The 72089-nt window shown below is 33.2% G+C and overlaps 1 protein-coding gene and 1 long non-coding RNA gene across 2 annotated transcripts; both read right to left on the bottom strand.

The window, feature by feature from the left end:
• Window positions 1-32576: 32576 nt before the first annotated feature.
• LOC116565936 lies at window positions 32577-34006 on the bottom strand. The gene is made up of 2 exons (XR_004275675.1): window positions 33950-34006; window positions 32577-33747 (listed from the first exon to the last, which is right to left on the bottom strand). It is a non-coding gene; the product is annotated as an uncharacterized LOC116565936 (long non-coding RNA).
• An 8737-nt stretch (window positions 34007-42743) lies between these two features.
• Window positions 42744-43765, bottom strand: LOC116566025 (integrin beta-1-binding protein 1). Its single transcript, XM_032300000.1, has 2 exons — window positions 43676-43765; window positions 42744-43563 (listed from the first exon to the last, which is right to left on the bottom strand). Exon 2 carries the CDS (start codon window positions 43527-43529, stop codon window positions 42927-42929), a length of 603 nt encoding a protein of 200 aa, XP_032155891.1. The 5' UTR covers window positions 43530-43563; window positions 43676-43765; the 3' UTR covers window positions 42744-42926.
• Between the last annotated feature and the right edge of the window lie 28324 nt (window positions 43766-72089).

Genomic DNA, 72089 nt, shown 5'->3' with positions numbered 1-72089 from the left:
ATAAAAGAAGTTAAATTTGTGTGAAAATATTGTGCGATTCATTGTTGTCCTAAAGTAAAATGACTGATGAAGAAAGAAAAAGCGTAGGACAAAGTAGAAAGTCTAAGCATGACATAAAAGGCCTAAGCAGGTAAAGAATGGTTCATAAAGGGTAAATATATGAAAGGAATTTTATGTGTAATCAAGTTGGCTATAATTGAGAGATTTTAGAACCCTAAAGATTGAGCTTTGCTATCAAATTACACTAATACATTAGTAAAACTTTGATTCCATAAGTTAGTGCAAAAGTTTTTTTGAAATATTAATTTTCTTTTAGTGAAATTGAAAAATGCTTTGATTGTTAGCTCTGAAATCTGTTTTTTTAAAAGCCATCTTCTAAACTACAGTTTCTTTTTTTGCCATATGTCTTCCTGAGATCCACCTAATTTCTTTAGTTTTTGGTTAGAAATGCTGTCTTTTTCCCCCCCAAATGGTAATTTCATGTCTTAAATAACATTTTTCTTCTAAAGCTTTAGAGATTCACATCTCCAAAGTTCAATGTTTGCTGGATCCTGTAGTACATGATTTTTCAGAATATGAATTATTGCCTTCAGCTCTCCTCTTTCTCCCACTGAAAGAGTATATATTATACAGAATCTTCTAAAACGATTTCAATATTTTTACTATTTTTTAAAGACTCTTTTAAAAAGGCAAATACAAAGCTTAAGTGACAAACTGATAAGAAAAATTAGATCTGCTAACCTTTTGGCTTAGTATCCTGTCCCAAAGGTTTTGTATGCTATACCTTGAAAAGTTAGGCCCTAAGGTAAAGTTGGCTTGCTCCTGTTTCAGATCTGTCTATGTTAAGTGCAGGCATGGAGAGTTTTCTTTGCCCTATTCTTTGATGGGTTTCACTCTGAACTCAGTAACTGAAGATAAGTTAAAAAGAAACTACCTTTATGTGTGCCAAAGAACTATACCTGACATTTCACATCAATTATTTTTATCTGGTTCTTACTCCAATTTATTGTAACATGAATTTTCTTCATCTGCAGATGAAAAAACTGAAACTCAACATGGATATGTGACTTGATCTAGGATGTTTTAGCTTCTAAACAAATGCAATCACATTGAGACTCCAGGTCTGATTAACATCTATGCTCTTTCCATTTATTACAAGGTTTCTATTCTTTCCAGAAAATTTCTGTTGTTATTTAACTATTTCTGCATGTGAAGTAAAGCCATGGTAATTATACTTGCCTTTTAGAATGTTGAATTGTTATCTAGAGTGATTATTTTAGCCAGAGATGTTTGATACAATAGAGAGAAGAGGCAGTTAGGTGCACAATCTATCGATACCTTAACTCTCAAAAGACTTTTTTGTAAATGTTTTGAAAATAGTCATAGAGTAAGAAAATTGTTCTACTGAAATATCTTGTAAAAGCATCACTATAAACCTCCAGTGTCACAGGGTGCAGATGTGGTATAGAGTTTATTAAGGACGTTATAAGGAAGAAAGCTGAAGAGTACATACTCACTCTTCAAACTTTCAACATTGTATAGTTTAGTTTGAGTATAGATGTTCCATACACATGTCCAGAAACCCAGGAGGTAGGGGCCTGCCTGAAACACGTTTGACATAAAATTAAAGCACTCCAAGAGAACAAACTCTGTCCAAACACTGTGTTACATACGTAGATGTTAGCTTAAAAGGGATGGCAGAAACACAAGTTTCTAAGAGAAACAAAAATTTTTCAGTACCAGTGACTAAATGGAAAGAATGCATACTGAGAGCCAAGGTTTACATATGGAGGATGCTAGGAATAGCCTTGTAAGTCAAGAATGCTGACATCAGTCTGCTTTGTTGTCTCTCAGCAGGCTGGTTTAACCCAGCTCATTAGCTTTTCGCTAAGTTATAACAAAAAAGAAAATGATCCTCCCAGGCCATATCAATTTATATCTCTTAAAATATATAATTTGTCATAAAAACACATATGAATAATTATATTTGAATAATTTAAATATGCATATTAGGATTGATACCTGGTAATACCAAGTAATTTTTAATTACCTAAATTGTCTATCCTTTTATATTACAGTAATGTTTAGTAAGCACTAAATTAGAATGAGAACACCAGATGGAAAAAATTGGACAAGAAAAGCTAAGTAATTTGTATGTGTGTGTTTGTGTGTGTGTGTGTGTATGTTGGTATTTTAGATTTATAACATGTTTGTATACTGAAACATTGCCAGATCCCTTGAATATGGCATTTCAGGACCCAATCCAGATTTCTATTCTCTTTTTATTTTCTACAGCTTTCCTTCTTCTTTTCAAACATTTATCTCCTGATTCAATACTCACTGCTTTTGATTTACATTTTACACTTTCATAATCTTTCTTATCACTACTATTTATCTATTAATTTACATGTGAAACAATGTCTTGTGCATAATGCCACAGGTAATAGAATACTAAAATTTTAATTTAAATACTCTTTTCCAAATTTGTATATAGAATTAATGCAGTCAAAATATAAGTGGTTATTTTGTGGGCAGTATCAAACTGATTCTAAAATTCACTTGGAAACAAAAAGAGCCAAAGGGATCTTGAAAATGAAAAATCAATTCAAGAAATTTACCTTACTATATATGAAGATTAATCATAAAGTTCTCAATTCCAGTGTCAGTGAATAAGTGTATTTTCTAAGTGGAAAGCAGGAATCTTGACCTCCATTTTACTCCATGTACCACAATTCTAGATGACTAGTACTTCTAAATGAATAGTCCATAAACTTTCTCAAAGAAAACATTAGGAAACCACCATCATGCCCTTTATTTAGGCAAAATTGTCTCATGCAAGTGAAGCAAAGCAACAAATATAAAGGGATAAGTGATAAAACAGACTCTCTTAAAATTAAGAACTGTTTATCAAAAGACACAATGAAAAGAGTAAAAATGAACCTCAATGAGGTAAATGTATTTTCAATAAGTATTCAATAGAAGATTTATATACTGAGAAATAAACAACTCTTAAAGATGATAAAGAGAAATCAATAAATTATCTTTAACGCATGGTCGATGATTTTCTTAGCGCTATCTCCCACTGGCCTACCCTAACTAGAAAAAGAATTAGAATTAGCCATCCTAAAAAAAAAAAGCAGATTAGGTAATCTATGAAAATTAATAAATGCGCAGTGTGAGAGATCATTAAATAGGTAAATACACATTAAGGTAGAAAATGACTTTATTAATATTTTGCCATTAAGAAAACAAATAATTAATTATAAATAAAACTGTTTATAATAAATCCATTACTTATTCTAATACCTTCTCTCATGTGCATTAAAATATATCTTCTAATAACTAAAAGTTTCAATCCAGTTTCTCTATGGCACCCAAGTCATTTGTTGTCTGTTTTCCTAGTCTCCTCTTGTACCTCACTGTTATCAAATTAGTGGTGTTTGATTTCTGATTACAAAATATGGAATGTTTATTAGTAAAATATATTGCATTACATTTTTCTTCAGGCTAAATTCAAAAATTTCAACAAATGAACTTTGATGAAATATTCTTCACAATATTTTCCATATTCATTGAAACATTTAAAAAATGATAAAATTTCTCTAATGGAAAAAAGGGATTAAATTTTATGTGCAATTCCACATCTGCATATACCCCTAGTATTCCCTATAGTGTCACATTTTTTACTTTCTGTGTCTTTGGTAGTGTAGTGTCTGACAACTCAATTCTTCCTATCCTACTGCACTTACACTTACTCTAGTGGAAGCCAGCTCACAAAACTGTCAGATGAAAACCCTAGTTCTCCTTTGTTCTTATGCTCCTAAAATTAATAGGAGTATTAACCTTGCACTATTTCAACACCCTCCAGCAATCATGCTTTTCCCCCCCATTCCGTAAGCTTTCTATTGTGTTGATAGTCTTTTTTTAAAAAATTATACTTTAAGTGCTGTTGTACATTTGCAGAATGTGCAGGTTTGTTACATAGGTATACACATGCCATGGTGGTTTGCTTCATTCATCACCGCATCATCTACATTAGGTATTTCTCCTAATGCTATCCCTCCCCTAGCACTCACCCTATTCTATCCCTCCCATATCCCCCTACCCCCAACAGGCCCTGATATGTGATGTTCCCCTTCCTGTGTACATGTGTTCTCATTGTTCAATACCTGGTACTTATGAGTGAGAACATGCAGCATTTGGTTTTCTGTTCTTATATCAGTTTGCTGAGAATGATGGCTTCCAGCTTCATCCATGTCCTTGCAAAGGACATGAACTCATTGGTTTTATGGCTTCATAGTATTCCATAGTGTATGTGTGCCACATTTTCTTTATCCAGTCTATCTTTGATGGGCATTTGAGTTGCTTCCAAGTCTTTGCTATTGTGAACACTGCCACAATAAACATACGTGTGCATGTGTCTTTATAATAATTTATAATCCTTTCTGTATATACCCAGTAATGAATGGCTGGGTCACATGGTATTTCTCTTTCTAGGTCCTTGAGGAATCATCACACTGTCTTCCACAAAGGTTGAACTGATTTACACTTCCATCAACAGTGTAAATGCCTTCCTTTTCTCCACATCCTCTCCAACATCTGTTGTCTCCTGATTTTTTAATGATAGCCATTCTAACTGGATTGAGATAGTATCTCAGTAAGTTTTTGATTTGTATTTCTCTAATGACCAAAAAGAGCCCACATAGCCAAAACAATCCTAAGCCAAAAAGAAAAAAAAAAAAAAAAAAAAGGTGGAGGCATTATGCTACCTGACTTCAAACTATACTACAAGGCTACAGTAATCAAAACAGCATGGTCCTGGTACCAAAACAGAGATATAGACCAATGGAACAGATGAGAGGGCTCAGAAATAATGCCACACATCTACAACCATCTGATCTTGGAGAAACCTGACAAAAACAAGCAATGGGGAAAGGATTACCTATTTAATACATGGTGTTGGAAAAACTGGCTAGCCATATGCAGAAAGCTGAAACTGGATCCCTTCCTTACACCTTATACAAAAATCAACTCTAAATGGATTAAAGATTTGAACATAAGACTTAACACTAAAATAACCCTAGAAGAAAACCTAGGCAATACCATTCAAGACCTAGGCATGGGCAAGGACTTCATGACTAAAACACCAAAAGCAATGGCAACAAAAGCCAAAATAGACAAATAGTATCTAATTAAACTAAAGAGCTTCTGCACAGGAAAATAAACTATCATCAGAGTGAACTTAACAGAATAGGAAACAACTTTTGCAACTACTCATCTGACAAAGGGCTAATAAACAGAATCTACAAACTACTTAAACAAATTTACAAGAAAAAAATGAACAACTCCATCAAAAAGTGGGCGAAGGATATGAACAAACACTTTTCAAAAAAAGACATTTATGCAGGCAACGAACATATGAAAAAAAATGCTCATCATCACTGGTCATTTGATTCTTCCTTTTGCTGTGCAGAAGTGCTTTAGTTTAATTAGGTCCCACTTTTAGATTTTTGTTTTTGCTGCAATTACTTTATAGGACTTAGTTATAAATCCTTTGCCAAGCTCAATGTCTAGAATGGTATTTCCTACCATGCCTACCGAGGTTTTTTTTTTTTTTTTTTCCCTTGGCCTTTTATAGTTTAAGGTCTTACATTGAAATCTTTATTCCATCTTGATTTAATTTCTGTAATGTGAAAGACAGAAATCCAGTTTCACTCTTCTGCATATGGCCAGCACCACTGAAATGGAAAAACATCCCATGCTCATATTATGGAAGAATAAATATCACTAAAATGGCAATACTAGGAACCAAAAAAAGAGCCTTAATTGCCAAAGTAATTATGAGAAAAATAATGTAAGATGCATCATATGATTTGACTGTGAACTATTCTACAAGGCTACAGTAATTAAAAAAGGATGGTTCTTGCACAACAAGAGACATAGAGCCCATGAAACAGGATAGAAACTCCAGAAATAAAGCCGCACATCTAAAACCATTTCACCTTTCACAAAGTCAACAAAAATAAACAATGGTGAAAGGACTCAATAAATTAACTTTTTAAAATTCTACTTTTTTAATATTTTGAAGAATATCCACCCAGTGCTTTATAATTGTTTGTACCAATCTGCATTCTCACCAACAATGCACAAGTGAGCCCTAGTCTCCACATCCTTGCTAACAATTATCTTTTGTATTTTTGAAAAAAGCAATCTATCAGATGTCAGGTGATATCTCTTGATAATTTTAATGTGCATTTCTCTGATAATTAGTAATCTTGAATATTTTCTCATATTTCTATAGGACATTTGCATATCTTCTTTTAAAAATGTCTATCTAGGTCCTTTGACCATTTTTAATTGTGTTAATTTGCTTTATTCTTATAGAGATATTTAAGTTACTTATATATTTTGAATATTAACCCCATTTAGGATATCTAGATTACAGATATTTTTACTTGTTCTGTAGACTGTATCTTCACTGTGTTTCTTTTTTCTGTTGCATGCACAAACTTTTTAGTTTGATGCAGTTAATATGTCTAATTCTGCATTTTTCCTCTGCTTTTAGGGGAACATCCAAAAAGTCATTGCTCAGATTAACATCAAGGAATTATTTTCTCTATGTTTTCTTCTGTTGTCTTACAGTTTTACGATCTACATTTAAGTCTATAATAAATTTTGAGTTTATTAATATATATGGTATAAGTATTGAATTCATTTTTATATTGATATCCAGCTTTTGCAGCATCTTTTATTGAACGGATTGTATTTTCTGCATTGAGATTCATGGCAACTTTTTCAAAGATCAATTGCTCCTAAATGAATTGATTTATATCTGAGCTCTCTATTGTGTGCCATTGGTTTACATATCTGTGTAATGACAGTAACATGGTGTTCTGATTCCTATAGCTTCACAGTATACTTTGAAGCATGGTAGTGTAATTCTTCTAGTGTTGCTTTTTTTTGGTAAGACGACTTTGGCTATTTGCAGTCTTTGGTAGTTGGATAAAAATTTCAAAATTGTTTACTTTGAGCGTATTTGGTAGTTGCATAAAAATGTCAATACTGCTTTTGGCATTTCTGTGGAAAATGTCATTGGAATTTGTATATCAATTACATTGAATTGGTAGATTGCTTTGGGTAATAAGGACACTTTAACAATATCAATTCCTTTATCCATGAGCACAGAATATCTGTCTACTTATTTGTGTCATCTTCAATTTCTTTCCTCAATTGAATACCAATACCTCAATAAAATACCATTATTATTTTACACAACTTTCATGTAAAATATTTTACACTTCCTCAGTTAAACGTATTCTTAAGTATTTTATTTTGAAGCTATTGTAAATCGCACTGATTTCTTAACATTTTGATAGTTGTTAGTGTATAGAAGTGCTACTAATTTATATGTTGGTTTGTATTTTTCAACTTTAATAAATTTATTTATTTCTTACAGTATTTTCTTAAGGTATTTAGAATATTTTATGTGTAAGATTATGGCATCTGTACATAGAGACAATTTAAGTTACTTATTTCCAAATTGGATTTTTTTTTTTAATTTACTTTTCTTTCCAACTATCTCTGGTGAGGACTTTCAGTACTATGCTGAATCCAGGTAGCCAGAGTGAAGGGAAATAATAAAAATGATCTATCCTAGAAAATGTTCTATATGGTGCTTGAGAAGAATGTATATTTTGCTGCTGTTGGATAAAATGTCTGTAGATGATTTTTAGGTCCATTTGTTCTATAGCGATATTCAAGTTTCCTGCTCTCCTAAAGATTTTTCTGTCTGGAAGATATATCCATTGTTGGAAGTGGGATATTGAAATCCCAAACTATTATTGTATTGCTTAACAATTATTTATTTCATCACTTAGTATTTGCTTTATATATATCGATGTTTCAATGCTGGGTGCATACACGTTTGGAATTATTTTATCTTTTTGATTAATTAACCCCTTTATCATTTTAGAGTTACCAATTTTGTCTTTTGACAGATTTTTGACTAAAGGTTTAATTTTTCTTTTACACACATATACACATACACATACATGTGTGTTATATGTAAAGCCACTTACAAAAAAATAGTTTTTCCATCCTTTCGCTTTCATCCTCTGTGTATACTTAAGCTAAAGTGAGTCATTTTGGGCAACATATTGTTGAATCTTGGTTTTCTACTCATTCAGTCACTCTGTGAGTTTTCAGTTTGATTTTCCATTAAATTGCAATCATAATTTAAGCCATTTATATTGAAACTAATTGTTAGTAAGGGCTTACTATTGTCATTTTGTTCATTATTTCCTGTTTCGTAGTTCTTTTATTATTTTACTCCTCTCTTGTTATCTTCGTTTTCATTTGTTTAACAGTGTACACTTTGATTACTTTCATGTTTGTTTGTTTTTTTAATCTTTTTTCTTTATTTCAAGACAAGAGGCTTGCTCTTTTGCCCAGGTTGGAGTGTATTAGTGAAATCTCAGCTAACTGTAATCTCTGCTTCCCAGGCTCAAGGGATCCTCCCACCACTCCTGTTTAGATGGGACTACAGTAGTGCGTCACCACGTCCAGCTAATTTTTTTTTTAAAGTAGATATGGGGTTTCGCCATGTTGCTCAGGCTGGTCTCTAATTTTTTTTTTTTTTTTTTTTTTTTATAAAGACGGGTTTTCACCATGTTGATCAGGCTGGTCTTGAACTCCCAACCTCAGGTGATCCTCCTGCCCTTAGGTGATCCTCCCGCCTTAGCCACCAAAGTGCTTGGATTACAGGTGTGAGCCACCACGCCTGGCCAGCTGCTCTCTAATTTGTGTCCTCAAGTGATCATCCTACTTAGGCTGGCCAAAGTGCGGAGATTACAAATGTCAGCCACCATGACTGGGCTTTAAAAAGCATTTCTACTATAGGTGTTTCTTTGTGGTTACTAAAAAATTTATATTAAAAATCTTTTAAAGTTTATTAATCAGAAGAAGGAACTAGTTAACTTCAAGAAATGTTATTTAAGATTAGCCATTTGAGGAAACAAGAGGAAACAAAGAATGAAACAAATGAAGAAAGCATAAGGGACCTATGGCACACCATCAAGCATATGAACATAGAGATCAAAAATTGACACCCTATCGTCAAAACTGAAAGAGCTAGAGGAGCAAGATCAAAAAAACTCAAAGTCTAGCAGAAGACAAGAAATAGCTAAGATCAGAGCAGAACTGAAGGAGATAGAGACACAAAAAACCCTTCAAAAAATCAATAAATCCAGGAGCTAGTTTTTTGAAAAGATCAACAAAATAGACAGACCACTAGCCAGATTAATAAAAAAGAAAAGAGAGAATAACCAAATAGATGCAATAAAAAACGATAAAGGGGATATCACCACAGATTCCACAGAAATTCAAACCATCATCAGAGATTATTACAAACAACTCTATGCACACAAACTAATAAACCTGGAAGAAATGGATATATTCCTGGACACTTGCCTCCTGCCAAGCCTAAACCAGGAAGAAGCCGAAACCCTGAACAGACCCATAACAAGGTCTGAAGTGGAGGCAGCAATTAAGAGCTTACCACCCAAAAAAAGCGCAGGTCCAGATGGGTTCACAGCTGAATTCTACCAAACATACAACGAGGAGCTGGTACCATTTCTTCTGAAACTATTCCAAACAATACAAAAAGAGGGAATTCTTCCCAAATCATTTTATGAGACCAACATCATCCTGATTCCAAAACCCGGCAGAGACTCAACAAGAAAAGAAAACTACAGGCCAATATCTATGATGAACATAGATGCAAAAATCTTCAATAAAATACTGACAAGCCAAATGCAACAGCACATCAAAAAGCTTATCCACCATGATCAAGTAGGCTTCATCCCGGGGATGCAAGGCTGGTTCAACATACGCAAGTCTATAAACGTAATTCACCACATAAACAGAACCAAAGACAAAAACCACATGATTATCTCAATTGATGCAGAGAAGGCCTTTGACAAAATTCAACAGCCCTTTATGCTAAAAACACTCAATAAGCTAGGTATCAATGGAACGTATCTCAAAATAATAAAAGCCATTTATGACAAACCAACAGCCAATATCATACTGAATGGGCAAAAACTGGAAGCATTCCCCTTGAAATGTGGCACCAGACAAGGATGCCCTCTCTCACCACTGCTATTCAATATAGTATTAGAAGTTCTAGCCAGAGCAATCAGGCAAGAAAAAGAAATAAAGGGCATTCAAATAGGAAAGGAGGAAGTCAAATTGTCTCTATTTGCAGACGACATGATTGTATATCTAGAAGACCCCATCGTCTCAGCCCCAAACCTCCTGAAACTCATAAGCAAGTTCAGCAAAGTCTCAGGATACAAAATCAATGTGCAAAAATCACATGCATTCCTATACACCAGTAACAGACTTAAAGAGAGCCAAATCAAGAACAAACTTCCATTCACAATAGCCACAAAGAGAATAAAATACCTAGGAATACAACTAACAAGGAATGTAAAGGACCTCTTCAAGGAGAATTACAAGCCACTGCTCAACGAAATAAGAGAGGACACAAACAGATGGAGAAACATCCCATGTTCATGGTTAGGAAGAATCAATATCGTGAAAATGGCCATAGTGCCCAAAGTAATTTACAGATTCAATGCTATCCCCATCAAGCTACCAATGACCTTCTTTGCAGAACTGGAAAAAACCACCTTAAACTTCATATGGAACCAAAAGAGAGCCCGCATAGCCAAGTCAATTCTAAGCAAAAAGAACAAAGCGGGGGGCATCACACTACCAGACTTCAAACTATACTACAAGGCTACAGTAATCAAAACAGCATGGTACTGGTACCAAAACAGAGATATAGACCAATGGAACAGAACAGAGGTCTCGGAGGCAACACAACCTTTCTACAACCATCTGATCTTTGACAAACCAGACAAAAACAAGCAATGGGGAAAGGATTCCCTGTTCAATAAATGGTGTTGGGAAAGCTGGCTAGCCATGTGCAGAAAGCAGAAACTGGACCCCTTCCTGACACCTTACACTAAAATTAACTCCAGATGGATTAAAGACTTAAACATAAGACCTAACACCATAAAAACCCTAGAAGAAAATCTAGGCAAAACCATTCAGGACGTAGGTGTAGGCAAGGACTTCATGACCAAAACGCCAACAGCATCGACAACAAAAGCCAAAATAGACAAATGGGACCTAATCAAACTCCACAGCTTCTGCACAGCAAAAGAAACAATCATTAGAGTGAATCGGCAACCAACAGATTGGGAAAAAATTTTTGCAGTTTACCCATCTGACAAAGGGCTGATATCCAAAATTTACAAAGAACTAAAGCAGATTTATAAGAAAAAAACTAACAAGCCCATTCAAAAGTGGGCAAAGGATATGAACAGACACTTCTCAAAAGAAGACATACGTGAGGCCAACAAACATATGAAAAAATGCTCATCATCACTGGTCATCAGAGAAATGCAAATCAAAACTACACTGAGATACCATCTCACGCCGGTTAGAATGGCGATCATTAAAAAATCGGGAGACAACAGATGCTGGAGAGGATGTGGAGAAATAGGAACACTTTTGCACTGTTGGTGGGAGTGTAAATTAGTTCAACCATTGTGGAAGACAGTGTGGCGATTCCTCAAGGACCTAGAAATAGAAATTCCATTTGACCCAGCAATCCCATTACTGGGTATATATCCAAAGGATTACAAATCGTTCTACTATAAGGACACGTGTACACGAATGTTCATTGCAGCACTGTTTACAATAGCAAAGACCTGGAACCAACCCAAATGCCCATCGACGATAGACTGGATAGGGAAAATGTGGCACATATACACCATGGAATATTATGCAGCCATAAAAAACGATGAGTTTGGGTCCTTTGTAGGGACATGGATGAACCTGGAAACCATCATTCTCAGCAAACTGACAGAAGACCAGAAGATCAAACACCGCATGTTCTCACTCATAGGCGGGTGTTAAACAATGAGAACACATGGACACAGGGAGGGGAGCACTACACACTGGGGTCAGTTGGGGGGAAATAGGGGAGGGACGGTGGGGGGTGGGAAGTTGGGGAGAGATAGCAAGGGGAGAAATGCCAGATGTAGGTGATGGGGAGGAAGGCAGCAAATCACACTGCCACGTGTGTTCCTATGCAACAATTTTGCATGTTCTTCACATGTACCCCAAAACCTAAAATGCAATAAAATAAATAAATGGGGAAAAAAAAAAAAAAGAACATATCATTTACAGAATTTCCAGTAGCAGAAGACAGAGAGAAAAGATAAACATCTTATTTAAAGAAATACCAGCCGAAAACTTCCCAAATGTTGATAGGGATATGCACATACAAATTTATGAAGCGCAAAGACCCTTAAGTAAAATCAACTCAAATGAGGGCATTCCAACATACATTATAATCAAATTGTCAAAAGTAAAAAGAAAAATAAATCAAACAAAAAATACCAGTAGAATTCTCAGCAGAAATCTTGTAAGGTAGGAAGAAATGTTATTTGTTTGTTTATACTAATATGTAAAACAAATTATTAAATTTCAATCAGATTCAGGTGGCATTAGGTATTTTAGAACACATATTTTTAATAACAGAAATGAAATGCTGTATCACTGTAGGACTATAGATATCCCATGCATGTTAAGATAATGAGGAAATAGTATAAACAGACAAGTTGGAAAACTTACAGAAAATGAACTAGGTTTGTTCAAAGACATATATGACAGAAGTTCACAGAAGAGAAAATACATAATGTGGGCAGCTCTATATCTCTTGAAAAGATTACACAAACTTTCTTGGAGTGAAAACTGTAGGTCTGGATGGTTTCATTACAGAATTCTACCAAAATTTTCTTCAAAAATAAGACCAATTTTATACAATTTATTTCAGAAAATTGAAGAGAAGGATACATTTCCAAATGAATCAAATATTATGTTAAAACAAAATCTGGCAGATACATTACTAGAAAATAAAACTACAGATCAAGATCACTTATGCAGATCAATGCAGAATCTGTTAAATGTTACCAAAATAAATCCAAAAATAAGAAGGATACTACATCACAACCCAGTTAGGTTTATCCTTGAAAAATTAGTATAGTTATAAAAATTCAAAATTATTTAATTTTAAGTTAACCAGTGTAATATACCATATTAACATATATGCTTATGTTAAGAGATGGAGAAAAATCATTTGACCACATCTAAAAGCCACCATTAAGACTTTCATTCCCAGGCTGGGCATGGCAGCTCATGCCCGTAATCCCAGCATTTGGAAGGCGGAGGTAGTTAGACCACCTTAGGCCAGGAGTTCAAGACCAGCCTGGCCAACATAATGAAATTCCATCTCTACTAAAAATACTAAAATTAGCTGGGCATTGTAACACATACCTGTAGTCCCAGCTATTTGGGAGGCTGAAGCAGGAGAATCACTTGAGCCCAGGAGATGAAGGTTGCTGTGAGCAAACTGCACTCCAGCCTGGGAACCAGAGCAAGACTCCATCTCAAAAAAAAAAAAAAAAAAAAAAAATTTCCAAACAAGATTGTGCCTTTCCCCATTCCTCCTCCCCTCTAAACACAACTAAATAGCCTGGAAATAACTAACAATAATAACAGGAATCTGAAAAGTGGAATAATGTCTTCCTTGCTACAGATCTCAGACCTTACGGAAAGTAACAATATTGCTTTGAATTCCATGGGTTTTCTATTGCTTTGAATTCCATGGGGTTTCTTTTAACCCTTAGTTATTCTCAACTGTACACCAGAGATCCCCACAACCAGCTACATACACAGCTCTCCCCACAGCTCCCTAAGAACGAAATATATATAAAATAAATATATTTATAGGCTGATAAAGAACTGTGAAAAAGAGAAACCCCATCAGCGATCTAATGGGAAAATGGAGAGACCCATCTCCTCAAATTACCTGTCAGCAGCAGTAGCTACTCTGCCTACAGTGGTGGTGCAGGCAGAGACCTGGTGGAAAATCCTGTCTTCTGTTCAAACTTAAGCAGTAGCAAGTCTTCTGAACTTCTACTGAGACTGCAGCCAACTTATCTCCACCCAGCAGCAGAAGGAAAACTAGTCCCAAGTACTCCCATACTTCTACCACCTCTCACTCTCTCTCACAAAAGATAGCTCAGGTCAGTGGGTGTGGTGTTCCCACATTGGCACTGGCCAATGAGATAAAATGAGAATTCCATTGGCACCAGATGTAGGAAAAACAGGCCATGGGAAACCTTCCTTTTCTCATAGGCCAGATATCCCACACTCCCTCCTCATATCTACAAACATCTGAAGTCAAGGGAAGTATAGTCTACTACTACAGATAAACACAGCTGGAATCCATCATGAGCTCCAGAAAAGCTGGATAAATATAATAAACCAGAATAGCATAGCAAGAGATCAGCAAGCTATATTGTCATTGCCACTACAACCCACAAATATTGGCCCAAATCAACATTCCTAATGTGTTTCTGGAAAAATAAATCCCCATGCCACAAAGGCTTTACTGGAGAATTTCATCTAACATGGGAAGAATATTTATACCAATTTTGTACAACTCATTACAGAAAATAAAAGATTAAGGGACACTTTTCAGTTTAGAAGACAAGTATTATCCTGATAGGAAAACCTTACAAAGATAATACAAAAAGGGAAAACTGCAGACCAAGATTCCTCATGAACTTAAATGCATAAAATTAAACATAATATTAACATTTCGAATTTAGCACTGTATTAAAGGGATTATATACCATAATAAAGTGATATCTGTTACAGGTAAGTTCAGTATTTCAAAATCAATCAGTGTAATCCACCGTATCAACAGAGAAAGGGGAAAATCATATGATCATATCAATTAATGCAGAAAAAACATTTGATAATGTTTACTATCTGTTCATAACAAAACCCTTAGCAATTGGGTATAGAGGGAGACTTAAACTTGATAAAGCAATAAAAGATATAAAAATAATACAAAGTGGAAATGAAGAAATAAAATTGTTCCTATTTTCGGATAGCATGATTCTTTACATAGGGATTCCAGGAAATCTACCAAAACAAACTCTTAGTACTAATCAATGAATTCAGCAATGTATATAAGAAAAACATACAAACACAATTTCATTTTTATGTTAATAATAAATATGTGGAAATTGAAATTTGAAATACAATACAAAAACAAATAAAAGACACAAAATATTTAAAATTGAACTGAACATAATGTAGTACTTTCATGTAAATTGAACAAAGGTAGAAATTATATCTAAGATCTCTTTCAGAGAATGGGGACACGATTAATGATTCCTAACTCATCATGTAAGGTGAACAGTACACAAATGACAGGACTAGATAAAGTCATAAACAGAAAAGAAATCTACAGACCAATATCTCTCAAAAATATAGATGTAAAAATCCTCAACAAAATATTAGCAAATTAAGTACAACACTGTATAAAAAGAATTATATATCATGATGAAGTGGGATTTATCCCAGGTACACAAAGCTGGTTCAATATTTGAAATCTATTTTTAGAATCCATCATATCAATAGGCTAACACAGAAAAAAAGATATGATTACATCAAGAGATGCGGAAAGGGCATTTGACCAAATCCAATACTCATTAATGATAAAAAACTCTCAGTAAACCAGGTATATGGGGGGGGGGGCTTTCTTCAAAGAATAAAGAATACCTACAAAAACTCTACAATTAACATGATACTTAATGATTAGAAACTGGAAGCTTCCTCACTAAAATTAGAAATAAGACAAAGATGTTCCTTTTATCAAACTTTCTTCATGTTAATGGAGGTATTCGCTAGTGCAACAAAATAAGAAAGGAAAGAGAAATGTATACGTATATAATGAAAGAAAACTTTTTCCAAATATGACATGATTATCTACGTAGAATGTCTGAAAGAAATTTTAAAACTCCTAGCAATAATAGGTGAGTATAGCAAGGTTGCAAGATACAAGGTTATTATATAAAAAGCAATTATTTTCCTGCAAAAAAACAAGTGAAATTTGGATGTTGAACAATGAGAACACATGGACACAGTGAGGGGAGCATCATACACTGGGGTCTGTTAGGGAGGGACAAGGGAGGGACAGGGAGGGGATGAGGAGAAATGCCAGATGTAGGTGACAGGGGGATGGAGGCAGCAAACCACATTGCCACATGTGTACCTATGCAACAATCCTGCATGTTCTGCACATGTACCCCAGAACCTAAAATGCAATAAAAAAAAGAAAGAAAGAAAAAGTGCTACCCATCACTAACCATCAGAGAAATACAAATCAAACCATAATGAGATACCATCTCACATCAGTCATAATGACTATTATTAAAAAGTCAAAAGACAACAGATGCTGGCAAAGCTCTGGAGAAAATGAAAAGCTTATATACTGGTGATAGGAATGTAAATCAGCTAAAAACACACTGCAATTTATGTCAGCACCGAAAAATAAAATACTTAGGTATAAAACCAACAAAATATGCACAATATCTATATTTTAAAAAACTACCAATAAAATAAATGAAAGAACAAACAAATAAGAAACATTCCATGTTCATAGAAAGAAAAACTCAATATTGACAGCATGTCAGTTTTTCCTAACATGATTTATAGGTTCAGTGCAATCCTAATTAAAACCCCAGCAAATCATTTTGTTTATAACTCCCAATGAGAACAAAGTTGGAGGACTTAAAGTATCCAAAGTGAAGACATACTATAAAGCTACAGTAACCAAAACAGTATGGTATTGGTAAAACTAAAATAGACAAATGGATTGGGGAAATAAAATAGAGATCCCCTCCAGTAGACTCATGTAAATATAATAATCTTTGACAAAGGAAAAAAAAAACAATCAAATGGAGCAAACAATAACTTTTAAATGAATACTTCTGGAACAATTGGATATACATGCCAAGAAAATGAGTCTAGACACAACGTGAGTCTTAATAATTAAATCCAAGTGGATAATAGATCTAATACAAAACGTAAAATTGTCAAAGTCCCAGATAATTTAGTTTATGCCTTCAGTGTTTTAACTAAAAAGTCATTGCCATGTCCAAATATATCTATATATCAAATCCAAATATCATACCCGAATGTGGCAATAACTTTTTAGATAGAACACTAAAAGTACAATCCCTGAAATAAACAATTGATAAGCTGAGTGTCATTAAAACTTAAACAGTATTTGTTTTTTCAAAAAATAATGTCAAGATAATAAAAAAATAACCCACAGACTGGGAAAAAAAAAGTTGGCAAGAGACACATCTGATGGAAGACTGTTAACCAAAATACACAAGCACTATTACAACTCAACAGCAAGACAGTAAATGCACCAATTAAAAAATAGGCCAAAGATCTTAACAGACACCTAACTTATTAAAGAAAACATAAAAATAGAAATTAAATATATAAAAAGATATTCCATATCATATGTTATCAGGGAAATAAAAATGGAAGCAATTGTGAGATACATTACACATCTATTCAAATTGCCTAAATCTGAAACACTGACAATAGCAAATGCTAACAAGGTTGTAGAGCAATAGGAACTTATATGCATTGCTGGTAAAAAATGCAAAACAGCTATTTTGGAAGACAGTGTGGCATAAAAAAATACTACTATCATAAAATCCAGCAATTGTGTTCCTTGGTATTTCCCCAAAGCAGTAGAAAACTTATGTCCACATAAAGGATGTGTATAGCATGCTTACAAATACATAACTGCCCAAACTTGGAACCAACCAAGATTTCCTTCAGTAGGCAAATAAGTAAATGAACCATTTTCCCTTCAGACAGTGGAATGTTATTCAGTGATAAAATATTTGTGGTATCAAGCCATAAAAAAGCATGGAGGAATCTTAAATGCATATTAATAAGTAAAACAAGCCAATCTGAAAAGGCTACTTCTACGTTATTCCAACTCTATGAGGTTCTGGAAAAGGTAAAACTATGGCAGCAGTGAAAATATCAGTGGCTGCCACAAGCTGAGAGAGAAAATGTTGAAAAGATAGAGGGCAGAGTACTTTCGTAACAGTAAAAATACTCTATATAATACTATTATGATAAATACATGTCATTATCATTTGTCCAAACCCACAGAATGTATACCACTAAGAGCGAACTCTAGACTTTGGGTGATTATGATGTTACATTTATCAATGGTAACAAATTAATCATTCTGGTGAAGCATGTTGATAATGAAAGAGACTATATCTGTGAAGGTCCGGTTTTTTTGAGAAATCTCTGAATATCCTTATTGATTTTACTGTGAACCTAAAACTGCTCTAAAAATTTAAAATCTTAAAAAACAAAACAACCTAAAAAACTAGAAACATACTTGATGTTCTTTAATGGATAAATAGCTAAACAAATATGGTACACATACAAACTATGAAAAGGGACTATTGATATTCACAAAACCTATATGGATGGGTGGGGAATTATGCAAAGTTAAAAAATTTAATATTGAAAGCTTACATAAGGTTATATAATATAAAACATAATTTATATAATATTTGTGAAATGACAAAATCATAGAAATAAAGTACATATTAATATTTTACAGGGTTTAGAATAGCAGAGAGGAGAGCAGCAATTGTAGTTATAAAACGGCAACATGAGAGACACTTTTGATCGTGAAACTCATCTATATGAGATGAGTGTGATGCTGAATACCTGAACCTAACCATGTGATAAAATACTTAGATCTAACGATTAAACCTAAACATTAGGCAGGTGCAGTGGCTCAGGCCTGTAATCTCAGTACTTTGAAAGGCTGAGGTAGGTGGATTGCCTGAGGTCAGGGGTTTGAGACCAGCCTGGAAAATATGGTGAAACCCCATATATATTAAAAATACAGAAAAATTAGCCTTGCATGGTGACACATGCCTGTAATCCTAGCTACTTGGAAGGCTGAGGCAGGAAAATCACTTAAACCCAGGAAGCAGAGGTTGCACTGAGCTTAAGATCATGCCATTGCATTACAGCCTGGGCAACAGAGTGAGACTCCATCTCAAACATAAACATTAATTCTCGCTGTCCCTTTCTCTCTCTCTCAAATACACACACACGCACATGCACACACACACACACACACACACACACACACACACCTTCACGCATACAAGTATAACTGGGAAAATAATGATCAATGTATTCTATCAATGTCAATATACAAGTTGTGGTATAGTGCTATAGTTTTTTAAGTTGTTAGTATTGGAGGAAACTCCATAAATTGTACATGAGAGCTCTTTATATTATTTATCACAGCAGTATGTAAATCTACAATTAGTTAAAATAAAAATTTATATAAAAATATACATTTATATATTCACATATATATTACTATATACATATTTATCTACACCACACATTTATAAATTATATTTCATAACATATAAGATATTCTTAGTTTTGTTCACAGCTTCTCCTAACATTTTTGCTGCTTTTTAGATAATCTCATATTTATAGAATATTAATAATTGAAACTTTGAAAAATAAAGGAATAAAGATATAGGATGCTTTTGTAAAGATCTTAAAGAGCATCTTACATATTATGCTTGATTATTAAATCAGGTGAAAAACCACTCAGCATAAAATGTTTTTCATTTATTTTTAACAATTAATGTCAAAATAATATTTATGGGAAAGTATTCTTTTATTTGTTCTCTTTGTGGACAAATGATCCATTCTGATTTTTTAACTTTAAAATTCAGTTTTGATGTAGCTGAGAGAAAAAAATATCAATAGGCTTTAAAATATCTTCTTAAATTGTAAAAATAATTTGTCATGGATATTTATTTAATGTTTTTATCTTCAATATTAAATGTATATGGCATATATTTACATATAAGACTTAAAACTCACAGAAATTAGTAATCTACTATATACCTTAATACTTCATACCCTTTAAAAGTTCAATTCTTCTAAAAGGTTACTCTAATTAGTAATTTTAATTATCTAAAATTAAATTTTGGATAATTTTGGATAAAATATTCCATAATTAAATTATGCATAATTAAATAAATCCTTAATTTTATCCATAAAAAGAATTAAAGTTGTCAAGGTTTCATTTTGTGGCTAACCTATCTCTTTTCCTCTAGCATCTGCTACATATCCCTAGACTATTACAGCATTCAATTCTTTTAGTTGCAAATATTTATTTACTTGCCATTCTGGACCTCTCCATACTAAACCTCTTGAGGGTAGAAAGTGAATTTTAGTCTTGTTTTCATAACTCATACAATCTCGCATAAAATAGGTCTTTTGGTAAGTTTTGATTAGTGAATGAATAAATAAATGCAGGCATGAATGAGAATCAATTTATGTCCCCTGCCTATGGAGTTTGTATAATAATTTTTTCTGAATTTTAAATTTAACAAGAACTGTCATAAGGGAATTAAGGAATTACCTTTTTGGAGTAGAGTGTACACAGAAGGGAACTACATGTAATTTCATATTTAATAAATATGTAGCACTCTAAGAACACTAAATTGATTTTGCATCCTTTAATTCTACCAAGCATATTCTTATTTATATTGTGCTTTTAAATTACATTTCTTTTTCAGATGCACAGTATAAATACAGGTTATTAGTAGTAAGGCAATGATTATAATGTGGGTGGAGGCATAGCAGTATTGAAATGGGATATATGGGAATACTCTGATACACTGCAAATATTCCGAGTACTGGTTATAAAATAATGTTCACTAAAAATAATCATTGTGTTGGTTACACTTATGATTTGTAGACTTTTCTGTAGACATATTTTAATATAAACTAAAACCGAAAAGATTCTCTTTAAATCTTTACAATATACAAAAATAATAATTAGGCGTTGTTTTTTGGACAATGTTATAAGGTTGCTTAGATACAGAAGTAGAACTACTCCTAGAGAAAAACCATTGGTAAATAAACTAAAGGCAATTATTAAAATTTCAATATCTTCTATGGTAAGTTGTTTCTTTAAACTACTGGCTGCTAAGCTTAGGAATGATAGCCTTTCACAGACAATGCAGTTTTATCTTCAAATTGCTTTTATACATATATATATATATATTCTCTTATTTTCAACTTACAATAAATATTTTCAAATAATTTTAGTTCCTTGAAACCAGGTTTTTCTCTTAAATATTTTATTTTTATCTTCTTTATAGGGCTAGAATAAATCAAGTTGCTCTTAGTAACTGTCTTTTTAGAAACAACCCAATGTCAGTTTTCAGTGTCTATTTATTCTTGTTAATAAATGAAAAAAACAAAATTTGAATTCCAGCTTTATGCTGTGTTATTTCTATGATAAATGCATTAATGTTACTAATATTAACATGTTCACTATGGTACCAAATAAGATTTATCACTTATGAAGGGAATGTTACTAAAAAAGAATCTTTTGTATAACAATTAATATATAATTGAGTACATAATTGTACCTATGCAAATTGTCTCATATAACTTTTCATAGTACCACACATGTAAAGATTTAAGATAATTACATCATTTCTTTCAATGAAAAGGAAGTTGTAAACATACTGGAATGTATTCACTTTGGAATTTATAATGACTTCAAACACTAGTTTAAATTATAGGGATAAAATTATTTATAAAGTGTTCTGTAAGAGGTCAATAAAATGTTTCTTGTGATAGTTCTGAGTGCAAGGATTGTTCAGAAACATAATTTCAATGCTCACAGGCAAACACACACACACACACACACACACACACACACACACACACACACTTCCCCAAATACATATACCCACAAACATAGAAGTAACATGTTGACGAGTAGAACATATATTGAATAGTCTACACTGATTTTTTCACATTAACTTCTTTTTTTTTTAATTTTTAAAACTTTGTATTTACCCACATAGGATAGTTCTCATTCCCAATATTTCTTGTTGCTTCGTGGAGATCCAGATATGCATCTGATATCATTTGCTTCTATGTGAAGGGCTTTCTTCAGCATTTCTTATCATACAGGCCATCTCACGATGAATTCTTTCTACTTTTGCTGTTATGAAAAGCCTTTATTTCATCTTTATTTCTGAAAGATATTTTCACTAGACAAAGATATCTAGCTTGACAGTGTTTTTCTTGTAGTACAGGTTTTGCCTGACTTACAATTGTTTGACTTATGATTTTGTTTTATGATGGTGTAAAGTGAAACACATTCAGTACATTCCTTGACTAATGATGGGATTATGTCTAGATAAACACATCATAAATTGAAAGTATCAGAAGTGCAAAGTGTATTTTAAACATGATATTTTCAATTTTTGATGAGTTTTTTGGAAAATAACCCCATCATAAGTCAAGGAACACCTAAACTTCAAAAGTGTGGTTCCATTGTCTTCTGGTTTACATTGTTTTCTGAGTAGAAATCTGTTGTCATCCTTCTGTAAACAATGTCTTTCCCCAATCCCTCTGACTGCTTTCTTCTTATCGCTACTTTCTCTCTCTCTCTTTTCTTTTGGGGAGACATAGCAAGGGGAGAGATGCCAGATGTAGGTGATGGGGAGGAACGCAGCAAATCACACTGCCACGTGTGTACTTATGCAACAATCTTGTATGTTCTTCACATGTACCCCAAAACCTAAAATGCAATAAATAAATGGAAAAAAAAAGAACATGACCCCCAAAACACAATATAATCAAATTGCTTAAACTTGGGTCCTTTGGAATTAAAAGAAAAGTCACATTAACTTCTTTTAAACAATTCATTGCATTGGCTTTCCCTCTCTGTCCAAATAACATTTGCTATCTACTGCTTTCCATTTTGATGTTTCCTTAGAGATTTAATTTCTACTAACCAGTTTTCAAAATGAATCTAATGTTTTTACTTTGCTATTGTACTTCACACAAACTTCTCTTACTGTGCATAAATAAAGTATTGTCATATGAAGTGTAATTCATTTGCTTATGTTTCCCATTGATGTTACAGGCTCTGCTAAGAGGTTATAAATCTCATTAATGTTATATACATAGGATTAAGGAAAAAGCTTGATATATAGTTGTTCAACAAATATTTGTTGACTAAGTATACAGTGTTCACTCACAATAGAAGAGGATTTAACACTGATAAAATAATAATTAACTAAAATAATAAACTTTTCCAAAGTTGATTCAATTAAAAGTCACATTCATACCACTTCAAGTGTTATTTCATCAAAACCATTATCCATAATAAACACTAACTTGTTACATTAATACAAACCTGAGGCAATAAAGATAGACTAAGAATATTAGTACACATGATACACATCTTTAGTTATTGCATACAAATTTAATCAAACATAGAAAATGAGGGCCACTACCGTGTTATCACTCATTTCAATAATGGGAATGCTTAAGATAGCACAAAATGAGAATTCATTTATCTGAAATAAGCTGACAAAATAATACTCTAAATGCATACTATAGCCACAGAAGATTTTTACTTAGCGTATAGAAAAATAAGTAAGTCACAGATTTTTCTATTTTTATTTTAAAATAAAATAAAACATGTTTCTTTTAAGAATACTCAAAATACAAAACTGAACAAAGAACCACTTTAAAAATCAACTGTACTCCCACAACATAGGGATATTCACTTTAATATGAAAAATTTCGGTGCATATCATTTTATATATTTATTTTTGAATAGTATATGTGCATGTGTATTCATAGAGAATGCTTGATATAATGTGAATGATATAGATTATAAAGTTTTTGTAGCCTTCTCAACATTGTTACATTATTAAGTCCCTATTTAAAAGTTAAAATTGAAATAATAATATAAATATAAAATTAAATTTAAACATTTTATAAGTATTAATATCTTCATTGTAAATTACATGCATGTACTATAGTTTAGTACTGACCCATTTAATTTAATTTAACTGGCCCATTTAATCATATGTGAACTTTTTTAAAAAACAGTGTATATAAATTATATTCCTATCAATTATCTGTACATTAATCTGTGCTAATATTTCTAAGATTCTTTATATGTCTCAGAGTTTAAGGTTGATATCTGACTTTAAGATTATCAGATTCAATATTTTCATTGTACAGATTAGATAATTTACTTGACTAAGTATGTGTTGGTATGATGCATCCAAACTTGTGTAATAAAATCTGGGCCTAGGCCAGGTGCTGGTTCAGAGCTGTAATCCCAATATCACTTGAGACCAGGACTTTGAGATCAGCCTGGACAGTGCAGTGAGAAGCTATCTTTACAAAATATTTAAAAATTAGGTGGACATGTTGGCGTGTGCCAGTAGTCCTAGCTACTCAGGTGGCTAAAGTAGAATGGTCTCTTGAATCCAGAAATTTGAGGTTTCAGTGAGCTATGATTGTGCCACAGCATTCCAACCGGAATGAAGGAGCAAAACCCTGTCTTTAAAAAATAAATAAATAAAACAAAATCTAAGTCTATATATGAATGTAAATGCTTTATTGATAGTTCATATATTGTTATTCAAAACATAAATGAAATATAAAATAAATGCTTTATAGAGTCACTTTTTTATATTTGTCAGAAGTGCTAAATATGGGAATCATATTTTGTTGACATGTGAGTAAAACATAATTCAATGTAAGAATTTCTACTCATTTTATTTCTTTTGGTCTTAATGTAAATATTATGAATAACTCAAACAGCAAAATACACTATAGGAAATAACAAAAGATCTCATACATGAGAAGGAGATATATTACAGGACATGTATGCCATATTTAGTGGGATTTTATTTTATTTTGTTTTGTTTGTCCTAGAGCCTCTTTTTAGAATTTAGAAATTTATTTCTAATAGAAGAACATTATAATGTGGCTGAAATCTCTGCAATTTATAATGACAAGTATGAATACATAAGTAATCTCATTTTGTAACTTCTTATTAGGGAAATTAATTTTTAATAAAATTTTTCTTAAATACAAACCTGCTAGATACAACAGTGAGCAAAATATTTTTGGGTTACTGCTATGGTAACCTACGCCGAATAAAAAAATCATATTGCTACCTACATAATTTTTTATACCTGTACTAATTGAAAAATTGTTTATAATTCAGACCTTTTATTGCTGTATTTCAACCAGTTTTTTTTTTTTTTTTTTTTTTTTTCTTTTGAGACAGAGTTTGCTCTTGTTGTCCAGGCTGGAGGAGTGCAGTGGCATGATCTGGGCTCACTGCAACCTCTGCCTCCTGGGCTCAAGCAATTCTCTGCCTCAGCCTCCCAAGTAGCTGAGATTACATACAGGCATGTGCCACCGCACCCAGCTTTTTTTGTTTTGTTTTGTTTTTTTGTATTTTCAGTAGATACGGGGTTTCACCATTTTGGCCACACTGGTCTTGAACTCCTGACCTCTATCTGCCTTGGTCTCCCAAAGTGCTGTGATTACAGGCCTGGGCCACCGTGCCTGTGCTCTCAACAAATATTTTTTATAACAGATGATACAGTAAAATTTATCTCAGTGGTTTGCTTTTGTATTCCACAAATTGAAAACATATATTGCTTTACACATACAGAAAATGTGGAAAAATAGAGTACTGAGTAAATAAGAACATTATGTTAAAATATAATTATACTAAAAATGTATTTTCCTTTCAGTTTTAAAATTATTTATGATGTTAAATTGTTGGGAAGCAGGCCAAAGAATATAGGTCCATTTTTAAGGCTTCTTGATGTCATAGAAATTAGGCATTAAAATTCAATCTGGGCTGAGCAACGACAGATCACTGAAGTGGAGAGAGCATGTTGATGCAAATGGAAAGAGAAAGACTTCCTAAAATAAAGAAGCAACGAACCTGAGCTAAGAATGACTATGAGAATATTGTACTTGAATATATAGTACAGGGTTCCTATCTCCTTTTAGACACTGTCTAAACTTATTAGAAACATAATTGCAACTGTCTGTTCAAATACTGGAGAACAGCAATTGCATTTTTCTCTTTCTTTCCTATTCCATTCACGGGTAATCTCTGTACTATGCATGCTTATGATACGGGAAGAACATGTGAACCTTGAAACCCTTGTAACAACTAGGCTATTCACTTCTAGAATAAAACCGAATCTATTGTATCTAAACTAATTTTAGTTTTTTAAAGTACTTTAATTCTTGGTGGAAGTTTGGATATATGAATGTTATAACATTGTTAGGAGAGGGTAGCTTTTATACTGGGGAGGCCAAATCAATGTAAGCTATTTGTTAAATAGCCTTGGCATTCATTTAGCACTTCCTCCATTGCAAAAATGTATTTCTACCTCAGAAGTAAGAATGTATTCCACATAGGTATTATAATTGCATCTTAATTGTCATCATCACAACTGTAGTTTTATTGTTAACTTCCAAATATAATTATCATTACCCTGCTAAGTTGTTTTTAAAGTAGCTAAAATAAGCAATCTAATAATTATATTGTGTCAGTATGTTTTCTATCATAAAAGGTGTTTCTTAACATAAACTATGAATAATATAGTGGGATATGCAATGGTTTTTAAGTTAGAATCCTAGCTCTACCACTTTCTGTGTGGCAGTTGATTATTTTGAATGAAAATAAAATATCAACGTCACTGTACTATTTCTTCTTTTTTTCCCTTCTTTTTTTTTTTTTTTTTTTTTTTTTTTTACTTTAAGTTTTGGGATACATGTGCAGAATGTGCAGGTTTGTTACGTAGGCATACATGTGCAATGGTGGTTTGCTGCACCTATAAACCCATCATCTAGGTTTTAAGCCCTGCATGCATTAGGTATTTGTCCTATTGTTCTCCCTCCCCTTCCTACATCCAACAGGCCCTGATGTGTGATGTTCTCCTCCCTATGTCCATGTGTTCTCGTTGTTCAACTCCCACTTATGAGTGAGAACATGTGATGTTTCATTTTCTGTTCCTGCGTGTGTTAGCTGAGAATGATGGCTTCCAGCTTTAACCATGTCCCTGCAAGGGACATGAACTCATCCTTTTTTATGGCTGCACAGTATTTCACGGTGTATATGTGCTATATTTTCTTTATCCAGTCTATTATTTCTGGGCATTTGGGTTGGTTCTAAGTCGTTGCCATCATAAATAGTACCACAATAAACATATGTGTGCATGTGTCTTTATAGTAGAATGATTTATAATCCTTTGGATATTTACTCAATAACGGGATTGCTGTGTCAAATGATATTTCTGGTTCCAGATCCTTGAGGAATCACCACACTGTCTTCCACAATGGTCGAACTAATTTACACTTCCACCAAGAGTGTAAAAGAGTTCCTATTTCTCCACATTCTCTCCAGCATCTGTTGTCTCCTGATATTTTAATGATCGCCATTCTAATTTGCATGAGATGATATCTCATTGTGATTTTTGATTTGCCTTTCTCTAATGACAAGTGATGATGAGCTATTTTTCATATGTTTGTTGGCTGCATAAATTCTTTTGAGAAGTGTCTGTTCATATCCTTTGCCCACTTTTTGATAGTGTTGTTTGCGTTTTGCTTGTAAATTTAAGTTCCTTGTAGATTCTGGATATTAGCCCTTTGTCAGATGGATGGACAGATCACAAACATTTTCTTCCCTTCTGTCAGTTGCCTGTTCACTCTGTAATAGTTTTTTGTTTTGTTTTGTTTTTGTTTTTTTGCTGTGCTGAAGTGCCTTCATTTAATTAGATCCCATTTGCCAATTTTGGCTTATGTTGCAATTGCTTTTCATGTTTTAGTTATAAAGTATTTGCCTATGTCTATTTCAAGTTAAATAAGACATTTCCAACAATGTCAGACATACAGTGATATATATATAAAATATATACATATGATATATATAAAAGATATATAAGATAATATGTATATAACCTTTATATCTTAACTGCCTTGTAACCTTTCTCAAACTTCTTTTGTATATCATTTTTTCTTGTTTTAAATGTATATCCAGATAACCATGTATATTCATATTCTCTATACAAATTTAAAACATTTTGAAAATATTCTCAAATATCACCATCCATAGTCAAAACGATTTGTGTGTCTCTACATGCATTTCCATAGTTTACAGTAAAGCAAATAGAGGGGGGGGAAATGGCTGTTTTCTTTTTTAGATTATATATGTTAGATATCATTTTAATCATTTTACTCCCCCAAAACTTATATTGAATACTTCCTGAAATTTATTAGCATAATATATAATTGAGTTGAAATCAATTGAAATGTTGGCCTGGTTGTACAAATGATAATGGGGTTGCACTTTTATTTTTTATTTACAATTTTATGTAGAACTCAAAATATTTTTCAAATTTTAACAGAATTACTGCTTATTACAATTGACTTATCCAGGTTTTGCTTTTTTTGTTTTTAATTGGTCCACAATTACATCAAATGGCAGAGAGGAGCTAGTTTGTAAAGCCCTTGCTGAGACATATTTAAACACAGAAAGCTACCATTTTGCTATTCATAAAAGTATAACTATTTTCAGAAGATTCCGGATACTAATTACAAGTCACTATTTATCAGGCTCCAATAGGAGATATAAAAGTATACTTGTAGAATTGGATAGTCAGAGACATTAATGTTATACTGAAATATTTGGGTTAGTTTGTAAGTAAATTTTAGCCCTAATCATGCAATAGAAGATAATTAGGTAATAATTATTGATCAATAATATGAAGCTCATTTTTTTAATTTTTAAAATATTTTTATTATACTTTAAGTTCTGGGATACATGTGCAGATTATGCAGGATTGTTACATAGGTATACACACGCCATGGTAGTTTGCTGCATCCATCCCACCATCACCTGCATTAGGTATTTTTACTAATGTTATCCCTCCCCAATCTCCCCACCCCCTGCTATCCCTCCCCTAGCTCCCCCAGCCCCCAACAGGCCCTGGTGTGTGATGTTCCCCTCCCTGTGTCTATCTGCTCTCATTGTTCAAAACCCAATTCTGAGTGAGAACATGCAGTGTTTGGTTTTCTTTTCTTCTGTCAGTTTTCTGACAATGATGGTTTCCAGCTTCATTCATGTCCCTGCAAAGGACATGAATTCATCCTTTTTTGGCTGCATAGTATTCCATGGTGGATGTGTCACATTTTCTTTATCCAATCTATCATTGAAGGGCATTTGGGTTGGTTCCAAGACTTTGCTATTGTAAACAGTGCCACAATGAACATATATGTGCATGTGTCTTTATCAGATAATGATTTATAATTCTTTGGGCATATACCCAGTAATTTGATTGCTGGGTCAAATGGTATTTCTACTTTTAGATCCTTGAGGAATCACCACACTGTCTTCTACAATGGTTGGACTAATGTATACTACCACCAACAGTGTAAAAGTATTCATTTTTCTCCATATCATCTCCAGCATCTGTTACCATTCTAATTGGTGTGATATGATATCTCCATGTGGTTTTTATTTGCATTTCTCTATTGGCCAGTGATGATGAGCATTTTTTCATATGTTTGTTGGCTGCATAAACCTCTTCTTTCAAAAAGTGTTCATATCCTTGCCCACTTTTTGATGGGGTTGTTTTCTTCTTGTAAATTTGTTTAACTTCTTTGTAGGTTCTGAATATTAGCCCTTTGTCAGATGGCTAGATGGCAATTTTTTTTTTCCATTCTGTAGGTTGCACGTTCACTCTAATGATGGCTTCTTTTGCTGTGAAGAACCTCTTAAGTTTAATTAGATCCCATTTGTTTATTTTGGCTTTTTTGCCATTGCTTTTGGTGTTTTAGTAATCAAGTCCTTGCTTATGCCCATGGGGAAAGGATTCCCTGTTTAATAAATGGTGTTGGGAAAACTGGCTAGCCATATGCAGAAAGCTGAAACTGGACTCTTTTCTTACACATTATACAAAAATTAACTCCAAATGGCTTAAAGATTTAAACATAAGCTCTAACACCATAAAAACCCTAGAAGAAAACCTAGGCAATATCACTCAGGACATAGGCATGAAGCTCATTTTTATAGATTATTACTAAAAGTTTTGGCAACTGTATCATATTGTGAATGCTTAGATGTATAATTAACAAATTTCAAAAAATTTTAAAATCATAAAGTACTACTTAACAATGTTGTATCTATAACTTTTTATTTGGTTTGTTTTTTGTTGTTATTGTTGTTTAAGTAAAACAGGAAAACAAATTTCTTCCTTGTAGAAATACTAGGGTGATGAGGAGGTTGTATACTTTTTTTTTTTTTTAAGTACGTAAGTAAGTTGTTTTATTGGTTAGCAAGAATGACTGTATATTGCTGGCGAGTTGTTTGGTTTGGTTGGTGTGCTTTCTTTAATTTTCTTTTTATTTTACTTTAAGTTCTGGGATCCATGTGCAGAATGTGCAGGTTTGTTACATAGGTGTACATGTGCCATGGTGGTTTGCTGCATCTATCAACCTGTCATCTATATTTTAAGACCCTCATGCATTAGGTATTTGTCCTAAAACCCTCTCTCCCCTTGCCCTGCACCCCCCAACAGGCCCTTGTGTGTAATGTTCCATGGAATCATCTGTGTCCATGAAATCACCAAATTTTGTTTAAAACTTAAAATCAATTTTGGCCTCCCAGAACCTGCCCGATCTCGTCTGATCTTGGAAGCTAAGCAGAGTAAGCCTGGTTAGTACTTCGATGGGAGAATGTATACTTTATCACTCTCATTAAGAGTATAGTATGGTGTTTTAAGGTCCTTTCTCCTAGCATCTTATTGTTTAAGTAAATTTAACCCTAATGTTATTTATATTTTTTTCTTAATTGGGAAGCTATTAGGCTGAGTGGACTCCAGCACCTTCCATTCCTATCTAAGCAAATCTCCAAATACCAGCATGATGGGGATTAGGGTTTAAACTTATGAATTTGGGGAAGGCACATTTGATTCATAATAGCTGTTATTTTTTAATTGAAAATGGTAAATTGATATATTAATAATATAAATAATATTTGGTGACTACAGATACTTTTATTATAGTATCATCCTTCCAGGTGTAAAAGATTTGATAATCCTCATGTGCTTACAACATAAAATTTCCATATTACAATACCAAAGGCATCAGAGTATTTTGAATGCATATCCTATACCTAATATTTTCTTGCCTTCACTGTTTGTTGTAATTTTATTCCATTCCAATATGCCATAGTTCTATTTTCACTTTTAATTCTAAAAAGAATGAGAGATAACACAGAAATATGATGTGAATTTATAAGCTCAGAGGTTTTTGCACCAACTGATCATGTATACTTCTAATTAACTCCTGCAGTGCATATTTGGTATGGTTTGTTTGTTTGTTTGATACAAAAATGTTGCCTCAAACAACTCCCTAGACTCTGGTTAAAATAGGAGGATAAAAATAGAAATAGATCCAGATTTCTGCTGAAATATTTGTTATTTTCTTTGCTGAAACATAAACAATTCACCCATAAATAATTACACAGGCAAACTATAAATCCTTTCTCTTCAATCTCTTTTAGCAGGGCTTGCAGAATTGATTTATACTTATATTGCTGCTAACGCTATGTCAAAATAGTTTATTGGAAAAATTCCATTATTTACTGATTATTTTAATGCAAAACTTAATAAGCTAAGAGAAACATTTTATGTATGCATTATAAACCATCCCTACTCAATAACTAAAGCTGCTTATCTTGTTCACTACTTTATTGTTGCAAATTGATTTCAGAAAATAATATAAAATACAAACATTCATAATGGTTATATTACAAGATGGATGTGGTTTCACATAAACTTTGTTTTCTTTGTGTTATTCAATTAAAATCATGCACACTATATCTGGTACAGTGTATTTTATAATGCCAAAGGTAAATTTAATAGTGTATTGTGCACATTTGCTGTCTCTGAACTTTTGGCATGCCTATGTGGTATAGTCATTCATTTATTTTTGCTTTGTTGCTCAAAAAATTACTTTTATGCTTTAGAGTTCTGCATCATGACTCTCAAGTGGCCTTGGACAAGCATGGGTGAATCACTGTATTGGCTCCATCATAAAGATAAGTGTTTTCTACACTCAGTTTGAAAGATGCTATCAAAACAATCACCTACCTGTGTTTGGAAATACAGCAAGAAATATGATGAAATTTGAGCAGTGGCTGTCATGTTAAACCATGCCACTATTCCTGTGGGATCAATAGTGGCAAGAGGTTTATGAAATTTTTCTTTTTGTCAGATGGTCTCTGGATTTACATCTTAGCTCTGTTACTTATTAACTATTTGTGCTAACACAAGTTAATTAATATCCTTCAGCCTAATTTCTTAATAATAATACTCCATCACTTCTTTCATTTCACCTTGTCTCATCAAAGAAAAAGAGAGAGTAAAGAAGAGAGAGAAACAGAGACAGAGAGAACTTTGGGAAAAACTCAAATACCTGATTTCTCCATGTGCATACTAAGGAAGTTTTATACTGATAGAAAAAATAAAATCCCACAGCAGAATAGATGATTAGAAATGAAATATTGATGATCATTAACCTACCTATCTATAAAATCTACTAAGATTCATGATCTTGAATGACCTCCAATGCAATGGTCATTCCAATTTTTTCCATTCTTCAAATCTCCATATAACATTATCATATCCACCTAACATTTTATTCTACACAGATATCCAGAGTGGCCAGATATATACTTCCTCAACTTATCACCACCAAAGATATAATGATATTTATATCTGCAATCAAGTTATTCTATTTATTCAAATATGTGGGTTTTTCTCTTTATCAGTTGATTAAAGATTTATATTTTCTAAGAATCAACTTTTGGTTTTATTAATAACTTTATTGAACTTTCTATTCTCTACTTCATTTTTTGTTCTAATATACACTGTTTCCTTCCATTTATTTTGGATGTGGTTTGCTCTACTTTTTTTAATTTTTGAAGGTGAAAATTTATAGTATTGATTTGAAATATTTCTTTCCTGTAAGAGAGCCAGATAAAAAATAAATTCCCCTCTAAGCACTGCATTAGCTGCATTCCATACATTTTAGTGTGTTATGTGTCTGTATTAATTATTCCCAAGGTGTTTTCTGAATTCTATTGTGACTTCCTCTTTAACCAATTATTTTAAAAATTTCCACAAAATTGTGAATTTCCAAAATTTTCTCCCATTATCACTTTCTAACTTCTTTCATTGTAGTCTGAGAAAATATTTTTTATTATATCATTTAAAGAAAAACCTTAAGATATGTTTTATAACATATCATACAGTATATGCTGGATAAAGTTTCACATACACTTGAGAAAACCGTGTATCCAGGTTTGTTGTGTGCTGTGTTCTTTATGTGTATAGCAGGTTTTATTATGTTATACTGTTGTTGTGTTATTCACGTATTCTATTTTGTTATTGATCTGCCTAGGTATACTATTCACTGTTGAATGTGTAGTACTGAATTATATCTAATTTTCTATTTCTTTCTTTGATTATGTGTCTTTTCTTCACATATTTTGGGTGTGTGGTGTTAAGTACATTCAGAGCTTACACATGATATATCTGGCATATGCATATATAGATTCCACCACCACCTTGCTGCTGCTAATGCACACATGCGGATTCCACTGCTATCACCCAGATGAAGTAGTTTTGCTGTCACCCTGTATTGCAGCGTTTTTCCCAGAAGATAAGAACACCTTGGCCCTTCCACCATAGCATACACTTAAACTCAAGAAGCAAGAGAACAAAGCTGTGGGCCTGGCCCAAGTCCTCTAAGGTCAGAGTATGTAGTCCAAGAGTGCTGAGCTGTGCCTTGGCCCTGTGAAATCATTCAGATCTAAAGCCAGTCAACTAAACCTAACTTTCATTATAGTCAGCCTCTCAGAGCATCAAATAATATAAAAGCAAAAAGTTCTATCTAAAGGATAAATTCAAGGATTAAAGAAACATTAGCTCACACAGATGAGAAAGAACTAGTGCAAAATGTCTTGCAACTCTAAAAAGCCAGAGTAACTTCTTACCACAAAATAACTACATTAGCTCCCTATCAATGGTTCTTGATCATAATGAAATTGCTGAAATAAAGACATAGAAATTAGAATCTGCTAAAGTTCAGGGTCTCTTATAAGGTGGGTCTGCTGGGAAGAGGGAGCGGATCAAGAAAAATAACTAATGAATACTAGTTTTAACACCTGAGTGATGAAATGATCTGTACAACAAAACTCCATGATACAAGTTTACTTATGTAACAAACCTGCACATGTATCCCTGAACTTAAAATCAAAGTAAAAAAAAAAAAAATCAGAATCAGAATGGCAAGGAAGATCATTGAAGGTCAGGAGAATGTTGCAAAACAATCCAAGAAATCAAAGTGGTCCAGCAAAACATTTCAAGAGCTGAAAGACAAAATAGTCATTTTCAGAAAGAAACAAACTGATCTGACCAAATTGAAAACCTCACATGAATGTAATAGTACAATTGGAAGTATTAACAGCAGAACAGACCAAGTGCAGGAAAGAATTTCAGAGCTCAAGGACCAGCTATTTGAATCAACTCAGTCAGACGAAAATAAAGATAAAACATTTTTTAAATAAACAAAATCTCTGAGAAATATAGGATTATATTCAGACAAAAACTACGGCTCATTGACATCTGCCACCAACCCTGGCTAATTTTGTTTTTGTATTTTTAGTACAGATGGGGTTTCACCATCTTGGCCAGGTTGGTCTTGAACTCCTGACCTAGTTATCCACCCACCTTAGCCTCCCAAAGTGCTGGGATTACAGGCGTGAGCCACTGTGCTCGGTCCCCCCAAAATAATTTTAAAAATCAACAAAACTAAGAGTATTTTTGAAATGATAAAATTGAAGAATTCTTCAATAGAGCAATTGAGAAAAAAATAGAAGATACAAATAAATAAAAACAAATAAAATAAAATTAAACTGATGATAGAAACAAAAAAATATAATAAACTACTAGGAATAATTATATACAAACAATCTAAATAACCTAGAAGATATAGATAAATTTCTGGTCACCTACAGCCTAGCAAGACTGAATCATGAAAAAATTAAAAATCTGAATAGACCAATAATGAGTAAAGAGGTTCAACCAGTAATAAAAGGTTCCCCATCAAAGAACAGTCTAACACATAATGGCTTCTCTGCTAAATTTTACCAAACATTTAAAGAAAAGCTAATATGATCTTTTTCAAACTCTTTCTAAAAATTCAAATAGATGGAATACTTCTAACTAATTTTTTTAAGCAAGTATTACCTACATACCAAATACAGACAAGGACAATACAAGAAATGAAAATTATAGACCAATATAACTAGTGAACATATATGCAAACATCCTCAACAAAATATGAGCAAACCTAATTCAATGACCCATTGAAAGAACCATGCACTATGAGCAAGTGGGATTTATCTTTGAGAGGCAAGAATGGTTCAACATATGCAAATCAGTAAACGTGATGTACCACATTAACAGAATAAATGTCAAAAATACATAGTCGTCTTAGTGCAAAATAAAAAGCATTTGACAAAATTCAACAACTGTTCTTGGTGAAAGCTCTCAACAGATTAGTTACAGATGGAATGTATCGCAACACAATAAACACTCCATATGATAAGCTAAAAGCTAACATTATAAATCAACAGTTAAAATTTGAATTATTTTACTCTATTAACAGAAACCAAATGAGGATGCCCATTCTCACTGTTTCTTTCCAACATTGTGCTGGAAGTACTAGACAGAGCAATTAGGCAAGAGAAAAAAATAAAATGTATCCTAATTGGAAAGGAGAAGGTAAAATTATCTCTGTATGCTGACAAGGTGATCTTATAAATGGGAAACCTTAAGGACTCCACCAAAAAATTAAAGTGAATAAACACAGTAAGCTTTCAGGATACAAAATCAACATGCAGAAATCAGTAGCACTTACATGCATTAGCAATGAACTCTGAAAGAGAAACTGAAGAAACGATCTCATTTACAGTAGCAGCAGCAGCAACAACAAAAATACCTAGGCATAAATTTAAGCAAGGAGGCGAAAGATCTATATACCAAAAACTATAAAACACTGATAAAGCAAACTGATAACAACACAAATAAATGGAAAGATAACCTATGTTTATTAATCAGAATAATTAATTTTGACAGTGTCCACACTATTCAAAGAAATCTACAGATGTAATGATCGCTACAAAATTCCAAGAGTAATTTTTACAGAAATAGAAAAAAATTCTAAAGTACATATGGAATTACAAAAGATCCTGAATAGCCAAAGCAATCTTGAGCAAAAAGAACGAAATTGAATGTGTCACACTCCACGATTACAAAACATACTTTAAAGTAATTGTGATCAAAAGATGCTAGTACTAGCATAGAACTAGACCCATGGACCAATGAAACAGAGTGGAAAACCCATAAATAAACTCATACCTTTATGGTGAGTTGATTTGCAGCAAAAGTCCCAAGAATACAAAACAGAAAAAAGATAGTCTCTTTAAAAGGTATTTTTCAGAAAAGTGGACTTCTATTAGCAGAACAATGAAACAGTATTCTCATCTCACATCATATATAAACAAACATAAAATCAATTAGATATTTAAAGTAAAACCCCAAAACAAAAAGCTACCAGAGGAAAACATAGAAAAAATGTTTCATGACATTGTTTTGATCAATGATTTTTTGGATATGACCTTGAAAGCTCAGGTAACAACAGTAAAAATATATAAAATGATTACATTTAACTGAAAAAAAAATTTATAACAAAGAAACCAACAGAGTGACTAGATAACCCACAGAGTGGAAGAAAATACTTTAAAACCATACATCTGATAAGAGATTTGTATCCAAAATACATAAGGAACTCAAACAACTCAAGAAAACAAATAACCAAATAAAAAATGAGCAAAGAACCTGAACAGAGATTTCTTAAGAAAAGGCATACAAATGGCCAATAGAGTCATAAAAATATGTTGAATATCTCCAGTTTTTGGGAAATATAAATTAACTCTTCAATGAGGTATCACATTACACCTATTAGAATGACTATGATTAAAAGAAGAACTAACAAGCCTTGGTAATGATGTGGAGAAAATGGAATATTTGCACACTGTTAGTGGAAAGGTAAGTTAATACAACCATGAAAAATTGTATCTCAATGTCTTGTAGAAAATTATAGATAGCTAGAGGAACAATAGAACTACTATATAATCTAGGAATCCCACTTCTGGACATAACATCTAATGGAACTAAAACCAATATACTGAAGATATGTCTGCACTCATATCATTGAAATGTTATTTACAATAGTCAAGATGTAAAATAAACCTAAGCATCCACGCAGATGAAGAGATAAAGAAAATATTAGATACATGCACAATTCAAAGCTATTCAGCCTTAAAAAAGAAGACAATTCTCTCCCTGGCAATAACATAAATAACAAAAATAAACCGGGAAGACATTATGCTGAGCGAAATAAGCCAGGTACAAAATGCCAACTATTGCATGATTTCACTGCTATGGTGAATCTAAAAAATTCACACTCATAAAAGTAGGAAGGAGAATGCTGGTTATCAGAGGATAAGGGTTGGCAGAGGAAATGTTTGTCAATGGGCATAATGTTTTAATTCGACATATGAAAGGAGTTTTTGAAATCTCCCATACAGCAAGGTGACTGCAGTTAATAATTTATCTATTATTTAAAAATTTGCAGAGGGCAAATTTTACATGTCTCAACAACAGAAAAAGGATGGGTGAGGTGATTGGTATGATAATTAGTTAGATTTAATCATTTTGAATTGAATACATGTATCAAAACATCACATTGTACCTGTAGGTAGCAATGCAAAAATATGTACCTATAGGCACAATGTGATGTTTTGATATATGTATAAAATTTAAATATATACATAAAATTTAGAAATGCATATATGAAATCTTATATAAAGAATATGAGAGTTGTACCTATATATGAATATATAAATAATATGATATATATTATATTGCAATGTATCATATTATTTATATATCTATGTATAATACATTATAATATGCCATGTAATATATATATCATGTATTATAATTTATAATATATAATGCATTATGTATATTAATATGTAGGTTATATTTATATTTAAAATATATTTATATATTAATATATAGATTATTTTTATAATAAAATATTAACATATTTTATGTATTAATATAAAATATGTGAACATAAAATATTTCTTATATTTATATGGAATATATAAGTATTTAATATATTTAATAATATATTTTATATTTAATATAATACTAATATGTATTTATATAATATTTAATCTATTTATTAGATTTATATATTTAATAGATATATAATATGCTTTTATATATTATACATATATTACACATAATATGCATTATGTCTATGGATATTACAGAATACATAGATAGGTAAAATTCTCATATTCTTTAGACAAGATTTTCTTTACTTCTTTGAACATACTTTAAACTGCCAACTTCATGTTATTCTCTATAAATCCAAAATTTGTGCTTCCTGTAGCGTAGTTTCTATAGACTTTTTTTTTCCAGTATATGAGTCATACGTTTTTAATTTTTAGGCCATGTCTCATATGTTTTTGAAAATTTTAAATATGGAATAATTATATATGTATTTATACATAATTAATATTTCAATAAAATGATATAAATGAAAAACGCTTTTTTTTCCTACTTTGACTTTTGTTAGTTTCTGATATTTCTGTGTCTGGGTTATTGAGTTTATTCCTTTTGTGTTTTACTGAGTTTCTAGACATGTAGATCAACAATTTTCATCAAAATTTGGGAAGTTTTCAGACATTAATTATTTCAAATATTCTTTCTACCTCTTTTCCTCCCCTCTTCTCTCTTCTCCTTCTGCTCCTTCTTTTTCTCCTTTTTCTGTGACTGTCATTACGTGTATATATATATATGCATGACGGTATCTCACAGGTCTCAAAGGCTTTGTCCAACATTTTTTTTTTAATTCTTTTCTCTCTCAGTACCTCAGACTGGATAGTATAAATTGACCTATCTTCAATGTCACCTTTTTTTTCTTCTGAAAGCTCAAATATTCTATTGAGTCCCCCTGTGAATTTATTTTAATTAGTATTGTATGTTTTGACTCAATAGTTTGCATCATGAACTTGCAAATAATTTATATATTTTTCTTGATATTTCCCATTATTTGATGATATATTATTCTAATATTTTCCAATAGTTCTTTAGATAAGTTTTTTTAGTTCTTTGAACATACTTTAAGTAGTCAACTTCATGTTTCCTCTATGATTCCAATATTTGTACTTCATGTAGGGCAGTTTCTATTGATCTTATTTCATCCTGTATATGAGCCATATTTCTTATTGGTTTGCATGTCTCATATGTTCTTTAATAAAAACTTAAATACTGAGTAATATATAATGGCAAATCTTGTAGTCAGATTCTCTTCTATCCCCAGTATTTTGTTGTTGTTGTTGTTCTTGCTGTTTTTTTTTTTTTAATTTATTTCTTAATTTTGTCAAATCTGTGTTCTTTGTTGGTTATAGCTACTGAAATTTCATCTCAGTTAGTTTTGTCATCAGCTAGGGATTGGATAGGTATTACCTTAAATTCCTGGTATAAATATGTCTTTCAGCATTTGCCACGGTACTCTGTGCATTTGGGGACACACTGTCTATGTTCAGGCAAGCAATTAACAGTTCTTGTTACATTTTGCTTCTTACTGACATTAAGCCACATGACTGTACATGCACACAACCTTGCACATACAGCTCTTTAGATTTCCAGGAATATATTAAAGCTTTTCAAGCCCCCTATGGACACCTCCTTTTCCAGTTTATTTTAAGTATCTGTCAGCCTGACATTTACCCCGACATTTATCTCCATCTCAGGCAGCTGCAGTTTATCCAATTGCCACTGCTTGTTTTTAGCAAGCACATCTTAAGTAAAGACTACTTATTCACACTAGGTTATGACTGAGTCATGTCAAATAATGACAAGCCTGGTTTGTGGAGTTATCCAAGGAAATGTTAGACAGCTCAAATAATTACCACTCTCTGAGAATAAGGCTTTAAAGAAACTCCAACCCTTTTCTTTTACCTACATAAGCTTCCTGGATGCTATCATTATTGTGGACTGTTGGGTTTCAAAGTTACCCCAGAGCTGAGAGGACAGAGGGCATTGCATAAAAAAGGTTGCAATGCCACATATCTCACTATTTTTACCTATTTAGCCATTTTCTTGAATAAACACTCACAAGGTTATTTCAAGTTTTAATTAATTTCATGAATTCTGAAAAGTTCATTATGACAGTTTTGCTAATGCTTTCCTTGCTTTTATTGAGAATAATAATTTTGGAGGACCTTAATTATTCTCTCCGATATATTGTATTATATCTTTAACATACATTATCTTAACGTATTATATCTTAAACAAATGTATTATTTTCAATATCATTTCTTTCCTCTTCCAGAGCTGCAGGTTCACATTTATTTTATATACATTAGTCCTCAATATCTATGAACTAGCTCATAATTATTATTTGGGTTTTTCTTCCCCAATTTAAAGTCTTATGATTCCCTCTATTGTTCCACAGTGCACTTGGCTGTATTTATAGACATATGTGCTTTATTGCCTCTAATCTAACATTCAATGCTTAATTGCATTTTTATTTTCATATCAAGTTTATAGTTTTACCTTTGCATTTTTTAATCTCTGTTTTTTTTTCCCTCAGGATTTCATTTTGGGTTCATGTACTCTGAAAAATTTTTGAAGCCTAAAATTTATTTGAAATTCTGGAGATATTTTCTCTGAAAACTGCTCCAATTTCACTGAAATTCATCTTGAGAAATTTATTTTTCACCTGTCATTTGCAGTGCTTGTTCTTACCTTTTTTCCTCCAACATTAATGCATACACTTTCTGAAGTTCTTTTGTCATTATTACTGACTTTTTAAATGGAAACAATTATCCTGAAATCTATTATGACAAACAGTGGGAGGATAAATCACAGTTTCAATTCACATTTGTTGTATTCAACAACCTGTCACCAAATATGATTTCCTTTGTCCTACAAAACACATCTTCATTTAATTTTTAGCACTCCAGTATTCAGCATAGCACTGGAAAAGCTCTTGTACCCATAGGCATTTGGTGTCATTATATCTGGGCATGGATGCCTCCTCTCCTCTTTTTTCACTTTAAGAAAGTCTGGAAGTCTGAATCGGCTATTCAACATGGTTTACCATCTCTCCTTCCCAGGCATGTATTCATGTAGAACTAGATCTTTGCATTAGGCTTTGTCTAGGACCCTCATTTTACTCTTCTAACCAATAACCTTTGAAAAGATATTTAATTATACAGTGATTGGATTTACTGCTTAAGATTTGCAAAACTATGTGTCCTATTTCAGTATCTCTTTCACTTTGATCTACTTTTTCATTTTATGACACATACAAACAACACTTTATAATTTCGGATGACAGCCCTTTTTCCTGTATATTAAAAAAATTCCTTCCTTCTTTCTTCCAGTGTGTGATGCTCCCCTCCCTGTGTCCACGTGTTCTCACTGTTCAACACCCCCTTATGAGTGAGAACATGTGGTGTTTGGTTTTCTGTTCTTGTTCAGTTTGCTGAGAATGATGGTTTCCAGATTCATCCATGTCCCTACAAAGGACAGGAACTCATCATTTTTTATGGCTGCATAGTATTCCATGGTGTATATGTGCCACATTTGCTTTATCCAGTCTGTCATTGATGGGCATTTGGGTTGATTCCAGGTCTTCGCTATTGCAAACAGTGCCACAGTGAACATACGTGTGCATGTGTCTTTATAATATAATGATTTATGATCCTCTGAATATATACCCAGTAATGGGATTGCTGGGTCAAATGGAATTTCTATTTCTAGATCCTTGAGGAATCGCCACACTGTCTACCACAATGATTGAACTAATTTACACTCCCACCAACGGTATAAAAGTGTTCCTTTTTCTCCACATCCTCTCTAGCATCTGTTGTCTCCAGATTTTTTAAATATCACCTTTCTAACTGGTGTGAGATGGTATCTCAATGTGGATTTGATTTGCAAGAACTAAAATGTTAACTAAGGTACAATGACTTGGTTGATCTTCTATAAATGCTGGCTGATTTTCATGTCCTTCACATAGAAAAATATATTTTAACAACCACATACTTAACTATTCAATGGATAGTTTAGTGAAATCAGTGAATTTCAAGTGTTATTTAAAATTTGCAATAATAACTATTTAAGTATTTAAAGAGAAAATTTCATCCATGAAATAAATGTACAATCATATGCAAACTACCTAGCTATCAATCACTTATTGATCATGTATTCATCTTTCTACCTATTATACATTAACTTAGGTGATTTTCATAAGAACCATATTTAATAATGTTTTTATGGGAAAATGCACTCCATTGTCAGTTGAATTCAGGATGCCATAACACTTCAAATAATGCTTCTCTTGTTTTCTGGTGCCCATGCCTGATATTCTGAGCCTCAAATACTCCTATATATCAAGAAGAGCTGATTGATAAAAATATAGATTATTCTGCATATCCGAATTTTTGTTTCTTCTCTAAAGACACACAAATCAATATATTTAATTGATACATGCCTTGAATTATGAAACCATTCTTTGCAATTCAGTTTTTCTTCTCCAAAATCATTTTCTAAGTACTTATACTGAAATATATACATGCAAATGGAACAGTTTTACATTAACAATATAAAATAATATAACACTCGTTTAAAATGTTTTTTTTTTCACTGTGTAATGTGACACATTTTAATAAACAAATGATCAGCATTTCACACAATGCATTTTCTTCAGAAAATCCAGAGCAAGGGATGACTTCATTATTTCCGTAACAGTTCAGTATTGCAGATTGAAAACAACTGAACTTTCAGATGAAGTTGACTTCTACTTGATGGCAGGATTCAAGGTTTCTCAGATGTTAATACAGAGTCAAAAGCAGTGGATAAAACCTTGCAAATGGCTTGTGCTTGTTCCAGGCTGTTGCACTGATAAACCCACAGGCTGTATTCTTCATTGCTTGCATCTGTGGTCTTCAGAGCCAGTAAGCTTTTTCCTGCCCCTAGACCGTCATCGTAACACACCATCCGGATTATTAAGTAGAGAGCATGCCTGTGCAAAACATCATATTGATCTGAAGTTGATACTTTTATGCCATACTTGGAAACTCCCATAATAAACTCTTCCTCCGGAGGAACAAAAGGCAACTTTCCATCTTGCTGAGCAACATCTATATAATTTATCAGGTCCAAGGGTCCTTCAAGACCTTTTCCCTCAGAGAGTTTCAGTTTCTCAATGGCACCAACATATTTTATTCGAAATTCTGCACAGGTATCTGAATTACTGTTGCTTTGTCCTGAGCTTTTGGTGGAATCTGTGTCGAGGCTGGCCACAGTGCTGGATCGTGAAAGACCCCCAAGGCTAGAATCTACAGACTTGCTCTTAGTACTGATTTCACTACTTTGGGAACTGCTACTACTGTGTCGTTTTTTGCCTTTGCGAAACATTTTTCACCACCATTGCCTGATCCAGAGAAGATCCCTATAGAATTGAACACTATTTGACTGTCTTCAAAGGTCCCACATACAGCGGTCTACACAGAGAGATTCCTGTCATTCTGACCTGGACGATGCTTTTCAGAGGAACAATGTACCTCGCGGCCGCGGGCCCATCCCGGGGCTGCGGACTTCAGGGTCCGAGTTGGAGCTCCGCAACCTTCGGCGCCCGGGCAGCTACTCCCGTTTAAAATGTTTAGAAAATATGGCTTGTGAATAGTTTCAGAGTAATGTGAACACAGGTAGGTCTACATAATTTTATTTAACTATTGCTTAGTATCCCAAATGATAAAACTGCCTAAAAATTATATATTAACAAATGACTTTTTTTTTAGTATTTGCTCTTAAAAACAATTATATATATATTTATATATACATATATTCAATAAATATATATATTCTATAAATATATATAACATATATATTTACTGAATATATAATAAATATATTTATTGAATATATATATATGTATATATATATATTTTTTAGACAGAGTCTCAGTCTGTCACCAGGCGCCAGGCTGGTGTGCAGTGGCACAATTTTGGCTCACTGCAACCTCCACCTCCCAGTTCAAGCAATTCTCCTGCCTCTACCCACTGAGTAGCTGGAACTACAAGCACACGCCACCACATCCAGCTAATTTTTTGTATTTTTTAGTAGAAACCAAGTTTCACCATGCTGGCCTGGATGGTCTCGATCTCTTGACCTCCTAATCCGCCTGTCTCGGCTTCCCAAAGTACTGGGATTACAGGTGTGAGCCACCGCATCCAGCCAGAATTATATTTTTTATTCATTTAAGTGAGGGATTATTTAGCTACTATTAAAGAGTAAAATTTGTCTTGAAAATTTATGCCTATAAGCATTCAATCTAAACTGCCAAATTGTCTTTCAAAGGCATATTTCTACTTTTGCTTTATAAAACCATTTATGAGCACATAATTTTATCCAACAATAATATTGATAAATTTCAATTATATGTAAATCTACATACAATAGATTATATAATTATTTTAATAGATATTTATTTGCTCATCACAGAAATTTAACATTTTTATTTCTTATGCATCTGAATTTACTTGGCTGTCAATTTGAATATTGTCCATTAGCTTATATGATTACTTGTTATTATTATCAATATTTTAATATGGATAATTTTACAAGAAAATAATATTATTAAACTTCGTACTTTAAACCTATAAAATTTTCTGCTGTCAGTATACCAATAATTTATATCTTTTTATTTTTCTAAGAAATAATATAGCCTGCTATAAGATTTGAAGCATAGTTTTCCATAATCTGATACTTTCATCAGTTTGCTGTTTTTGTTTTGATACTTGATTTGAAATTTATGTCTGTAATGAGTTGAGGCAGAAATTAGAATTGCTCCCCAAGCAACCTCAACAAAATAGTCAATTGCTACAACACAATGAATTTTTATCATTATATATCTTTTCCTCATTGATTTTTGGCTACCTTCATCATATACTAAATTTGAAGTTATATATATATATATATCTCCAATTCAGGATATATGAGCTAGTTCATTAATCTAATGATCCATTTTTATTCCATTACTATTTAATTTTCTCATTGTATCTAAATAATATGTTTTTCTTGTGGATGATTATTATCTTCTTCTTCTTCTAAACTGTCCTTGTATTTCTTAACTGTTTTTTTGATCCTTAAATTAATTTTAAATTAGATTGTCAATTTCTCTAAGAAATAAATTCTTTTATGATTCTAATTAGGTCTGAAATGAAATAAAAAATAATTAATAGTTGTTGATGTCACTTTATTGATTTCTCATTTAAAGCCCTTGTTTATTGACAATAGTTATTTTTTCTATATTAGTTATATTTATTCTTTCCCATTTATATTTATAACATATTTTTTTTTGTTTTGACTTGTTCTAATGAGTCAGTACATACTAGTAACAGAAGCATTAGTTTAATTTTTATAATTTCACCTAAAATTTGAAGATTGGATTTGGTCCTGGGAAGTCTGATTATATATTTTATATTCTTTACTTGTAGTCATTAAAAAAAAAGTTGCAAGGTCAAATTTATCAGTTGTTAAATTACTCAGCATTGTGATAACAGATGAATTGTATCCCCTAGGTTAGTGCTTTTTAATACAGTAGCTAGTAACTATATATGTCTGTTGGACACTTGAAAAGCAGTCATTGTGATGAAGGCACATAATTAATACTTTTAATTTATTTAAATTTAAATACTGAAAAATGGATTTTAAAAATTTAACCTAACTCATTTTGTTTAAAAATACATTCCCCTTAACTGTTGAATTATCTGAGATATTATTGTGATATGATAGTGAATATGTATTGTTTCAATTATTACATATAAAAGCATCATAAAATTAGTCACTGTACAAAATTTGCTTCAGTTCAAGTGTGTTTTTGTATGCAATAATATACCATCGTAATTTGTTTACTTGAATATTTTCATGATTTGGATCTCTGTTTGTCTATTATTGGCATAGAGTAATGCCTGTGATTTTTACACACTGATTTTGTACTCTGAGACTTTGCTGAAGTTGCTTATCATATTAAGGAGATTTTAGGCTGAGAAGATGGGGTTCCCAAAGGATTATAAATCATTCTATTATAAAGACACATGCACAAATATGTTTATTGCAGCACTGTTCACAACAGCAAAGACTTAGAACCAACCCAAATGCCCAGCAATGATAGACTGGATAAAGAAAATGCGGCACATATACACCATGGAATACTATGCAGCCATAAAAAAAGATGAGTTCATGTCCTTTGCAAGAACATGGATGAAACTGGAAACCATCATTCTCAGCAAACTGACACAAGAACAGAAAACTAAACACTGTATGTTCTCCTTCATAAGTTGGTGTTGAACAATGAGAACACATGGACACAGGGAGGAAAACATTACACAATAGGGCCTGGGGGATGGGGGCTAAGGGAGAAATAGCAGGAGGTGTGGGGCTAGGCGAGGGATAGCATTAGAAGAAATACCTAATGTAGACGATGGGGCAACAGATGCAGCAAACCACTACCATGGCACGTGTATACCTATGTAACAAACCTGCATGATCTGCACATGTACCCCAGAACTTAATATATTTTTTAAAAACAGAAAATACATAGTGAATTTGATAAAGCATTCCTCTTAATAGATAAAAAGCACTGACAGCCTTAGTTGTTTAAAATGAGAATTGAATATACATCAAACAAGATAAAATAATTGTTGACAAGAGCTAAGCTTCTAACAATGCCCAGCTACAAATTATTTTGGATTCTTGAAAAAAATGAAATAATTTCCAGATGGTATATTGGTCAGAGTTCAATCAGAGAAAGAGAATCAGTAGGGTGTGTGTGTATGTTGAGAGAAGGGGAGAGAATAAAAAATTTTGTTATTTCCTTATGTGATTGCGGGGCTGGCCATCAGTAAAGGAAGGTCACCAGCAAGCTGGAATCTACAGATAGTAATTAGCACAAACAAAAACTGCAGTCCACAGGCAGGTTTTTTGTTTTGTTTTGTTTTGTTTTTATAATTTTGTTTTTGTCTTGTCTTTATTTCCCTCTCTATCTCTCTCAGGGATACTGTGGTCATGTTTTCAAGACCTTCTAATTGACTTATTCAGGTCCACCAAGATTAACAAAGATAACTTTCCCTAGTTAAAATCAGCTGATTTATGATCTTAATTACATCTGCAAGATATCCCAGCAGGAAGTAGATTATTGTTTGATGGAAGAATTAGAGATTTAACTAAGCTATCAAACCAAAAATATTATCGGAGATGTAGGGATGTTTAAAAGTAGTTCAGGTATAAGTTTTGTTAGAAAATTATGAGAAAAAGATTGAAAAGGACAACTTTAAAAAGGGACATGAATATTAATGTTTAAATTGTTCAATATAAACATACAATTGCAAGACATCATACCCAATTTATGAAGTTAGAAATGAACAAATAGAAAAAAATTTGAAAATATTGTGTCGTGGTATAAAAGCATTTCATAAAGATTTACTATACTAACTCTAATTTAAAATTTTGGTTAAATTCAAAGAATGTTGGTGAAATATAATCAAAGAAAAGAAGTTAATGTAAATGTAGTTCATGTTTTCTCACTACTATCACATTGCATATGAGCAAGCTACATTTGAATCCAAGGAAAGGTAATATTGTATGTGACTTAGCTAAACAAGTATAGAAAGCTGTTGACATGAAAACTGTTCATAATACAAGTCAATTATAAAAATTTTACATATTATCCAGAAGATAAAGCAGTAAAACGTGTAATGTAATCAGTAGTATTACATGAATCAACTCCAAGTCTAAACTTAAAAAAAAAAATGCTTTGATATATTAATAAACCTAGCTTTATTTTTCAATTCTTGCAATACACTTTGGATTCAATATTAATAGTACTGAGTTAAAATAAAAGTTAATTTACTTAACTAAGTGTTCAAATTGAGATGAGATGTAAGTATAAAATATATATTGATTTCAAATATTTGATACAAAATAAAAAAATCACTAAAATTTTTATATTGATATGTTAAAATGATATTTGAATATATCAGGTTAAGTGATATATTCTATTAAAATTAAATGAACCTGTTTCCTTTTAACATTTTTAAATGTAGCTACAAGAACATTTAAAATTATATATGTAGCATATATTTGTACTTAGAACTGCTCTAAGCAATTGTGGCCCACAAATAAATTTTTTATCTCTATGTTAGAAAGTAAATAATTATTGGAGAGGAAGACTAAGAGAACTTTGTGAATGTCTCTCTGCATTTTTATTTAATTTTGTCTCTAAAGATTCAAGCAGCATGTTTTAGGTCCCTGCAATTATCAAGGCATTGCATTTTAAATTTTAAAATATACATATACGCACATACAAAAAGGAAATATCTCTAGGTGACAGACATTATAATGCTATAAAAGGAGTAAAGAATGAAATAGACACACACACACACACACACACACACACACACACACACACACACACACAGAGAGAGAGAGAGAGAGAGAGAGAGAGAGAGAGAGGGAAAGAGAAAGAAAAATAAAAGTCATGCCTCTTGAGTGAATTGAATATTCTGAAAATGATTTTTAAGAGGTTGGTGTATTCTCTCAACAACAACCTGGAAGCATGGTTAGAAAACAAACAGCCTGCCTCTCATGTATGCATGTTTTACTACTGTGGCACCATTTCATAAAACAGATGCATTTCTAAAGAAACAAAACAATTAAAGACAGATCTAACTTCAGTGCATAAAATCATGGAGACCATATTATACTTACAAAACCAAAACTGTATTTGTAAATAAACATGGGGAGAAGAAATGAAGACTTAACATAGTGGGGAATCAAGTAGACACACAGTGGTGAATTGGCACATCCAGAAATATCTAGTAGTGTGTCAAGCAGACACACAGTGTAAATTCTTCAAATTCAGAAATGTCTGGTGGTGTGTCAAATGTTATTAACCATAGAAATTCACAGGGTTGCATTCTTGCAAATGGCTCCAAGGTTAGGCTAAACTTTCTCTTTTAAACATTTTTGGCACATTTTCAAAAAATGAATATATTATAAAAATTAAATACTAAGACAGTATAAAGCAAATATAGATACTAAAACACAGCAAAAGTTTTGTAATGAAGCCCTTTGATTTTCTTGAATATTATATAACTTCCCTGCTACATAGATGTGACCACCATTCCAGGTATCTGAAAATCATTCCTTTATTTTTATTTTTACTTATATAATGTATCAATGTCTTTCCAGATCACACAGTTTAGTTTTCCTTGTTTTGAAAATGTTTTTAATTGAACCATACTATATGCATTTATTTTACTTTTCAATCTTTTGCACAAATTTATGTACATAGGATACATCCAATGTTATTGCATACAGCTGTATTTTGTTCATACACATTATTTATACTATCCCAGTGTACAATTATACCACAATTTATTGATTTTACCACTGCCAAATATTGAGGTTCATTGATGATTTTATACTAACTTTTTTTTGTATTCCCAGTTATCATAAATAATCTTCAAATTCCCAGAGATATAACTTTTCTGTAAATTAATACGCAACTTTACCATGTTGTGGTTATAAAATATGAGACTTTTTTGGTTCAAAATAGAATATATCCATTAGCTTTCAGCCAGAAACTCAAAACTTCTGGCCATATTACCCATGAAGGGACAGAAAAAAGAAAAGCTTACAATAATGCTGAAAAACTAGGTTTACAAGTGACATAATAGCAAAATCTAGAAAAAACTGAAACTCTTTTTAAAAGATAGAAAAAAATCCTAACAGTTTCATTTTGGGATATACCAGTTTTGATTCATAAAACTAAGTTAATTTAAAACATGAAGAAAATTCAGTTTCTCAAATACTTTTTTCTCTCATACAGAGAACAAATAACTGCAAACATCTTATAATGAAGCGTTCTATACTTACTCTTATGTAAATCTTATGTGTAAATGGCTGAAGTAACACATATTTTTTACTTTTTACACACAAATACTCACACAAAGCTTCTTACTCTAATAAGCCAAAACTGTTATACAGTATTAACTAAGGAAGAAATTAGTACATTGCTTAGAATTAATTTTCTTCATAGATGTTAATATAGAGCTTTCATATGAGAAATTTTGTCATTCAAAGGTGAACTACTGGTTGTCCCACAAAGAACTTTATAATCTGTCCTAAAAATCATATGAGAATTTAAGCAATTATAATACTAGGTGATAGAGTATCTGCTTTCAGAATTAGGAGTTTCATGGACTCAAATTCCAGTGAAATAGATAAAACTAGTAAAAATTATTTTTCAAAGTCTCTGCCAATTTTCCTGAAAATATACCGCAAATGATGAAAGGTTTATCAAGAAAAATCTAGTAAATCTTTGAAAACAATAAGTGTGTTGTGCTTGAGCTACAAACTGCTCTGCTCGTATTCCCCCTCCCTGAGCAACCAATGTGCTGAGGCTCCATTTCAGGTAAAAGTTGCCAAGAACCTGAGGCATAACAACCTTCTCACCTCCAGACAAGGGCTGTGGTATCCACCATGCAAGATAACTCCAGATTAATCAATTTTTGTAAGACCTAACTCTGTGGTGCAAAATCTATGTTTCAGATGAGTATAGCTAGGAAGTTGGGACTACTACCTCCCACCTATTATTTATATTCATAGTGAAGCTCTCCCTGAAGCCCAGCTAGTCAAGAATACTAGGTCCTCAATTGCCCTCATCCCAGTTCCCTCAGAGCACAGGTTCTACAATGGAAGAAGCAACCCAAGATGACCCTAGTCTACTGCCCTCAGCAGTGTCTTGCTTGTAGAACAGATGTGTCCCTCTGAAAGAAGCAGACTACAGCTGTCATATGCAACTCCAGAGCAGTGGCTTAGGAATTTTCCTCTGATTGGTAGTTTATAAAAAAGAGAGAAATCCAGTGCCGTCTATAGAAGAAATGACTTTGTGTAGAACCCAGTCAACAGAATTTAAAGTCTAGGGGTGTGCTTAACAAATGTTTAAAAAAAAAAAAAAAAAAAAAGACACTGTTAATTCAGTGAGAACAGGAAGCTAAATTAGACCAGTTAGTTTACGAGAGAGATTAGGGAGAGAGAACATAAACAGCCATCATGAAATCATAACACCAAGCACATAGATTTAGCTCAAAGATTACCCCTGCATAGAGGTCTAAATTTAAATAAGAAGTCTACAAAAAATTAAGCCAAAAGGAAAGGAACAATAAGTATTAAGTGGAAATTAGAAATTAGAGACTAGGAAAACAATAGAGAAAATCAAGGAAACCAAAACTCAGTTATTTGTAATATCAAGAAAACTGACAAAGCTGTAGCAACATTGAAAAAAAAAGAAAAAGACATAGAATATTCAAATTCCTAAAATCAGAAAGAAAAGAAGATACACTATTGTTGATCTTACAGCAGTAAAAAAAAAAAAGATGAAATTGACAAATTCCTAGAAAGCAACAAACTACCAAAATATTGATGAAAAAATAGAAAATATGAGTAGATCTATGCTAAGTGTAAATATTGAATTAAAAAAATATTTTCTACAAATTAAACCCCAGGCCCACAAAACTTCACTGGCAAATTATATCAAAGCTTTAAAAAATAAACCTTAGAAACAGCAGTTCTTAAAACAGGCTTCTAAAAAAACAATGTAAAATACAGGAGAAAGTAACAGTTTTTCACTCTTTCTGTGAGGTCAGTGTTACCCTGGTACCCAAACCAGAAAAGACATTGATTATTGAATGTCCCATCACGATAAGGTAGATTAAAAACAGCACAACAAAATAGAAGAGGCACATAATTGTCAGATTCACCAGGGTTGAAATGAAGGAAAAAATGCTAAGGGCAGCCAGAGAGAATGGTCGGGTTACCCACAAAGTGGAGTCTATCAGACTCACAGTGGATCTCTCAGCAGAAACCCTACAAGCCAGAAGAGAATGGGGCTAGTATTCAACATTCTAAAAGAAAAGATTTTTCAATCCAGAGTTTCACATCCAGACAAACTAAGCTTCATAATTACGAACAAGCAACTGCTGAGAGACTTTGTCATCACCACCCCTACCCTAAAAGAGCCCCTGAAGGAAGCACTAAACATGGAAAGGAACAACCAGTACCAGCTACCATAAAAATATACCAAACTGTAAAGATCATAGACACTATGAAGAAACTGCATCAACTAATGGGCAAAACAACCAGCTAGTATCAAAATGGCAGGATTAAATTTACACATAACAATATTAACCTTAAATGTAAATAGGCTAAATGCCCAGTCAAAAGACGTGGACTGTCAAATTGGATAAAGCATCAAGACCTATAGGTGTTCTATATTCAGGAAATCTATCTCATGTGCAAGGTCACACATAGTCTAAAAATAAAGGGATGGAGGCAGATTTACCATACAAATGGAGAGAGAGAGAGAAAAAAAAAGCAGGGTTTGCAATCCTAGTCTCTGATAAAATGGATTTTAAACCAACAAAGATCAAAGAGACAAAGAAGAGCATTACAAAATGGTAAAAGGATTAAAGCAACAAGAAGAGCTAACTATCTTAATCAAATAGGCACCAAATACAGAAGCACCCAGATACATAAAGCAAGTTATTAATGACCTACAAGGTGACCTAGACTCTCACATAATAATAGTGGAAGATTTTAACACCACACTGCCAATACTAGACAGATCAATGAGACAGAAAATCAACAAGGATATTCAGGACTTGAACTCAGATCTGGACGAAGTGGACATAATAGACATCTATAGAACTCTCCACCCTATAACCACAGAATATACATTCTTCCCAGCATCACATCACACTTATTCTAAAACTGACTACATAATTGGAAGTAAAACACTCCTCAGCAAATGCAAAAGAATGGAAACCATAAAAAACAGTCTCTCAGACCACAGTGCAATCAAATTAGAACTCAGGGTTAAGAAACTCACTCAAAACCACACAACTACATGGAAACTGAACAACCTGCTCCTCAATGACTACTGGAAAAATAATGAAATGATGGCAGACATAAAGATGTTCTTCAAAACCAATGAGAATGAAGACACAATGTAGCAGATTCTCTGGGACACATTTAAAGCAGTGTCTAGAGGGAAATTTATAGTACTAAATGCCCACCAGAGAAGCAAGGAAAGATATAAAATTGACACCTTAACTTCACGATTAGAAGAACTAGAGGAGCAAGATCAAACAAACTCAAAAGCCAGCAGAAGACAAGAAATAATGATGATCAAAGCCCAAGTGAAGGAAATAGAGACACAAAAAGCCCTTCAAAAAAATCAATCAACCCAGGAGCTGGATTTTGAAAAGATCAAAAAAATAGATGGAGCACTAGCTAGACTAATAAAAAACAAAGATAGAAGATTCAAATAGATGCAATAAAAAATAATAAAGGAGATATCACCACCGAACCCACAGAAATAGAAACTACCGTAAGAGATTACTACAAATACCTCATTGCAAATGAACCAGTAAATCAGGAAGAAATGGATAAATTCCTGGACACTTATACCTTCCCAAGATTAAACCAGGAAGAAGTTGAAATCCTGAATAGACCAATAACAACATCTGAAGTTGAGGCAGCAATTAATAGCGTACCAACCAAAAAATGTTCAGAACCAGATGGGTTCACAGCTGAATTCTACCCAGTTACAAAAAGGAGCTGGTAACATTCCTTCAAAAACTATTGCAAACAATACAAAGAGAGGGAATCCTCCCTAACCCATTTTATGAGACCAACATCATCCCGATACCAAAACCTGGCAGAGACACAATGAAAAAAGAAAATTTCAGGCCAATATACATGATGAACATTAATTCAAAAATCTTCAATAAAATACTAGCAAACTAAATCCAATAGCAAATCAAAAAGCTTATCCATCACGATCAAGTCGGCTTCATCCCAGGGATGCAAGGCTGGTTCCACATCCACAAATCTATAAATGTAAACAGAACCAAAGACAAAAACCACATGATTATCTCTTTGTCAAAGAGAAGACCTCTGACAAAGTTCAACAGCCTTTTTTGCTAAAAACTCTTAATAAACTAGGTATCAATGGATTATATCTCAAAATAATAAGAGCTATTTATGACAAACCCAAAGCCAATATCATACTGAATGGGCAAAAACTGGAAGCATTCCCTTTTAAAACTGGCACAAGACAAAGATGCCCTCTCTCACCACTCCTATTCAACATAGTGGAATTTCTGACTAGGGCCATCAGACAAGAAAAAGAAAAAAAAAAAGAGTATTTGAATAGCAAGAGAGGATGTCCAATTCTCCCTGTTTGCAGATGACATGATTGTACATTTAGGAAACTCCATTGTCTCAGCCCAAAATCTCCTTACTATGATAAGCAAATCTAGCAAAGTCTCAGGATACAAAATCAATGTGCAAAAATCACAAGCATTCCTAAACACTGATAACTGACAAACAGAGAGACAAATTATGAGTGAACTATCATTCATAATTGCTACAAGGAGAATAAGCTACCTATATATACAGCAAGCAAGGGATCTGAAGGACCTCTTCAAGGAGAACTACAAACTTCAGCTCAAGGAAATAAGAGAGGACATAAACAGGTGAAAAAAATTCCATGCTCATGGTTAGGAAGAATCAATATCATGAAAATGGCCATACTGCCCAAAGTAATTTATTGATTCAATGGTATCCCCATTAAGCTACCAATCACTTTCTTCACAGAATTGGGAAAAAAAAAAACACTTCAAATTTCATATGGAACCAAAAAAACCACCTGCAGAGCCAAGAGAATCCTAAGCAAAGAAAACAAAGCTGGAGGCATCATGCTACCTGACTTCAAACTATATTACAAGTCTACTTTAATCAAAACAGCATAGTATTGGTACCAAAATAGAGATATGGGCCAATGGAACAGAACAGAGGCTTCAGACAGAACATAACACAACTACAACCATCTGATCTTGGACAAACCAGACAAAAACAAGCAATGGGGAAAGGATCGTCTATTTAATAAGTGGTGTTGGAAAAACTGGCTAGCCATATGCAGAAAACTGAAACTGGATCAATTCCTTATACTTTATACAAAAATTAACTGTAGAGGGATTAAAGATTTAAACAGGAGGCCTAACACCATAAACACTTTAGAAGAAAACCTAGGCAATACCATTCAAGACATAGGCATGGGTAAGGACTTCATGACTAAAACACCAATAGCAATGGCAGCAAAAGACAAAATAGGTAAATGGGATCTAATTAAACTTAAGAGCTTCTGCACAGCAAAAGAAACTATCAATAGAGTGAACTGGCAATCAACGGAATGGGGAAATTTTTTTTGCAATCTACCCATCTGACAAATAGCTAATATCCAGAATCTACAGAGAACTAAAACAAATGTACGAAAAAAAAGCAAACAACCCCATCAAAAAGTGAGCAAAGTATATGAACAGACCTTTTTGAAAGAAGACATTTATGCAGCCAACAAACACAAGAAAAAAAGCTCCTCATCACTGGTCATTAGAGAAATGAGAATCAAAACTGCATTGAGATACCACCTCACACTAGTTAGAATGGCGATCATTAAAAAATCAGGAGACAACAGATGCTGGAGATGATGTGGAGAAAAAGAATGCTTTTACACTGTTGGTGGGAGTGTAAATTAATTCAACCATTGTGGAAGATAGCGTAGCAATTCCTCAAGGAACTAGAAATAGAAATACCATTTGACCCAGCAATCCCATTGCTAGGTATGTACCCAAAGGGTTATAAATCATTCTATTACAAAGACAAATGCACAAGTATGTTTATTACAGCGCTATTGACAACACCAAAGACTTGGATCCAACCCAAATGCCCATCAATGATAGACTGGATAACACAAATGTGGCACATACACACCATGGAATACTATGCCATCATAAAAAAGGATGAGTTCATTTCCTTTACAGGGAGATGGATGAAACTGGAAACCATCATTCTCAGCAAACTAACACAAGAATAGAAAACCAAACACTGCATGTTCTCATTCATAAGTGGGTGTTGAACAATGAGAATACATGGACACAGGGAGGGGAACATCACAAACTGGGGCCTGGGTGTGGGGGGCTAGGGGAAGAATAGCAGGTGTTGGGGATATTGGGGATGGCTGGCATTAGGAGAAATACCTAATGTAGGTTACGGGGCAATGGTTGCAGCAAACGACCACCATGGCAAGTGTATATCTATGTAACAAACCTGCGCGATCTACACATGTACCCCAGAACTTAAAGCAAAATAAATAAATAAATAAATAAATAATATTTGCAGGTCTTCCCAGATTGATAGGTTGTTTGTATCTTGAATCTTCCAACTCCACCTTTAAAAGACCTTCACTTCTACAGTTCCCCACTTGGTTGTGCAGGTTTAATTCCTATATTAAATAATTTATTTCATAGCTCATAATCATCTACAATACAGTGGTAGAATGCTTAATTATATATCAGACATCCTGAAATCATGACAGGATTTCAATATTTCTTATGACTGAATAATATTCCATTGTGCATCTATGCCATATTTTCTTTGTGCATTTGCCTGTTAATGGACACTTAGGTTGATTTCTTATTTTGGTTATTGTGAATGGTACTGCAATAAACATAAGTGTGCAGCTATTTCTTCAACATGAATTTTTTGTACTTGTAAATGGGATTGCTTCCATGATTGCTTTTTCAGATATATCATTGTTGGCATATAGAAATGCAACTTTTTTTTTTTTTTTTTTTTTTTTTTTTTTTTAAAGGAGTTTCTCTTTTTTTGCCCAGGCTGGAGTGCAATTGCGCATTCTCGGCTTACCACAACCTCTGACTCCTGGGTTCGAGCAATTCTCCTGTCTCAGCCTCCCAAGTAGCTGGGATTACAGGCATGTGCCACCACGTCCAGCTAATTTTTTGCATTTTTAGTAGAGAAGGGGTTTCACCATGTTTTCCAGGATGGTCTCAATCTCTTGATCTTGTGATCCACCTGCCTCGGCCTCCCAAAGTGCTGGGATTACAGGCGTGAGTCACCACGCCCGGCCAGAAATGCAATTATGGGACTTCACCTTGTGATTGTGTGAGCCAATATTACTTTACAAACTTTCTTTCATATATACATCTATTTTATTAGTCATGTCCCTCTAAAGAACCCAGACTAACACAAAGAACGTCAATCAAAAATGAAAAACAGGGTTCTTATATATTAGACATTCTGTTATAACCAAGAAAGCTACCCATTCTCAAGATAGAAACACATATGGGTGTCAATAGCCCTAAAATAAAACGAAATTCACTAATTGATCATTATGCTTAGGAGGGTATCTCAAAAAGTTATTCCATTCTCAGTATAATCGGTCAAGATTTTAAATCTACTATATTTACGATCTGACCCCTAATTGAGGAATTTAAAATCTTCCAGTTTAAAGTCCATGAACAAAATGGTAAATTAAAACAAATTGTATATTTTAACCATCTAGCTGGACTTTGAAGACACTCAACAAACTATGTGACTCCTTTGCCCCAAATTTAGTCTTTGGCATTAACAAGATCACTCACCATGGAAAAGAGAAACTACAAAAAATCTTCTGCCAACACTGCTAGGCGAATTTCACTCTCTATCTAGTGCTGACTTTGTACCCCAGCTGTTGAAACCATAACCCTGGTGAAGATGTAAACACAAGAAAGGAAGCTAAATCAATTAGCAGGACATTTTCTTAAGTGGTAATTAGATTTTAGCCATTTACCTAAATCTCATGGATATCTATATTTGCTTAAGTATTTTCTGCATGTTATTTCACTGACGTGAAGCTTCCTGTTGTAAAAGGGTCATTGCCATAGTAGGGTCATTGCCATAGTATTGCTAAGCCTTTGTTAGAAAACGTATTCTCCACATGGGAAATTCCACTGGCTCTTTCAAGTGACAGGGAGACTAATTTCAAAAGTAAAGTAATGTAGTATGTTAAAGAATTATCCATTTATCTCAAAAATTGCACTGTCTTCATCCCCAGTCATCTACAGTGATAGAAAGACCTAATGAACTATTAGAATTAAATAGGACTAAACGTTGTAAGAATTCATTTTTCCATTGCTCTTATGTCTGATTTCCCTTCAGTCCATTCCTGCTGGGTCATTTTAGCTGTCTGCACATGAAGTAATAACTGGAGAACTGGACAACCCATGAGAATTCCCTATACTGCCTGAACTCTCAAAGATTCTCAACTAGTTAACCCAGACATTCTAAAATACTGCAAAAGAAATATTAATTTTGCCCATCATTAGTCTCAGCAGGTTGGGTTGATTTTCCTCCCATTTCCCATGCAATCCACTCTACAATCAAGAAATGAAGATTTAGTATTCTGAAGAGAGCATCACTAGAAAGCAAATTTGAAACTCTGCAGGAAGGACATTTACATCATTCTTATTATTATTAGCATGGCTGCCAAACATCAGGGGATCTAACTTTGCATTCATACTACTCAACTAAAGAGGTACAATGCTAATATGAATGGAACTCCATCCAAATGGGAGACCTGAATCTAAGACTGTCTCTCAGGAGCTCCCAGAATCAGATACTGTCATAAGTATCTTTTCCAGTAATTTCAGAACAAGTAGACATCATTAGGAGGAGGTAATTTTCAATTTAGATGTGAGAACAAAACACCCTAGTATTCTCTTATTTCCTATTTTCAGAATTGTAATTGTTCTTTACTGTATTTTTCTTATTCATCACTTTCAGTGACAACTTTGTTGTTTGTATAGTTCTCCTTAGTTTAAACACAGCCTTCCATATACTTTGTGTTACCTTCTTCTCCCCCTTACCCAAGCTGTACTGCCTATAATGACTCCCCATTATTCCAATGATCCTCAGTCTATCATACTTCCTCAATCAACTCATAGCACAATCTTACAGTCCTATTTCTAACTGGGGTTATGCACTCTTTTTTCCTCTGGAAGCCTCTAGTTTTCTTCAAATACCTAAACCAGTCTTGATTCAAGGGCATCCTTTGTGTTAGCACAGGCAGCTTTATCTTCTCTCTCTAGATTTCAAAAGGAACACCATTTAACATTAATACTTTTCAAAAGGCCAACCTGTGTTTCTACCTAAACATAAACAAGGTTCTTTTCATGAGCCTATGTATTTGCAATTGCACCTGATTTCTCACCAACACAAATATCTACATTATTATAGGAGTCAAGAATGCATATTCTTTGTCTTTTATTTTTTATTATAATTTAAGTTCTAGGGTACATGCACAGATCTTGCAGGATTGTTACATAGGTATACACATGCCATGGTTATTTGTTGCCTCCATCCCCTGTCACCTACATTAGGTATTTCTCCTAATGTTATTCCTCCTCAATCTGCCCACACCCTGCTATCCCTCCCCTAGCCCCCCATCCCCCAAGAGGACCCAGTGTGAGATGTTCCCCTCCCTGTGTCCATGTGTTCTCATTATTCAACACCCACTTATGAGTGAGAACATGCATGTTTGGTTTTCTGTTCTTGTGTCAGTTTGCTGAGAATGATGGTTTCCAGATTCTTCCATGTCCCTGCAAAGGACATGAACTCATCCTTTTTGATGGCCGCATAGTATTCCAGGGTGTATATGTGCCACATTTTTGTTATCCAGTTTATCATTGATGGGCATTTGGGTTAGTTACAAGTCTTTGCTATTATAAATTGCGCTGCAACGAACATAGGTGAACATGTCTTTATAATAGAACGATTTATAATCCTTTGGGTATATACCCAAAAATGGGATTGCTGGGTCAAATCGTATTTCTAGTTCTAGATCCTTGAGGAATCGCCACACTGTCTTCAACAATGGTTGCACTAATTTACACTGCCATCAACAGTGTAAAAGTGCTCCTATTTCTCCACATCCTCTGCAGCTTCTGTTATCTCCGGAATTTTTAATGATTGCCATGCTAACTGGTGTGTGATGGTATCTCACTGTGGTTTTGATTTGAATTTCTCCAATGACCAGTGATGATGAGCATTTTTTCATGTTTTTTGGCCTCATAAATGTCTTCTTTTGAAAAGTGCCTGTTCATATCCTTTGCCATATTCCTTGTCTTATTTTTTGCATCTAATAGACTCAGGTAATCTTGAGTTTAATTTTACCTGGTACACTTAGGATTGTCTTACAAAAAAATAAAATGGAAATCAAAAATCTGGGAACTCTTATCTTTTGAACTTGACAGGACAATGGCTATATCAAAAGAGCTCATATAAACTCCAAAGAACCATCTATGGGACAGTTATACCCAGGAACCCTGCATAGCCCTGTCTTAGTACATTTGGGCTTGTACAACTGAATACCATGGAGTCAGTGTTTAAACAGTAAACATTCCTTTTCATAGTTTTGGAGGCTGGTAAGTTCAATATCAATTTGCCAAGAGATTCAGTGTCTGCTGAGAGCCCTCTTCCTGGTTCATAGTCAAGGCCATCTTCTGTCCTCATGTGGCAGAGGAACAAAGGAGCTTTTTGGGGCATCATTTATAGGGGCACTAATACCATTTATGTGCATTCAACCCTCATGACCTAATCAGCTGCTAAAGACTTCATCTCCAAATACAATCACATGGGGGATTAGCTTTTAACATATGAATTTTAAGAAGACATAAATATTTTGTCTATAGAATCCCTAATGAGACATATTTTATTTGAGACAAACATATCTATCGCTGTCTGCTTGCTAGTTGGACTGGATCCTGTGATCTGGCTAATCTAACTAGGCTTCAATGAACCTTTAAAAGACACATTTTTCTGACTTTAAATACTTTATTACCTCTGGGTTAAGTTTCTCAAGCACTAGACAATATAAAAGGTTTACCAAATGTTTTACAAATGCAAGACTAGGTGCAAAATCCTAGTCCTAGAAGGAGGTCCTAGCTATCCTTTTCCACCAAGTTCTCAGGAAGCTTTAGAAAAAAAATCTAAGAGATTGAAAGTAGACTTAAAAGGCTATCTACCATAGCAGTTCTTGTAGGCGCAACTTTCATGGCTGCTATAAGGCCACTCAGTAAGGTCTTTGAAATTTCCATAATTTCCATGCTATTTTCTGGAAAACAAGCAGAACTACAGGCATTCTCAATGAAACTATCAACATAATTGCCAGAGAAGTACAGGAACTCCAGCAAGTGGTCCTCTGCAATTATCTAACATTGGACATGATTTAGCTTTCCAAGGGTACATTTATGCAGTGGTCAGAAGTGACAACCGCGCATATGTTCCCTGAAACCTATTTAATGTTTATGCTTTCACAAGAATTATTGAGATAACAAACTGAAAAATTTGTCAGATTACCACTGTCATCCACATTCTGTCATCTACGGACACTTCAGGATCCATGTCCCTTCAAATTTCAAATCTTGGTTTTCTTCTCATATTCAAATGTCAATAATTATTTTTCTTATTTTATTCTGTTATTTTCTATTTATTATAGGTCTCTTATCTAATGCCTGATTATGAAGATCCTCCAGCAGCTGTCAGTACAACAACATACTTTACAAATAGCATACCCAGTTGTCAAAGTTAACAAGAACATGAAAGCCAACCCAACTCTGAAGATCATTTTGCAAATTTTCACTTCACAATAAGTCTGATTCCATCCCTAATAATTTTTAAGGACAAATATTGTTTGTGGTAAACAACAGAGGATGGGGTATGTGCTGATCCCAAATCTGACCATAACTGACAATTACCCATAACTTATTCATTGCATTGACTTGATCAAAGTTTTTTCAATCCTGTTTCCTCCTCTCAGGCCTCTGAATTTGGGTCACTACTCAATATGGAAAGAGCACTAAAGTAGAGAACATCTCCCTTAACAACTTATTCCAAGAACAAACAGATTGCTGGGAGAAACATTTTCTGTTGTAGCAGTCAGCTCAGCTTACTGCCTGCCCTTCTTCCACACAAAGTTCCTACCAGCCCTGCTGACGTTTCTGTATGAAAGAAAAATCTTTTTCTGTTTGATTTTGAGACATTTGTAGATTCAGAATTTGGAGTATTCTGCCTTCTGCAACAGTCTTTTTGAATAAAGTTTATTTTTATCTATATCTGGTTTATTTTTAAGTGGTATCAGTGAGCTTGGAAAACCTACACACCTCAGATATTGATTACAGCCTTTGAGACATTGATCACAACAGCTTGTTAATCTCCTGACTCATGGAAATGTGAGGTAATAAATATGTGTGTTTTATTCCTTAAGCTTGTAGTAATTTGTTACTCAGTTATAGAAAAACAATAAATGTGGAAATGCACAATATGAATTTGAGTCCCAGCAGAGATTAGAACTTAAAACATATTTTAAATAAAAGTAGTATATTAAACACTTAATACGTTCCATATAATTATTTTCTCTTTATTTCACTTGGTGTTAACTAGAAAATTTCTTTAATTTCATTTCATACAGTTCATATAATAACCCATATTGACTCAAACCAAATTTTGTATTAAAGAGCTATTTATTTCATGAAAAACTCTCTAGAAGATGCCTCAAGAGATAAACATCCATGATTAAGATATTTCTTATTCAAACCTATAAGAAAAATATATTTTAAAATGACATTATATACAATACTTGAATAGAGTGATCTTCCCATAGTGCACTACATCTACAAATAAGAAAATATTCTATTAGCTAGCCAATGATAGTCAGTTAAGGTAAATATCAGTACACATATTTTCCATTTTATTATCATTACAGAGCCATTTCTGGAAAACTAGAAAAGACAGGCAGAGCATGGTAGAAAAGAAAATATTTACTCTGAGATGTGTGGACTTAGCACAACGATGGATCTGACATTTAGTATAGTAAATAATTTGTGAAATAATAAACTAAGTTTTAGGAATTTAATTTTGATTTTATAAGTAGATGATTATTTTCCCTGCCTTGGAGTAAATAGCTGCTATGTGGCTTTTTTTTTTTTTTTTAGTTAAGTAAAGCAAAAACAAATTTAACATATAATCAATTATGAATAAGGATGTTGAAAATTTTTCATTTAAATAAAATAACTTTGTACCTTAGAATTTGATGGAACACAGATGTGTTAGTTTAAAAGTTTACTCTAGCAGAAATGCTCAATATGTATATGCAAACTGAGTAGAATGTAACAGCATGCATCTATTTTCTGATAATAATTTTTAAAATTGAAGACATAATAGATTTAGATTTAATTCAATAATGCTACCACCCAGAAAACATGCTGATTTACCCAAGCAGAATCTCAGAGACTCTGGATTTAAAAACAGGAAGTTCAACTGAAGGAAGGAATGAGCAAGGGAGGCAGGTAGAATGACAAAGGAAGCAATAAGTGGAAATGGCTACATAAATTAACTCTGCTATCTTCCCTGTTCCTTCCTCTGTTTTAGAATAGACTCAAACATAGGTGAATTGAGCTATCCAGCAAATGTGGATTTGTACCACTTGGGGGAAAAAATATTCCTTATGTTGGTATTTAGAGTCACCCAGCACAATTGTTCTAGGCCTAAAGCTATCCTGAGAAGAGAAAATCTTACTCATGTGCATGGAACTTTCAGTCTATTTATTTTTCTTAACTATTAAAAAACACATAGTCACCAGTTAACAGATAAGGAAACTCTGAAACAACAACAAACAAAAAACAAAGGAAGAAAGAAAGAAAGAAAAACAAAATGAAAAGCACTGAAACAATTTAGAGGAAAAAATGAAAAAAAAATTAAATTGCTACTCTCTGAAGCATATAGGAGGAAAATATATCATCTGCTCACAATTCAAGCAATAGAGAAATATACATTTAGATATTAAAATATAAATCCCGGCCAGGCACCGTGGCTCACGCCTATAATCCCAGCACTTTGGGAGGCAGAGGCAGGCAGATCACCGGAGGTCATGAGTTCTAGACCAGCTGGCCAACATGGTGAAACCCCCGTCTTTACTAAAAATGCAAAAATTAGCCAGGTGTGGTTGGGTGCAGCTGTTATCCCAGCTACCAGGAGGCTGAGGCAGGAGAATCCCTGGAACCCAAGGGGAGGGGCAGAGGCTGCAGTGAGCCAAGATTGCACCATGGCACTCCAGCCTGGGCAATAGAGCAAGACTCCAACTCAAAAAAATAAATAAATAAAATATAAATTTCAAAAGAAAAGATTCATTATAATATTTGTAAAATAAAACTGTAAAAATCTTAGGGTGTAAAACAAAAAAAACAAAAATAAAAACACAATCAAAATGTTCAGAGACAGAAAATTTGTGCACATAAAAATTATATTAGGAGGGCAGCCAAATGAGAAATACAAGAAAGAAAAGAGAAGATGTGAGTTCCAAGATACAGTATCTACCCTGAAAATGGAAAAAATAACATTGGAAAAACCCTTCTAGACACTTGCTTAGGAAAAGATCTCATGACCAAGAACCCCCCCAAAAATGCAACAAAAACAATGATAAAAAGATGGCACTTAATTAAGCTACAAAGCTTCTGCACAGCAAAATAAATAATCAGTAGAATAAACAGACAAGCCACAGACTAGGAGAAAATCTTCACAAACTATACATCTGACTAAACACTAATATCCAGTATTTGCAAGGAACTCAAATCAGCAAGAAAAATACAAACAATCCTATCAGAAACTGGGCAAAGGATACGCATAGACAATTATCAAAAGATGATATACAAATGGCCAAAAATCATATAAAAAATACTCAACATCACTAATGATCATGTAAATGCAAATCAAAACCACAATGCGATACCATATTACTCCTGCATAAATGATGATAATCAAAAAATAACAAGTGTTGGTGTGGATGTAGTCAAACAGGAACACTTTTACACTGCTGGGGGGAGTGTAAACTAGTACAATCATTATGGAAAACAGTATGGAGTTTCTTAAAAAACTAAGAGCAGATCTACTCTTTGATCCAGCAGTCCCACTACTGGCTATCTACCCAGAAGAAAATAAGTCATTATACGAAAATGATAGCTACACACACGTTTATAGCAATACAATATATAATCACAAAAACATGGAACCAGCCCAAATGCCCATCAATCAAGTAGATAAAGGAATTGTGTTATATATGCATTCACCAACACAAACACACACACACATACATATGTGTATAAATATACACACACTGTGGAATATTACTCGGCCATAAAATGGAACAAAATGATGGCATTTGCCGTTATTCTAAGTGAAGTAACTCTGGAAGGGAAAACCAAACACTGTATGTTCTCACTTATAAGTAGGAGCTAAGCCATATGGGGATGCAAAGACGTAAGAATGATACAATGGACTTTGGGGACATAGGTGAAAGGGTGGGAGACAGATGAGGGGATAAAAGACTATATATTGGGTACAGTGTACACTGCTCAAGTGATGGGCACACCAAAATCTCAGAAGTCACCACTAAAGAACTTATTTATGTAACCGAACACCGTCTGTTTCCCAAAACCTATTGAGTTAAAAATAAAATATAAAATAATAAAAGCTCTACCTAAAAGACAGAAAAAAGGAATAAATGAACAAATCAAAATGAAACTAAGATAAGATAAACAAGAAGGTAGATTTAAAGCAAACATACAAGAAACTACCATAAACATGAATAATCTAAAAACTCTAGTTAAAAGGCAAAAATTGTCAGTCTAGATTTAAAAAATAATGATAGCTACAGAAAGCCACCATACATACACACACACACACACACACACACACACAACTTCATTAGTTTCTCATTATGTGTTTTAAATTAGTACAAACAATAAAATTTTCTCACAATTTCTATGGGTTAGGAATAAAAAAGGGTACAGTGCAGCTGGGTCTTCTCAGCATCTTACAAGGTTGCAATAAAGTGGTCAGTCAGGTTGTGTTCTTATCTATTGGCCTGACTTAGGGATAATCTGCTTCCAAGCTCATTCTGATTATTAGCAGAATTTCTCTCATTATGGATGTACTGCTGAAATTTCTGTGTTCTTGCTGGCTCTCAGATACTAGAGGTTGTCCCTTCTGTATGTTACAGGGGCTTTCTCACATGCCCTCTCACAACAAGGCAGCTTATTTCCTCAGTGTCAACAAGGGAGTCTCTCCCTCTTCAGCATGAGGCAGGTGGATCATGAGGTCAGGACTGAGGCTGAGACAGGTGGATCATGAGGTCAGGAGTTCGAGACCAGCCTGGTCAACATGGTGAAACCCCATCTCTATTAAAGATAAAAAAATTGGCTGGGTGCAGTGGCACATGCTTGTAAACCCATCTACTCCTCAGGCTGAGGCAGAAGATTTGCTTGAACCCAGGAAGTAGAGGCGCAGTGAGCTGAGATAGCACCACTGCATTCCAGTCTAGGTGAACGGGCAAGACTCTCTCTCAACAAATAAATAAATGAATAAATAATAACAATTGCTTATAATAGAAGAAATATCTGAAATTAAAACCTAATTTATATCATTAATAATGTAGGCAAAGAAGAGCATAACGAACTCAAAGTCAGCAAAATTATGCATTAATATAGTAGATGACCCCCAAAATCAAAAAAACTAAAAATCGGAAGAGAAAAAAACATGAATGTAAGCAAAATTGAGTTTTTACAATGTTCATAAAATGTATTAATCCTGAAACAAATTGATAAGAGGGAGGAACAAAAGTAGGGAGAAAAAAGTAGAAACACAACATCATCATATGAGCAATGAAAGAATAGGCACCAGTAAAAATATTACAGAGATTATAAGAAATAAACAGAAGTATTATAAACGTTTTATGATAATAAATTTGACAAGCCAGATGAAATATATACATTCTGTGAAAATACATAATAAAAATGTTTACTCAAGAAGAAATACATAATCTGAATAGCAGTATAATTTTAAGAAAATTGAATAGTTAGTTTAAAAATAATCACACAAAGAAAACATTCATCTTAAATGCTTTGGTGGTGAATTCTACAGTACATTTGTATATGAAAGAAGTAATACAAGTTTATTTAAGGTCTTCCAAAAAACACAATAGGAGAAAACAAATCCTAATTCATCTTTTGAGGCCCACATTGCCTTGATACCAAAGATAGATAAAGAAAGAAAACTATTGCCAACATTTCATATTAACATAGATGCAAAAACTCTGAAATACGAAAAGGCAAATTTGAATTTAGCATTAGAGAAAACCATATTATGAAAAGTAGAATGTATCCTGTATCTTACAAAATGTTCTTAACCATACAAAATGCTCTTAACATTAGAAAATTAAGCAATATTATTCAAAAATTTCACATATTTAAAATCGTAATCATCTCAATATATGCAATAAATTTATTAGACAATGTTTAACACCAAGTCATAATGAATGTTCAGACAACTATGAATAGAGAAACTTCCTCAACCTGATTAAGGACATCTATAAAAAGTCTACAGTGAACATTTAAGCAGCCTCACTGTCTGTGGTGATACTGGAGGTTCCTTGTCTCATGGCTGAGGGAATCAGGGATGCAGACACACAAGTAGTGAGGTTAAGAGAAGAGGTTCAATAGGCAAAAGAAAGAGAACAGCTCTTTCCTGCAGAGAGGGGGCCCCACATGGGTTGCCAGTTCTGTGTTGAAATGCAGGTGGTTTTCCAGATAAACTAGAGGAGGTGGTGTCCAATTTACATAGGGTGCATGATGTGCCTTTTGGATAAGGTGGAAAAAACAGGTAGCTCCCACCCTAATCTTTTGTCATGCAGATGGGTTCTCTGCCTGGCCTGTGCCATGTTGCCTGTTCTTTACTGCACTCATGGTTACAAAAAATAAAGAAAGATGGATCCTCCACGTTGCAAATGCCTGGCCCTCAAGTAGCCCTTTCGTATTGGCACAGCATTCCCCTGTGCAAGCTTTTAGCTAGCCTATTCATGTTTGCTGCTTGATTTTTCAGGCTGCTATTTGTTGGAAAAAAAAATAATTTATTTGGTTGCTTTTAGTTAGAAGGGAAATTTTGCACGGGACTCTTTTACCCTCATCAACTGCCTAAATAATTTTTTCTACTCCCTGTATCAACTCCATATTTATTATTCAAAACTAAAAGTTTTCCTCTTAATTTCAGGAAAAGAAAGATGTTTGTTCTCTTTCTTTGCATTCTTGTACCAGAAGGTATGGAATCGAAGTAAAGTAAAAGAAATGCAAAGAGTTTACATAAAATCAAACAAAGCTTGCTTTTCTTACAAACTACACAATAATCTAGGTGTAAAAGCTACAAAACACTTACTTGAATTAATAAGTATAGCAAGGTTTCAGGATAGAATATCAATAAAAAATGTTCTATTTTACTGACAACAAGCAACTGGAAATGAAATTGAAAATACACACCACTTAAAATAATGTCAAAATTCTGAAGTGCATAGTGATAAATTTAACAATATATTTGCAAGATTGGCATACTAAAACTACAAAACATGTTAAAATTAAGTAAACATGACCTAAATGTGCCTTGATTGGAAAATTCAATATAGTTAACATATCATTTCTCAAGTTGACCTATAGTTTAATAAAGCCAATAAAAATCCCAAGTCCTTTTAGGCAGAAATTTACTCCACTATTTGTATGAAAATGTAAAGGCTCCAAAATGATCACAATCTTTTAAAAATAACAATAGTGAATTTTCTATTTCTGATTTCAAGCTTTACTCTAAAGCTACATTGATCAAGACACTGTGGATTGTTTCCAAATCTTGGCTATTGTGAATAATGCTATGATAAACATGGAAGCACAGATATTTGTTGAAGATGCTAATTTGAAATATTTTCAATATGCATCCAGAGGTGGGATTGTTGGATCATATGGTAGTTCTACTTTTAACTTTTTGAAGAACCTGCATTCTGGTTTCAATACTGGCTGCATCGTTCTGCATTTTCACCAAAGGTATACACAAAAGTTTAAATTTCACCACATCTCTGCACCAAAGTTGCCTTTTTTTTTTTTTTTTTTTTCAAGATAATAACCAGCCAGGCAGTGTGATTCACACCCTTAATGCTAACACTTTGGGAGGCCAAGGCAGATGGATCACTTGATCCCAGGAGTTTGAGACCAGCCTGGGCAACATGGAGAAATGTAATCTCTACAAAAAAATATAAAAATTAGCCAGGCATGGTGGTGGGTGTCTGTAGTCTTGCAACTTAGGAGGCTGAGGTGGGAGGATAACCTGAGCTCTGGAGGTGGAGGTTGTGGTGAGCTGTGATTGTGCCACTGAACTCAGCCTTGGTGACAGTGAGAGCCTGCCTCAAAAAGAGAAAAATATTTAAGAAACTAGGTAATAACCATCCTGATAGGTATGATCCGATATCTCATTGTGGTTTTAATCTGCATTTCCCTGTTAGAAAGGCACTTTTTAAATTGAGCACCTGTTTTACAACTCAAATGTTCATTAACAGATTAATAAGTAACAAAATTCTTGTAAATACTTACAATGGGATATTATTCTGACTAAAAAAAAAAAAGAAAAGAAAATTCTGTTATTTGCAACAACATGGGTGAACTTAGATAACATTATGCTAAGTGAGACAAGTCACAAAAGACAAATATTACATGAATACATTCTTATGAGTTTTCCAAAATAGTCAAACTCATAGAAGCAGAGAATAGAGAATAGTGGTGGGCTGGGACTAGGAGGGAGAAATGGGGTATATAGTCTATGTTTTGCAAAATGAATACGTTCTAAAGATCTGATATACAACATTAGCTTCAGTCAGCAATATTGCATTGCGAACTTTAAAATGTGTTAAGAGGAGAAATCTCATGTTAAGTGTTCTTACACAAAAACAAGACAAACATAAAATCCTAAAATCCAAAAAGAAAACAAGAAAATTTATGGAGGTTATAGATATGTTTAGTACCTTGGTTGTGCTGATAGTATCACAAGTATATGCATATGTCCAGATTTAGCAAGATGTATGTATGATTTTCAACAAAAACAATTTATTTCATTGTGAATTGAAGTTGTTGCATTATGAACTTAATTTAATACCATTCTAATATTTCTATTTCAATAAACTTTTTCTGAAATTTGTAAAAAAAAAAAAAGTATAGATTATTACACATTGCAAAGCTTTTAAAATGGTAACATGTTAATTTTTTTCAAGTTAGTATGTTGTCTTTCAAAAAGCTCAATGTAGATTTTCCCTCCAGGGACTATGTTGTAATTGCATTATCAGTACATAAAATAACATCTTTTCACCTATGCGTGGGATTTAAGCACTGTTTGCCCAGAGATGACAGAAAACAAATTCAGATCCTAACATGGTTTCATCTTCCATTGCAAATTGTCCATGCTCTTACCAAATGTTTGCTTCATTTTGTTAGGTCATATCCACAGTTAGACTTCAAATTATGATTTAATTCTGGTAAACAGTTTCACTGTCTATTTTCCCATCATTTTGCTATCAAGTATGATATTTATAAATAACAGTTTTAAAAGCAGTGAAAGATACATAATCTGTCTTCTTGTAGAGCTTCCATTTTATTTGGCAGAGAGAGGAGATAAATAGATACACACATACACACACACACACACACACACACACACACTAAGAGACACTATGAGAAATAATTTTGTATGGTTTTCTTCTGGCACAAATTCTGGAGACAGACCCCCAAACCCTGCATTTACTATCTGTCAGTCACTGGACATATTACTAAGCTTCTATGTGTTTCTGTTTCTTTGTTTGTAAATCACATATAAGAATATCTTTCTCAAAGTTGTTGTGAGTATTAAATAAATTTATACATATAAAACTCATAGAACAGTGTTTCACAGGTTAGGTATAATGCATTATCTGTTAGTTACAAAGAAAGGAAATAGAAACCATAAAAAAGAATAGATGAAAACTTTGTGAAATGCTATTTTATATAGGATTGCCTTGGAAAATCCATAAGCCATTGAGTGCATACTTTATTTATTCAAAAATACCTATAATGAAACATTTTATATTTAATATCATGCTAGAACCCATTTGTCTGATACAGTAGCAATTTGTCTCATTTTTGGTCTTAAAGTTTGATTCTCAGGTTGAACAATAAATTGTAGGTTAATTAAATTTATAGGTAAAAGGAGAACTAAGAACATGTCTAAAGAAAATGCTACAGTATTATTTGGGAAGTACAGATGTTATAATAATGCATTTTATGTTCATGGATAACTATACACATTAAACTGGGACTCAGAATAATAATAGATATTTATATAATTTAATACTTCAGATGAACTTGAATATGCTGTTTATTTTGCTTGAAAAGAATATGTTAATAAGCTTTTACTGTATATTTTGATCAGAAAAATAACAAATTATATAGGTCTTCCCTCAAACAGTTATCTTACATCTGCCATCTAACATCTAACAAGAAAAGAGACACAGAAAGTAGTACACACAGAATTAAGAAAAATAATTGTAAAGCAACTGAACTTATTTTGTAAATGCACAGAATAAGATCATTGGTGTTTTCCAGTGGACCAAAATAAAACTTATCCCAGCATCAAAGTATATGCTATAGAGATTCCAGATCTGGGCCACTGAGGTGTATTTCATAACAACAGTAATTTTAGTAGTTCAGAATGGGCTGCTCAGGCTGTGTGGTTGCTTATCTACAAAAGTGTCAACATTGTGAAGGACATTAGTCTCTACCTTTTTTCTTTTGTACTTCTAATATTATTAATACTCTTTCACTACTAAAACAGAAACACTGAAGTTTAATTACTCTGCCCAAATTAATACACCTTTCCTCTTTTCCTACATGAAAAATACTAATCAAACTGTCACTCAGCATTATTGTACTTTTTAGATATGTGATGTCTTTAGAGGTTTCTACTTTGGAATCCAGCTCACCATCATAAGCCATGAAAAAATATTTTTAAGACAGAAGGTATAGTTTGTTGTACTCTAAAATTCATTAATATCTTCAGAAAGCCATTATCTTGCCCAATGTATACAAGGAATTCTTAAAATATAAATGTCTTGTTATATAAATG

This window comes from Sapajus apella, unplaced genomic scaffold (assembly GCF_009761245.1).
Source record: "Sapajus apella isolate SASKATOON/1434 unplaced genomic scaffold, GSC_monkey_1.0 scaffold42, whole genome shotgun sequence".
Classification (NCBI taxonomy): Eukaryota; Metazoa; Chordata; class Mammalia; order Primates; family Cebidae; genus Sapajus; species Sapajus apella.
Note: the sequence above shows the minus strand (reverse complement) of the source record. Positions and strands in the feature narration are given on the sequence as shown.

Bases quoted from the DNA above. Each gene is read 5' to 3' on its own strand.
- LOC116566025 (XM_032300000.1), bottom strand. From the start codon at position 43,529: ATGTTTCGCAAAGGCAAAAAACGACACAGTAGTAGCAGTTCCCAAAGT.